Source organism: Kogia breviceps, chromosome 13 (assembly GCF_026419965.1).
Source record: "Kogia breviceps isolate mKogBre1 chromosome 13, mKogBre1 haplotype 1, whole genome shotgun sequence".
NCBI lineage: Eukaryota > Metazoa > Chordata > Mammalia > Artiodactyla > Physeteridae > Kogia > Kogia breviceps.
The window spans coordinates 52,359,363-52,431,451 of NC_081322.1; the positions used below are offsets into that span (position 1 = coordinate 52,359,363).

At 37.7% G+C, this 72,089-nt stretch overlaps 1 protein-coding gene across 1 annotated transcript; it reads left to right on the plus strand.

Annotated features, from left to right (window-relative positions):
- Positions 1-10,470: 10,470 nt before the first annotated feature.
- GJA1 (gap junction protein alpha 1) lies at positions 10,471-24,049 on the plus strand. Its single transcript, XM_059083018.2, has 2 exons — positions 10,471-10,868; positions 21,140-24,049. Exon 2 carries the CDS (start codon positions 21,156-21,158, stop codon positions 22,302-22,304), a length of 1,149 nt encoding a protein of 382 aa, XP_058939001.1. The 5' UTR covers positions 10,471-10,868; positions 21,140-21,155; the 3' UTR covers positions 22,305-24,049.
- The last annotated feature ends 48,040 nt before the right edge of the window (positions 24,050-72,089 follow it).

Below are 72,089 nucleotides of genomic sequence, written 5' to 3' on the forward strand. Positions count from 1 at the left end.
CTAGGATAGGTGCCAAACTTCCAGATGTCCCTGGAGATAAACATAGAGCTGTTCTAGTCCAGATCTAAAATAATTTTATCCTACACAAGTTCCAATAAGATAATTGCCTCCTAAAACAAAAGAAATGACACACATCAGGGGAAAATAATAGAACCCAGAATCTCAACAACTTAACGTTTATAATTCTTAGGGTATAATGAAAAATTGCCTGACATATGAGAAACCAGATAAATGGAACATATTGCCAATAGAAAAGAAAACCAATTAAGAGCAACTCTGAGATGACACAAGTGTCGGTACTAGAAATTAAAGGTTTTAAAGTGGTTATTTTAACTTACCTCAATGAAGTAAAAAAATATATATATTCATGATTGAATAAAAATGTAGGAAATCTCAGCAGAGAAATAAAAATGGTAAAAGAAAAACCAAATGGAAATTTTAGAACCAAAAAATATAATATGTTAAAAAAAAATCACCAATGGTTGGACTTAGAGGAATGGAGATGACAGTAGAATGAATTTGAAGATAGATCAAAAGAAATTAGCCAATATGAAGAGGAAAAAAATAGAGAGCCTCAGAGATCTGTCAGATGATAGCAAATGGTTCTATATGCATAATGGTTCAAAAAGGATATGAGAATGAAACTATAATAGACAAAAAATTAATTGAAGATATAATGGCCAAAATTTCCCAAATTTGATGAAAGACAGAAATTTTCAGTTACAGTAGTTGCACTATTGAAAATGAAAGATAAAGAGCAAATTGTGGAGAAGCAAGAGAAAAATGACATTTTACATATAAGAGAATAATAATCCAATTAATCAGCTCACTTCTCATAAATTATGAGGCCAGAAAAGAGTGGAACATTATGCATGAAAATACTTAAAGAAAAAACTGTCAACCCCAGATTCTATAACCAGTAAAAATATCCTTAAAAATAAAGGCAAAATAAAGAATAAAAATCTATAGAACCATCTTAATGACATCTCAATCAAAATCCCAACAGTTCAGTTTTCTTGTTTATCTTTTAAATAGTTTGTTTGTGAAAACTGAGAAGATGATTTTTAAAAATCATATGGAAATGCAGAGCCAAGTACAGCCAAGACAATCTTGAAGAAGAACAAAGCTAGAGTACTTATACTATCATATATCAGGGCCTATCATAAAAGTATAGTAATTAAGGGAACATGTTATTGGTGCAAAGATAAACAAACTGACCAATGGAACAAAATACAGAGTTCAGAAATAGACCCAGATATGTATGGTCACCTGATTCATAACCAAGATAATACTGGGAAAAGGATGATCTTTTTAATAAATGATGCTGAGTAGACTGAATTTCTATAGCAACAAAAATGTATTCTGACCCCTAATTTATACCATACACAAAATCAATTTCACAGGTATTGTAGATCTAAATGTGAAAGATAAAACAGTAAAACTTTAGAAGGAAACATAAGACAATATCTTTTTGTAAAAAAAAATTTATTTGGCTGTCCCAGGTCTTAGTTGCGGCACAGGGGATCTTCATTGCCTTGTGCAGGTGCAGGATCTTTAGTTGTGGCATGTGGGATCTAGTTCCCTGGCCAGGGATGGAACCCAGGCCCCCTGCACTGGGAGTGCAGGGTCACTGGACCCCCAGAGGAGTTCCAAGAGAATATCTTCTTGATTTTAGTTGGAGGAGGCAAACATTTCTTTAAAAGATTGTAAAAACTATTAACTGTAGAGAGAAAATTGGATAATTTAGACTATATTACATCTACAATTTTTTTTTAATCAAAAGAAACCATTGGGGCTTCCCTGGTGGCGCAGTGGTTGAGAGTCCACCTGCCCCGGTCTGGGAAGATCCCACATGCTGAGGAGTGGCTGGGCCCGTGAGCCATGGCCGCTGAGGCTGTGCATCCGGAGCCTGTGCTCCGCAACAGGAGAGGCCACAACAGTGAGAGGCCCGCAAAAAAAAAAAAAAAAAAAAAAAAAAAAAAAGAAACCATTAAGCAAGTAAAAAGGCAACCCAGAGAAAGAAAGGCTATTCACACTACACTTACCTGACAAAGGACTCATAGACTCATAGAACTCCTACAAAATGACAGACAACTCAAAAGACATGTACTAGAATGTTCAGAGGATTTTTATTTATAAAATCCTCAAATTGGGAATTACCCCAAAGCCCATTAACAGTAAAAAAGATAAATAAATTGTAATATAGTCATACAAGGGAATATTACACATCAATAATAATGAATGATCTATGACAGCCTGCAAGAATATGAATGAAAATGAAAGAAGCCAGACACACAAATAAGTTAACACACTAGCATTATTTTAATAATCATAATAAAGTTTTTAATAATCCAAAAAAAAGTCAGACACACAAAATAGTACATTCTGTAAGATTCAACTTTATTAAAGAGAAGGGGAAAAATAGGAAAGAATTAATAGTGATTATGCTTATGGAGGAAGTATTAATGAAAGGAAGGACCTTCAAGGAAAGCTACAGGGATGCTACTGATGTAATTTTCCATTTCTTGATATGACTGCTGGTTAAGCAGGTGTATCTGATTTGCAAAAGTCCTCCAAACTTTACATTCAGGATATGTTCCCTCTTCTTTAAGTACGTTGTACATCAAAAAGTTCGTATAAAACAAAAGAGAGGCAGATGGAATAATCCAAAGCAAAATTAACTAGCAAGTCAGTGGCAAAAGAGGAGTTCTAATTTCCAGCCTGGAATGCAGATCCTTTCACTCAGAGGCTGGGGACAGAGCGGGGTCTGGACAAAAAGGCCATTATCAGAAGGACCGTTTGGCCTGGGCCTCCTATTCAGGAAGGGCCCCAAATGTGAAGTTTTTATATCACTTCCAAACAAGATTATACATATAGTTAGGAGATAAACTGACATTTTGAAGAGTATGTTCATCAAAAATCTTTAAACATTACCAGCTCATCCTACCTTATGATAAACTATTAAGCAATTGTATACTGTTTTAGTAGATCCTGTAATTTATGATATGAATAGCAAAGTTATATATCTTTATGGGGGCTTATATTAAAGTTATTAACTAGTTCATTTAAATTTCAAAGTATATCAAGCATTTTATAATATGGCTTTGGCATGTCTTCATTTTTAAGGATATCGGAAGCCCCTCCAAATGAATCTGACTTATTAGAATTGCCTGTGTGTAAAACCACAAAAATATTAAAGAAATAATAGGGTTTCCATAAATGTTTCTTGAATCTGAATCCAAAATTGCAGTTTTCATTGCCTAATTAAGGTCTAAAATAAAGATTGATTCTATGTCCTATCTGGTTTAGTGGTCAATTCATTAAAAATTTCTGTTAAAGCTGGCTATATTTTAGAATTTAGTCTAAACACACAATATGCTATCATTTTATGGATGAGTGTAATCGAAAAGTCTGATTCACAAACCTGTAGTCTTTTCCCCCAATGGATAAACTGTTTCATAAAAAGCCAAGAAAGGTACTGAAACTCTTTATATAGAAATCCATAAAAGGAGAATCATATACTGAGTTATATCCATTGCCTCTATTAATGCTTTGGAATTTAAAACAAAAACAAACTTCTATTATCTATTATCTATAATAATCAAAGCTTGATTTCTTTCACTTTCCACATGTTAATATTTTGAACTTTAATATTTAAAATCCATTCATACTTTATTCAAGAATGAAAATAAAAGAACTACTAAAATTATTGAAGGGAAATCAGTTATTGGAATGAATCCGAACCAATAGATGTAAAATGTCACCTGAATCTTCCAAACACATCAAGTTTGCTGTTTTGACTGGAAATTTTATAAAACAGGATTGCCAGGAGAATACTGAACACCAACTGTTGCTGATGCTTGCAAGATCAGAAGTTAGGTGATAACCACCTATCAGTATTTCAACATGAGTGGCCCAAGGCCAGGAAAATGACAGGGGTGCAGGGTGGGCTGAAGAGGGTCAGTGTGAAACATAAAGGAAAGCCCACTGAATATGAATCAATCTGAACTGCACATGATGTAAGATTCAAGTTACTTATGAAGCAAATATTTAGAAAGCATTATGAAGCATTAAGAACACATATTAACTTCAAACAAAAAGCATTTAAAATAGCCACGCCAGGGTTTCCTTGGTGGCGCAGTGGTTGAGAGTCCGCCTGCCGATGCAGGGGACGCGGGTTCGTGCCCCGGTCCGGGAGGGTCCCACGTGCTGCGGAGAGGCTGGGCCCGTGAGCTATGGCCGCTGGGCCTGCGCGTCCGGAGCCTGTGCTCCGCAACGGGAGAGGCCACAACAGTGAGAGGCCCGCGTACCACAAAAAAAAAAAAAAAAAAAAAAAAATAGCCATGCCATTTTTAGGGGTAGATATATAACGTCTTGAGATGGGGCCATTCAAATGTAAAATTGTTAAAATATCCCTATATGTTCTTAAGATGCTCCGATTCTTCTGGTATCTCCTTTCAACTCATGGCTTTTGCTTCCATCTCTTAACACCAGGATGCCAGGAGCTAATTCCATTTTCCAGGGTACCAAGTTGCACTATATAAGCAATACACAGTTTCCCTGTTTTATGTCTGTAATTTACTTTTAAAAATTTCAGCAAAGATGCAGTACTATAAACGTGTTTGTTGGTTGGCTGCATACAGAGTTAGTTACTTGTAGAGTATGGGTACTTAATCAAGAATTCATGGCTTGGCATGGGTGGCAAACATACATCAAAAAGGCTACCTCAGAGAGGACTACAAGTTGCTTCTTGTATTCATGTCTTTGAAACACACCAGATATTTGCTAATTAGCATCCTGAATGTCAGATATGGATTTTTACTGATGAAATTAGTGATTCGTTAATTAGCATAATGGACGGTAGAAACAGGCCCTCCTTGGTGAAATAAGTGATATTCAATTTACGTAGATTGGCTATAATCTAGAGAGCTTTGCATGAACAGAATTTAAGAAACTATTTACTTGACCCCCAAATTGTCATGTATCCAGTCACTAGTTGGGAGGATATCCGGTGGCTGAGTCTTTCTATTACAATCAAGTGCTGTTTCTGGAATATTGTCACTTCTGCTTTAAAAGAACTTTTCGGGCTTCCCTGGTAGCGCAGTGGTTAAGAATCCGCCTGCCAATGCAGGGGACACGGGTTCAATCCCTGCTCTGGGAAAATCCCACATGCCCGGGGCAACTAAGCCCGTGCACCACAACTACTGAGCCTGCGCTCTAGAGCCCACGAGCCACAACTACTGAAGACCGGGCGCCTAGAGCCCGTGCTCTGCAACGAGAAGCCACCACAATGAGAAGCCGGCGCACTGCAACGAGTAGCCCCCACTCGCCGCAGCCAGAGAAAGCCCACACGCAGCAACGAAGACCCAACGCAGCCAAAAATAAATAAATAAATAAATGTATTTTTTTTAAAAAAAGAACTTTTCATACAAGGTGGTAGTCTCAGCACCTAAAAAGAACAGAGAGTTGGGACTTTGTAGAGAATACAAAGCAAGTTGTATGAAACGTTTAGAGTCTGCTTACTAATAGGTGTTTATTAAATAAGTATCTAAATGTGAAGCCAAACTTGGTCTAAGGCTGTTTTATTTTGAGCTGGTACTGGTGTCATGAGGGAGTAGCTTTAATACACCTCAGTCTTTTGTGATGTGCCCTAATAGGTGCCAAAAAGAACTAAAGGTCAGTTCTATCAAATTTAGGTGAGTTCACAGGCCCCTTGATTCATTTCTGCTCATTCCCATAAGAATTTATATCCTCAGTCTTTTCAAACTGTCTTTGTAAGTCACAATGGTAAACTAATTTTTGTTAATTTTTCTTTTACCCTTTCCAAGAATATACTTTCATCTCCATTTTCACCTTCGTAAAAACTCCAGTGTCTTAATCCAAAGGTGAAACTTAATGATGGAAAACCTAGCCTCTACAGGGAATGATTAGGTTGATGGTTTTGGTCTGAAAGAGCTTTGCATGTCCTTAAGCTGTACTTCACTGGGTGATACTCTGACTTTATATTGAGCTGACCTTGGCCTCTAGTGTTTTGTTGTAGGTGACAACATGAATCTCCAAGAATTTAAAAAGTCACCTAAAACTTCCAACAGATTGGACTTTGTTTTTATATCAGTAACCACTTTCCTGCATAACTAACAAACCCTCACTAGCATAGTTCCTGAGACATAAATATTTGCTAAATGAATTAATGTGAACATTCACAAATGATCCAAAAAATTAACCATGCTTAATAAAAAAGGTGAAAAAATTTCAAGTATTAAATAAATGGTTTACCCGTTACTTCTTCTGATGCTGATTTTCACTCTGTACAGAAGGTGGAGCCAAAGACATATTTATCTACTGGCTGGGAGTCTTTCCCATTAAACAAAACAAAACAAAAAATTATTCCCTTGACAAATACTTTGTGTGTAGCCTAATAGAAAAATTCACTTGGAAATAGGTGTAAGCTAGAGAATAAGTTCAGATTTTACCCAGGTTCAGACAACCTTTTATCCTCAAACCCCTCTCAAGGATGACAGAATGATACATACATGGCAAGCAAGTTTCAATTAAGTGGATACTCTGGAGTTCCGAAGTAAATTGTCAGACCCCAGAAATATATCTATTGGAAAAAGATTCTAGCACAAGTGGGTAATATGTTGGGAAATCTACACTATTCCAAAGGAAATATGGTTGACCAACAGTCACTTTAAGAACCCATTTTCTGGCTGGTTTTACCAATTTGGGTAGAGTATTTCTGAATTTGCATACTTTGGGGGTTGCAAATTAACTTTTTCTCCTTCCTTACAGTCCCATAAACATTAGATAAAATGGAAATTTGGTACCTGGTTAGAATTATTCTGATGTTAATGAAAGGAAATCCATAAAACAATGCCATCTTAATCCAATACAAAATCATCCTAGACCCTCCCAGTCTTTGGTAATCCTTTTATTCTTCTACAGCTGCCTTTGGATTCCCACAGAGGTATTGCAAACTTCAACTCTGATCAACATGTTCTAATCTTAGAGTCAGCTGCTAACCTCATCTACTTTATTTGAGAAGTTACTTTTAAACCCTAGCTTTCTAAAGCACATACTCTCTACTTTAAAACATTTTTTTTTCCTTTATGGTCTTCATTCACTCTTGTTTGAAAGGAGTGACTGACCTTTTTTCCAAAGTTAAGACTCCCCCAAGTACCAGGGTGATATTTTCCTTACAAATAAACCCACTTCCCTTTACCTGATTCCACCTTGCCTCTTTCTTCATTCTTTTTCTTTGCCTGTATTAAATGAGGAAATCCACTGAGGCTGTGTGAGTGCTGTCTTTTTGGCACACTGCCTACATACTATCTCAGTTATATTACCTGTACCTGTGGTTTCAAATAGCAATATTATGAGTAAAACCCCAAATCTTATAGCAATTTTAAACTGAACTCCACAGCCCATGTTTGAAACTGCCAGCCAGATATCTTCACCAAGATGCTTCAGTTCTTCATACCAAGTTTTCCAAGTTGAAATCATTAAATATCTTTCAGCAAATCAGTTCCTCCTCCGGACTTCCTTTTTGTGTGTGTGTTAGTAACATTTTCCCAATCAAAACTCCAAAATCAGTTTCCACACTCCTCTCTTGTCCTCCCCATTCAATCTATCATCAAGTTCTGGTAAATCTACCTTCTTGTCCTTTCTTACTCCTAGTACCCTAGTTCAGGTTCTTATAACTAACTCACTCCTCTACCATTACAATATTCTCCTTACTAATCTTCAATCTTTATCCATCAATTATTTTTTAACATCCATGCTACGCATTGAAGTGGGAGTAACCCATCAGAGTTTGTGTGAGATAAGCACTCAAAATCCTTAAAAATTAATCCATTCATCCCTTAAAATTTCAAAAATTGCTATTTTGAAACAAAAGGTAAAAATCAAAAACTGCAGTTGGTTTTCATATTAAGAAATACTTCGCACGATTCTGAAAAATAGTTTACTCATCACTGTACCAATAATGTGTGTTTCTCAATACACAGAGCAACATGGATAAAACGGAGTCCAAGGCCTGGCTCATGGTGGCACCTAAAGAAATTCTGCAGAGGACAGAACTCTAAGTGACTGTCCCTCATCTCTCAAAGAGCAGTGTTGCCTAGCACATCAGGCTGCATCCATTTCTCCTGCATAGACAGGGCCTGGCAGGCAAAGAATATACAGTTCTGAAAAGTCACTGTTTATATTAATGAAATGGCATTGGTATTTTTGAGAATATAAGAAAAACATTTTCAAAACCTATCCTACAATTTTTGCAAAAGATTCCAATGGAGATAAGCTTCTAAGGTCAGATAAATGGGATACTTTTAAAAATGTATATTATTGGTCAAAATACAACTTACCAGCACTGCTACAGTATGAAGTATAATAGGAGTTGCTGCTAGACATTTGGAGAAGCTTCGAGGGGTCCATGAAAGGTAACTATTGTCAATGTTCCAACAAGGAAGCCATTCAGCGGCCCAGCTCTTCTTGAGCACTCTCACTCATAGGATCAAATCTTGGTGGCATTATTCCAAAAGAAGAGAAGATCACATAGAATGTCTTCATCTTTTATGAAAGATTTTGTGGAAATCACTTTAGAAATAAAAGATATAGTACAGTCCATATGTTAGGAGAACTTATTCTTTAATTGCTGGCTAATGCTATCACTAATCTCTTTGGCTTAGAAAATGGTTCAAGCAAGTTCCATGAGTAACTTATTTTGGTATAAAGAAGTTCTTCCTTTCTCTTTCCAGCTGGTCACATAAGCAATAGACTAAAAAGAAAAGGTTCCAGAATACTTAGATAACAATTTCATTTGATACACCTAACAAAACAGAATTGGAAATAAACACAATTTTTCATTAAAAAAAAACCCTGTTATAGAATAGCCAATTGCAACTTTTCTGTCATGGAACTAATTCTGAATTAGCATTTTAGGAAATTTTTTTAAATAAAATGGAAGATTTCAGTAATAATTGTACTTGATCAATCCTTTTACAAAAGTAAACCAAATATTTACATAAATTAAATGAAGCACAGACTTCTTTTTGTTTTTTAAGGGGGAGGGAAAGCAGATTTTCTTAAAATAAAAAGAATAAATTATATTTTCGTGAATGTGTTCTGAATCAAAGGAAGTAATTTTTAGTTAGGACAAAACAATAAACTCATTTGAAGGAAAGGACAATGTAAATACAAGACCAAAACAATATTTATGGATTGCTGAGCTTGAAGAATTGAAAGTCAGATTATAATTTCTATTTCTTTTTTCCCCTTCTTTAACATAAAGAAAAATGTACCCTTAGAAATAGCATAGCCAGCAAATAAGAGAGCAAAACTCTGTCTTAACACTACAACATTTCAAAAGGTGTTTTATTAATCATTTCAATGAAATGAAATTTAGGGAGAGGTATCTATCAGAAAACATTTGCCATCCTCTTCTTTTCTGATATCTGTACTACTGAGAAGAGTAAAGAGTATTAAGGCTGGATTAGTTTGCTTTGTTTCCAGAGAATAATGGCCAAGAGATTCCCTGCCCAACCTCACAGGAGCATCACTGAAGCCGGTTTATGGGAATTGTGCTACCACAGCCCTCTAGTATGGCATCTGGAGAGTCCTCAAAGGATCTACCCACTCTAAGATTGAGGCCACATGACTCAGGCTATTATAAACCCTAATGCAGAGTGCTGAAGAGGCAGGAACATGGAAGTGGTGGAAAAGCACAAAAAAATTATATGCAGACCTCTGCTGTCATCAAGCAGAAAACTATCCAGTGGGTTTTAGAGAGGGAGATGGTCTCAAGGAAGGTTGATAGTTTTGGGACCCACTTAATGCCAACTTAACATATGAGTATTTCATAAAAATATCCTGACATTTCACTACAAAAGGGATTTCATTTTTAGTGAGTTGGCATGAATGGGGCTGAGATATTATAAATTTTCAGTTTCCTGGAGATCTGGCAGAGGTTAGATATTAAGATTTTCACAGTCAAAATGTATTATATATTATACAGTTATAACTATTGTTACATAAAACATTGTTTTTGCTAAACTGCAGTAAAGAATAAAATTCAAAGCAGTCAAGGGGATGGAAGTTGGATTTGGGATGGGCATACCACCATAAAATGTTCATTTTTGAAATTTCTCTCTCCCATCTCCATTTCCTTTACTCACTGTCCCTACTTAAACTAACAGGAAAGGAATTAGCTCATCAAATAACTCACCCACACGCACCCTTAACTCCACACACCTTGGCCAATAGGAAACAAGTATGCCTTGGCTATACTCTTTTCCACCACATTAATTTACTGTAATATTACAGTAACTAAAATTTTAGAAAAGGTAGTCATAGTCTAAAATACACTGCTTCTTATCATCCCTGGACTTTTGGTGAAAAAAGCACTAACTAAAACCCATAATTGTTGTTGTAAGGAGCAAACTACAAGTAGTGGAACTCACGTCGCTAATGCTATTTCATTTCGCTCGTCAGCAGATTTAAAGTACAGCTTTATCCGGGCTGGTTACTCCTCTTTCCCTCTTCTCCCCCACGCGTCCACATTCGCCGGCCTCCCCTCCACTCTCCTGCCCGCCTTTCCTCTTCCCCGCCCCTTCTTCTAGCCCCTCCTCCTTGTTGAGTCAGTGGCTTGAAACTTTTAAAAGCTCTGTGCTCCAAGTAAGAAAAAAGCTTTTATGAGGTATCAGCACTTTTCTTTCATTAGGGGGAAGGAGTGAGGAAAGTACCAAATAGCTGCAGACTTTTAAACTTTAAATAGACAGGTCTGAGGGCCTGGACTTGTTTTTGCATTTGACTTCATCCTCTGAGGAGTTCAATCACTTGGCGTGCCTACTTCACTTCTTTCAAGAGAAAGAGTAAGTTTTTTTTTACAAGATCTTTACCTATTCCTTTCTTTTTCTACAAGAAAAACTTTTCTAAAGTTTTAAAATTTGTTAAATGTAGCTTTCATATGATATTGTAAAGGGAGTGATGAACTTGAAAGTGTCTATAGTTTTAAACTTAAAATTGAACTTATGGTATTTACTTTTTGACTGTTAAACAGTTTTCTTTTAATAATGCAACAGGTAAATAAGATTCAGATCTTTGATTAGAATTAGAATATTAGGATAAAGTTACTGGATATTTGGTTCTCCATTTTAGAGGATGATTTTACTTTTGGGGGTAATCAGTAATAGTCTAGGTGCTTTGTAACTTTGAGGGGGCGGGGTTAGGGGGCCTAGGTTGGGGGTTTGACTGACAACAGCAGAAAAATCGAAGTGCAAATTTGCTTAGCGTGCTTGCTATAGAATTCTACTCTTTGTACTTTTTCATATGGAAATCTTGATTGATGTTCTATAGCCTTGCAAAGCAAACTTCCTAACAAAGTGCTTTGTTAAGACCTTGCTGCTTGACTTCCACGTGGTCCCTTCCTAGAATTTTACCCGGTAAACAAAAAGGTATAAAAATCAGAGCTGTAATATTGAGGTTCTTAAAGCAACAGTAGAGTTACTTTGTATTAGCAACCACTATGCAAAAATCTTGAGACCCTCAGGAGGGCCACCACTGAGTCGTCCACGCTGGCAGTTCAGGAGGTGAAATCCCTTGAATGGGTGATGGTTACTTAACAAAGCATTAACAGAGAGAGAACGGTCGTTTAGAATAGAGTATATGCCAGGGTGCATTTCCAAAACGGTCTCCTACGACAGTGGCTCTTAGAAAGAATAGGAAACGAAATTTCTTAAATCCGCGCCTTAGAGGGAGCTACCTCCCCCCAGCCCCACGCCCCCGCCGCCTTCCGCTTGTCCGAACCTGTAGCAGACTTCAGAGCTCTCGGGCAACATTTTTGAGTTTGAGCCGCAGGGTGCGGTGCTGCCAGTAGGCAAAGATAACACTGATTTGTTATTTTAAAGGGCTCAATTTCTTACATGCTCTTATGGGTAACACACATTCTGTTAGCCAGAAATGCAACCGGGCGTTTTCGTGTCCGGTAGGGATTTTGTCTGTTCTAATTCCATAAACTAATTAGTTTAAATTCTTGGTGTGACCCTGCAGTTTGAAGTATTTGCACCAGAGAATGCTGAAAAGCAAATAAAAATGAAAGCTTTGCGGAAAGAGGACGGGGGCCTGGGGCCGGGAGGGCTCGGGGCGCCTCCTGCCATCTTATCATCTGCCCGGCTCGCCCGAGGCTCCTGCACTGCCGAGCCTCCGCGCTTTGGAAACGTTTGCTGCGAAGTTTCCCTCAAGTCCTCACAGTCAAACCCAGCGCAGGTCCGAGTTCCGCCACTGGAAAGGAAGGGAGGGGGAGAGAGGCGGGAGGGAGATGGACTGTGGCCAAATGGTAAAAGAAGAGCAAGTGATGAATTGAATCAAATGTGTCAATCTAATTTCCCTTCCAAAACCCGCACCCTCAAGTGTCCTTTTTTTTTTTTTTTTTGAACTTGTTGAATCCTACTGTATAAAGCATAAGGAAATCTAAGTACCTTGGGAATTACCATGCCTAAGTGGCACTTGTAACTCTTCTGTAAATTCTCAAAACTTCCCGGTTGGGATGGGGTGGGGAGAGCGGAGGAAGCCCCATAATGAAATGAGTAAAGAGCTAATGACGTGTCCAGAGGCAGATCAGTACAGAATTCGGAAACTCAAATCTTGAGTTCCCAGCAGCGGCTCGCCCACCCTATCCTCTTGGCTGGTCATCCAGATGTTTACAGAGCATCTCTGATAAAGATTATCAAAAGTTCTCCTTGACCAACCTCATCCTCACCCTAGGGCGTGCCTGTGTTTCTCTCCTGGAGTACAAAGTGGGGGTGGGAGGAGGAGAGCTATAAACTGTTGGAAAAATAGACGTGGCTTTATTTGGAGGTGGGTTTAATTTCTTCTGCTTCCCAAACCAAGCTGGTAATGAAAAGATGCTTAATCTCACCCTCTGATAATCGGGCACACTTGAACTCAGTCTAAAATGCCTCAGGCAGTTTGAAGAGTAGATTATGAAAAATTTTTTTAAAGCCTAACTTATACAAGGATTGCCAAGAATAAAATCCTGCAGTAATGTAGAGACCTCATTAAATTAACTCTGTCTCAAAGAATGAAAAAAGCCAGGTAGAAAACCCTTCAGGAGAAAGGGTAATTCTTCTATGTAGGCCAGATTGCCAGAAGGTTATTCTGTCCTAGCAGTGTGTATGTCTGGTGCTTTGTAGTTTCCAAAGTCAGTATAGTTATCACCTGTCTGTCCTTTGCCTGGAAAACGCAGTGGTAATGCTTTGGTCCTACTCTCTTCACTGTTTCAATATGTTCCACATTTTTCTACTACCTTTTATAGTTTATCACTGCTGCCCCATCCACTCAATTCCTGGCCCTTTACAGTGTAATTCTTACATCGCTGACCCTGGGAAACATGGTTTCAAGCAAGCGTTCTGAAAGGGTGTGTTTTCAGATATTGAGAGTTGTTTTGTTACTTACATTTTTCCAATTCCTGCGAAGAGAAGGATGGAAACCTCGCATTACAGTGCATTCCTTCATTTCTCTGATGATATCCAGAGGCATAGCTTGGTATGAGCCTCAGAGCCTCTATGTATGATACTGAGGGAAGGGAATGATAGGAAAGTCACCAGTGATTAATACCTTCTACTCCACCTTTCCTGTTCTGATCTGACTTCCCTTCAAGATTCTCAATTGTTTGAATAGATTGTTGGAGCATATTCACACACGTTAGTTAGTTCAGCTCTGGGAAGACAAGTTATTAATTATTAATTATCTAGTGTTTACCATTAATGTCAATATTCAGTATAGATAAGTCAAAGTTAAAAAATATCCCCAGAGTTTCTCCTCAGCGGGAGTCCCCCCACAACCTCCTTCGGGTAACTACCTAAATTCTCCACTTTGTCTCCACGTTGCCTGTCTAGATTCACCATTTGTCTATATATGTACATACTGTCTTTTGCCAAAATTAAAACACAAACCAGGGTGAGCCATATTTTTTTTTTCTTTAAGAATTTCTTAACTTTCAATAACCTTCACATCCAAGTTTTCCTAGCTTTCTAAATCGTTTCTTAAAAATATGTGTTTGGGGTCTTCCCTAGCAGTCCAGTGGTTAAGACTTCACTTCCACTGCAGGGGGCGCGGGTTTGATCCCTGGTCAGGGAACTAAGATCCCACATGCCACGCAGGGCGGCCAAAAGAAAATGTGTTTTATGGAAAGTTTAAAATGTACAGTAATATAGAAAATATATAGTGTTTTTTAGCAATTTCTGTAAGGCAGATACATTCTATAGTATGTGACTTTTTCCATGATTTAGAAGAGATGCCTCCAAATAGAAACACAGAGACCCTCTTCATGGTCTTTTATCCCTATTAATTGATAAAGGGTAAATTCCTCCTTCTCATAAATCTCTTTGAGGTTGCTAAAATAGCAATATTGTACTCATTACAGGAGCATCTAGAAAACTAATTTTGATTACCATTAGGAAAATGTTAATCACTTCTTAGTTGCTATTTTGCTAAAGAAAGGATGCCAAAGTTAGAAAATAAGTGGGCTATATCTATATCTAAAAATCATTTAAAGAGTAATAGCTAAACTTTATTGAGCTTTTATTAAGAGCTTCATGTGCATGAGTTATTCATTCAATGCTCATTAAGGAAAATAGACTGTTCTTAATCAATACACTTGTGAGGGCTCTAAGAGTGTGTTTATATGATGACAAAATAACTAGGCTGTTCAATAAAAATAGTAAATTTGGAGGTGACATTTGGGGGAAGCACCAAAACTGATAGAAATAGCGTTATTTTAAAGCCCATCCAATCACAGTCTAAGAACATGGCTTTTAGCCTGCAGCTTCTGACTTAGGCTCTTTCCTCTAGCACCCCTCAAGTGACCATTAGAAACTTCCGTTAGTAGGGGTGTTGAGTGGTAGCTATTGGACTAGGGAGGGGATTGTCTCTTTGGATGGAGTCCCTCACTCCTCAACTCCATCTCATCTCGTTGTTCTGTGGAGGCTGATGTGTGCTGACTGGGTGATGAAAAAGGGTGAGGGCCAAGGAAAGAAGCCTTGTTAGTGTGTTCTGCATCCCACCTCCCTCAAAAAAGCAATGCCACACATCAGATACCTGTAGAAATGTAGCAGTATTTCAGCCTTTACAAAGGAATAAGGCTAATCAGGGAGCCATGAGACAGAATTTTAAATAGAACAGAGGTTTACACGGAATAGGTTTGATACATCACAGAGTTAGGCTCACTACCCAGGTGTAAGGAAACAAAGGTTGTATATTACCTGATGAACTGGGAATATACATTTTCTATGGTACCTGATCCAAATCACTTAACTGCCTAACATACACTCAAACTATATAGAGATGTTATATTAACCAGGGTTGACATCATCTGTTACTCTTCCCTTCAGAGCCCCAATCTTACCCCGAGATTCATTGTTCTTGAAATACACACAAGTTTTCACAGGTTATTTCTTCTATTGCAAGACACTGTGGGGTCTCTTTCGGCGACAGTTGAATTGTGTAGTCCAGTCAGAATTAGAATACTGCAGAATTGGACAGCACAAGTTTTCTCTTTTGGTGTTGTTGTTTTAAAATCCTAACCTGTGAAACAGCATAATAGTGAAACTGCATAAATATCTATGATACCTGGTGCAGTTGTGCAAGAATCCCAAATCACTATGACCTTGTGTAATAAATTCAAGACCTTGTTTAACAAATTCTTTGCTAAAGAGCCTGTTTTCTTAATTCAGTCATATTGCCTGTTCAGGAATCATTTAAAGTATGTTGTTTCAGACAGTTCTCTGTTACAGCAATTATCACTTGAAAATTTAATAGTCTGTGTAATATGAGATGCTGACAATACCACTTTTTTTTTTTTTTACTGTGGAAGTCTCTTTTTAATTAATTTGAAACTTCAGAAGTTTGAGATATGTAACTATAATTAAGAGAGTCCAAGGAGATAGTAAACAAACAAACAAAACTGGTGAAACCTGGTACCTTTCTTTGTACAAGCCGCTTTTAATTCATTCAATAGATATTCAATATCTCTTAACTCTTTTAAGCACAGGAGATACAGCAGTGGACAAAAGAAACTCCCTCATGGAGCTCACATTCTAGCTGAGGAAAGCAGATAGTGATAAGTCCTTGTCATGGAGGCAGACAAACAATAAACAAGTAAATACATAATATGCCAAGTAGAGCTAAGGGCCATTAAAAAACAAAAACAGAACAAGGGGAGTAGCAAGTGACAGGCCTAGAGTGCTGGCTGATGAGGTGATACCAGAACAAGCCATGGGGATGGAACTGAGCTGATCAAGGCAGATCGGCTTGTTAGTTTTTCAAGACTGACTGAGGAGAGTAGATTGGCAAGCAGGGTAACTAGGCTCTTGACATATAACCTGAAGAAAGGTGACAAGTAACCTGATGATGACTGAGATCAGGCTAAGAGCAGCGGTGGTGGTGAGACTCACGGTCTGTTTTGGGGGGAAGATAAAGCCTATAGAATATGTGGACAGATTGAATGTGGATTATGTTAATTATGTGTGGGTATGAATATTACCAAAAGCACATCTGGCTATTGTAACTATAGAGGAATGGTCACAACTGAGCCCACTCAAAGACATTTACTGCAAGGGAGAGGGGTTCTTAGAAAAATTAAAGAAAAACATTAGGAGAGTTTACAGTTTAGTTTTGGGGCTTATAGCTTTTATTTTTTTTTGGCCGCACCCTAGGGCATACCAGCTCCTAGTTACCCAACCAGGGATTGAACCTGTGCCCCCTGCAGTGGAAGCTCGGAGTCTTAACCACTGGACTGCCAGGGAAGTCTCATGGGGGGTGCTTATAATGTTTTGGTTTAGGGTATTAGAAACACATACGATACTTCCGCCCGCCCTCCCCCGCAAATCCATTAAGTGGATTTGTATCAGGAAGCAATCCTATTTACCTTTATTTTATTTTAATTCCCCACTCTCCACTCATTACAGTGTCTCTTCTTGGGAAAAGCTTAAAAATTGGAAGTAAAATATATTCTAATTCTCCTGATAGTTATTAGAACATTAATGACACAGCAACGTGACTGTAGCTTTGGCTACAGTGATTTGTTTATATGGCTCTGGAAAAGGGGACGGTCAAAAGTAATCCAAGGGTTTCCCTGGTGGCGCAGTGGTTGAGAGTCCGCCTGCCGATGCAGGGGACACGGGTTCGTGCCCCGGTCCGGGAGGATCCCACATGCCGCCGAGCGGCTGGGCCCGTGAGCCATGGCCGCTGGGCCTACGTGTCCGGAGCACAGCCGGAGCCTGTGCTCCGCAATGGGAGAGGCCACAACAGTGAGAGGCCCGCTTAATGCAAAAAAAAAAAAAAAAAAAAAAAGTTACTTAAAATAGGAGGTTTTTTTTTCATTTTGAATAAAGCATTTGAGTCCTTGTGCTCTTGGGGAGCAGCCGATGGAGGTGGAGGGAGAGGGGGCTGTACAGTGAAGGGTAAGCTCAGTTCCCAGTTGCCCAGAGACCCCTGCTCCTCTTACTAACCCTGCTGCCTCATCCCCTTGGCCTTTTTAGACACTCAATCCCTTTCTGCTCTCCTGACATTTCCCAACTCCTAAATATTTTGAACGAGAGACGAGACAGAGCACCAAAAAATGTCAAGAAACATTTGCCTCTTGGCCTGAAAACTTACTTCAGAATCACCTGGTGCACTTGTTTAGAAAAAGAAAAAAAAAAAAAACAAAAGAATGATTCACAGCCACCCCCATCCTCACCCCATGATATTCATTCAAACTGGTGACTGTCAGGAATGTATGTTCTTAACACATGCTGCTAAGTGATTCTGATGCCCTTGGGGAACTGCTGCAAAGGGCCCAGAGGGTCCTTGGGCGGGTCACACCTGGCGTGACTGGTTTTTGGCTTCTAGTCTAGAGGGCCATGAAGAGCAATGGAAAATGTGATCTAACATGGTACATAGAGGACACAAGAAGGACGGTCCAGCTACTGTCAAGCATTTGCTCCTAATGAGAACTTTGTATAACTCCTTAACCTAGACCTTAATCTACATATAAATTTCCACCCTGGGAACCTAGAGGTGAAGGCATGGATATACAGGATATATGCTCAACTGCCATGATGTTATCATATATCAAATAAGGAATATACCTGTCTCATACTAGTGAATGTGAATGGGGTATATAGTCTGTAAATCAATGCGAGGGATTCTGTAAACATAATCATGACCTCTCTTTATAAAAGGGCATTAATTTTTCAACTATGACTTGGAAAAATGAAAATAATAATGAGGATGAGGGGACAACCAGTTGATAGAACTTTTAATTCACAACAAAGTGAATGACTACCAAAAAGATAACGTTTTTTGTTACCTCTCTTTGAGAATCACGGCATTATAAGCCATCCCATTAAACATTATCTGATGGTCTCTATGATAGTGCTAATAACACGTATCTACATGTCACAGGATACTAGGTGTCCAATTGGATAATTCATCTTACTCAGATGAAAGAATATAACTCAGTTGATGCAAATGACAACTGGGTGGCTGCTTAAAGAAAAGACAACTTGGCTATTACCTAGAGAGCTGCCCAGTGACCCAGTTCACATACTGTGGCACTATAGGGAATTTTTGTGGAATCTCAGAATTATATGAAAGTCAAGTTTTATTTTTCCATAGAGTGTAAAGAAACTTACTAATTAATTGCCACAAGCATCTACATATTTTACTTTGAATAATAATGAAACATTGACTAAAATGACAACCTCTCAGTGTACCTGAAGCACGTTTAGTTTTTCTTAAGCTCGATCATTGCGTGAATGTGATGAGATGTGTGCAGTTTATCATTTTATACTTGATTGTTTTTGTCATTCATCCCCACCCCCACCCCCACCCCCCAAAATTGGAGTATTGAGCAAAAGCAGATGACACTGGCAAAATACTGTAATTCTCTACACAGAATAGGGACCAATTTACACATCATCACATTGAAACTGTCTATTGATAGAGCTTCAAAAATTCTGTTCTATTTGTTTGACCCTCACGGACTGTGCTTCTTTATTCCCAGTGTAGTGTCTTCTGCTAAATTGTAGTTTCTTTTATGTTCTCTCATATCACACTGTCCTTCAAAGCTAAATTACTCCCTCTCTTCAAGCTTTTCCCTGGCTATTTAACTCTCTTTGTCAGTCCTACAAGCCTTTGTTCTTGTTCGACTGCTCTTTCCATACATCAGTTTCACTGCGCTTCACAATCTAAAATGGCCCTTCCTAGAGGGGAAGCTCCCTTTTTTTTATGACCACTGGCAGGGGTGTGTTATTTCCTGTAACTTGCCCACCCACCTCCAACCTTTACCACTCACCTCCAGCCTTTACCCATCACCCAACCCCCTTTCATTGGCACCAGTCTCTGGGCTGTCATCAAAAGTACCCACTGACTGCTAATTTAGATAGCTAATACAGTTTCAGTTTATGGGTCAGCCATCTCTTCTTTGTTCCATCCAGGAAATCCCAGTCCGGGTTTCCAATTCATTTTTTTTCTGGCCTCTATAGCCAGGAGGTACAGGCATTAGACAGAAATGTAATATTGCTTGGTGGGGAAGAAGATTCCCATGGACCTCATTTACTTCCCACAAGGGGAACATGGCTTACAGTTTAATACCAGGTGAAAAATTCTTTATATCCAGACAACAAACATATTTCTAGGAAGCCTATATAATCCTACTTTTAGTTATACTATTTAAAATTCAATAAGCTCCTGAAAATGCTTTGCTTTGATTGTTTTTAATTATTAAATAATCTTTGACTACTTCATCCTATTCTGAACCCTCCAATTACTCTCCGCTGAAAATTAGACTATATTCTCTCTGGCTGCCATATGCAATGTTATTCATTTCTTACCAGAGTTCAGCCCCCGCTAAGATTGTATATGTTAAAGCACGGAAACATTTCTAATGTTAACCCAGCTTTGCTATAATTTTAAGACCAGTGTCATGCATTGGGAAGCCTTGGTCTTGGGATTGAAAGTCTTTTTCTGGCTCTACGGATAGCTGAATATTTCCTATATACTTAAGACCTCAATTTTCATCAGTTCAAAGGACTATTGGCATTAGAAGAATAAATTGAACTAAATAACTTTTGGGATTCCTGTCATATCTATAGGCGAGGCTATTTCTCATCCCCAATAATGGGGAAGTCCTAGGCTTAAGATATCTAGGTACTGATAGGAAGTTAAATAGAGTGCGTGGACTGAGGGCCCAAAGCCCAGTAAAGGAACTTACTTGTACAGCAATCCAAAGATTAAAACCAATCATTTTTACTAGAGATATCACTAAAGTTGTCTTTTTATTTCTCAGGCTATAATTAGTATTGAGGTCAATTGAACTCTTACTTGAAATGTGATGTGCATTTAGTCTTGTTTTTTGAAAGTAGGTTCCTGCATCTGGTGACACAGTGTGTCAAAGTGGTGTGTTTCAGTACAACATATTTTCCTCTGGGCAGAAGACAGACTTCTGAACCACATAAGTCACTGCTTAAGAAGAAACAGAGAAGTATAAATGACTACACTGTAGAGTATGCACAAATGACACTTGAATTACCAAGGAGAAACATTTCAGGATACAATTAGGAATAAAGTACTATATGTAATAGGAATGAGGCTTGAAAACAGGTTGCATACATGTGCATGGGTATGGGTGTTCTCACCTCAATTCTTAGGTACCCATGCTTTTTGAATACCACATATCAGCATTTTGCTTGGGTGTGCATGCAGACACAGGCCTATCAGGTAAGAACAGTCCTCTAATTGGACCGTCCAGAGGGATAAAATAAGCAGAGACACTTAGCGCAGACAACTCTTCAAGTCACATGGTAAGACAGTGGTTGAGCAAGTAATACATCTTCACAAGGTTAAGCTCGCAGTTTACTCTGCACATAGGCTCTGCTGTTTCTAAGATTTAGCGTATCTCAGGAAAATTTGAGAGCTCTTTTCAGGGGAAAATGGAAGAGTTTGCACTTGTGGTTTTTTTTGTTTGTTTATTTGTTTGTTTTTGAAGAGTGCTAGAAAGATAGGAGACCTTTTAGAGTACTTTGACTGCTGGCTGAAAGAAACGGTATATTAAACTAACAATCTGTGGTCTATGATCATTTAGTTGTGTTTTTCTTTGCAGGTGGTGGCCAGGCAACATGGGTGACTGGAGTGCCTTAGGCAAACTCCTTGACAAGGTTCAAGCATATTCTACTGCTGGAGGGAAGGTGTGGCTGTCAGTCCTTTTCATTTTCCGAATCCTGCTACTGGGGACAGCAGTTGAGTCAGCCTGGGGTGATGAGCAGTCTGCCTTTCGTTGTAACACTCAGCAACCTGGTTGTGAAAATGTCTGCTATGACAAATCTTTCCCAATCTCTCATGTGCGTTTCTGGGTCCTGCAGATCATATTTGTGTCTGTTCCCACACTCTTGTACCTGGCTCATGTGTTCTACGTGATGCGAAAGGAAGAGAAACTGAACAAGAAAGAGGAGGAACTCAAAGTTGCCCAAACTGATGGTATCAATGTGGACATGCACTTGAAGCAGATTGAAATAAAGAAGTTCAAGTATGGCATTGAAGAGCATGGCAAGGTGAAAATGCGAGGGGGCTTGCTGCGAACCTACATCATCACTATCCTCTTCAAGTCTGTCTTTGAGGTAGCCTTCTTGCTGATCCAGTGGTACATCTATGGGTTCAGTTTGAGTGCTGTTTACACTTGTAAAAGAGATCCCTGCCCGCATCAGGTGGACTGCTTCCTTTCTCGTCCCACAGAGAAAACCATCTTCATCATCTTCATGCTGGTCGTGTCCTTGGTGTCTCTTGCCTTGAACATCATCGAACTCTTCTATGTCTTCTTCAAGGGTGTTAAGGATCGCGTGAAGGGAAAGAGCGATCCTTACCACACTACCACCAGCCCACTGAGCCCCTCCAAAGACTGTGGATCTCCAAAATATGCTTATTTCAATGGCTGCTCCTCCCCAACCGCTCCCCTCTCACCCATGTCTCCTCCTGGGTACAAGCTGGTTACCGGAGACAGGAACAATTCTTCCTGCCGCAATTACAACAAACAAGCAAGTGAGCAAAACTGGGCTAATTACAGTGCAGAACAAAATCGAATGGGGCAGGCAGGAAGCACCATCTCTAACTCCCACGCACAACCTTTTGATTTCGCTGATGACCACCAGAATTCTAAAAAGCTCGATGCTGGCCATGAACTACAGCCTCTAGCCATTGTGGACCAGCGGCCTTCCAGCAGAGCCAGCAGTCGTGCCAGCAGCCGACCTCGGCCTGATGACCTAGAGATCTAGGTCCAGTCTTGAGAGCATAAAGATTCCACTCAATTGTGGAGGAGAAAAAGGTGCTATAGAAAGTGCACCTTAGGTGTTCATTTTTTTCCAGTGGAGGTGGTACTCAATGGCCTTATCACGAGGCTTAGAAAACACAAAGACATTAGAATACCTGGTTCACTGGGGGTGTTAGGGATAGGCAGGTGGAGAGGGAAGGGATGAGGAAGGTACATGTTGGTATTTAATGTAGTTGATTCAAAGAACTTAAATTTTAAATAAAGGTTGCATTAGGTGATCCATAGTTAAGGGCTTTTTCTTCCCCACACACCCCTAAGAATACTTCTGTGTATGTGAAAGAGTGGGTGGGTGATATTTTTGGTTAAATACTTTTTTGTTTTACCAAGAAACTGAAATAACTTTGGCCAGGAGAAAATACTTCCTGAACATCCTACTTCTCTTTATCAAGAAGAAGACAGAGGATTGTCCTTATGTCCCTGCTAAAACATTCCATTGTTAAAATTTGCACTTTGAAGGTAAGCTTTCTAGGCCTGACCCTCCAGGTGTCAATGGACTTGTGCTACTATATTTTTTATTCTTGGTATCAGTTAAAAGTTCAGACACGGCCCACAGAAGAAGACTTGCCATGCATTTGCAAATCTCAGCCAGTTATACGTACATTCTTTTTTATGTCCACGTTATTATTACCATCACTTTGCATCATTCCTCAACTACTATTCACATTCATTTAATGATTTCTGTAGACATTTTAAAAGAACAGTTGGTGTATCACTTAACATTTTTTGAGTTAAAGTCAGGGAAGCAAGCCATGATCAGTGTTTAACAATCACTTGTATGTGAATGTGTGTGGAAGAGTGTGTTTTATTTGTCATGTATTGGTACAAGCAGATGCAGTATAAACTCACAAACACAGATTTGAAAATAATGCACACATGGTGTTCAAATTTGAACCTTTCTCATGGATTTTGTGGTGTGGGCCAATATGGTGTTTACATTATATAATTCCTGCTGTGCAAGTAAAGCACATTTTTTTTCCCCTAAAATGTTTTTTCCTCATGTGTCCTATTATGGATACTGGTTTTGTTAATTATGATTCTTTTTTTTTTCCTTTTTTCTTTTTTTAGAATATAGCAGTAATGCTATTGCTGAAATGAATGATTTTCTTTTTCTGAAATATAATCATTGATGCTTGAATTATAGAATTTTAGTACTGTAAACAGGCTTTAGTACTTAATGTGAGAGACTTAGAAAAAATGCTTAGAGTGGACTATTAAATGTGCCTAAAGGAATTTTGCAGTAACTGGTATTCTTGGTTTTGTCCTACTTATGCACATTAATTCAGAACTTTTATTCTATCATGAGTTTGACAGTCTTTTGGAGTAACCAGCAACTTTGATGTTTGCACTAAGATTTTATTTGGAATGCAAGAGAGGTTGAAAGAAGTTTCAATAGTACACATGTAACTAATTTATTTGAAATCTATCCTAAAGAAATCTACCAGTTTCTTCAAATGTCTTTTTAAAATTCATCACGGATGATTAGTGAAAATGCAGAGTATCATACTTTTCTTCTTGCATGTCAGCTACATAAGCAGTTTTGTACAATGAGAAATACTAATTTGTTTGACATTCCGTGTTAAACTACTGTCATGTTCAGCTTCATTGCATGTAATGTAGACCTAGTCCATCTGATCATGTGTTCTGGAGAGTGTTCTTTATTCAATAAAGTTTTAATTTAGTATAAAGATAGCCTTTATATCCCGTGTGATTTTTTTAAAACTTTTATTGCATCAATTCACAATTATCAAAGACATTTCCATTGGTTATGAGGATATGGGCAAATAAGATTCACAAGATTCCAGAGTCTTTAAAAGGACAATATTTATTATTAGCTAGATTCAGTGCAACATTGATTAACATATTTGGATATTTATTCAACAGAGAAGATAAAGTATTAGAGTGTTGAATTTGGAATATAAAATTAATGAGATGCATGATAGAGTCTAAAGTGAGTAATTTAGTAGATCCATACATGACAGAAGTAAGCATAAAAAGATGAGGATGCTAAAATTTTAAAGCTATAGGGCCTCCCAGATAGAATAAGAGCAGGGTTGGTTTGACTATGGTTATGCTGTGTGACAAAAGAATGAAATACATCTATGATTCTATTATCCCAAGACATTGTGAAAACACAGAAAATACGATTTTTTAAATTCTTAACACCCAAGGAAAATTGAACCATTCATGGGGACAAGAACAATTCTGGGCAACTGATCATATTGCTGCAATTTAAAATATAAAATGTATTATCACTTTAAAGTCACATTTCAACAAAGTTTTTTTTTTTTTTTTTTTTTTTTTTTTTTTTTTTTTTTTTCCCACACCATGTGGCATTTGGGATCTTAGTTTCCAGACCAGGGATCAAACCCATGCCCCCTGCAGTGGAAGCACGGAGTCTTAACCACTGACCGCCAGGGAAGTCCCGAAAGCTTTTTAACTTACTAAAATTGTTTACATGAACACATCACAAATCAAACTAGTAAATGCCTGGAACATAAAAATACTACTTGTTTAGAAATAACCTAGTTCAGTTCAGTGGATTTTTTTTTTAATTAATGAACAAATGGTACGGGATGTGTCTAAAGTCAAAGGATTGTCTATTAACCAGTTTCTGAGTCAATATAATTGGTAGTATCAACATTTCTTCAAGTATTACCATTTGGCTGAGAATCTGAAGGGAGAGGCAAGTTTTCTCTGTGCATGTATGTGTTTGCATTTACTATGGGGAATAGAGAAATGTGGTCTATTTGAATGTGTATGTGTATTTACAAATAGTTCATAAGGTACAGATGGACATATAATTAGACTACTGAATGTAGGTTTCTGATGTATGTGTGTGGATGTGGGAGGGCAAGTTACATCTTTAAAAAATAGTCCATCTTAAACATTTCCCAAACTTTAAAGCTTGTCACTATTTTTAAAAAAAAATCTAAGTATATTATAAATATACAGTTTTAAGCTACAGTTTTAGTATACGAAATTGAAAATCAAACCTCAGGTCTCCCCATTCTCCAACAGAGGCATCAGAGAAGTCTAATTCCAGAGGAAATCACTGTTAAAAATTTGAGACACCAGCCATATATCAGACACTTTGTTAATGGTGATTATTAGAATGACCCCATAGTCCCCTGCTCCATGAAGCTTACAATGTGAAGCCTTCCAGAAGTTTTAAAAATGATGTTCCACTCTGTTTTGCTTACCTTAATTGGTTGCCTATTTTCCACAACTAAAAATTGAATTGAGCTGTGTTTTAAAATTATGAGAGAACTATGCAGTTTTATTCCACAAATATTTATTAGATACTCATTTTTGGCATAAAATTTCAGGTTTAAAAAATGGGAAGGGCTTCCCTGGTGGCACAGTGGTTGAGAGTCTGCCTGCCGATGCAGGGGACACGGGTTCGTGCCCCGGTCCGGGAAGATCCTACATGCCGCCGAGCGGCTGGGCCCGTGAGCCATGGCCGCTGAGCCTGCGCGTCCGGAGCGTGTGCTCTGCAACGGGAGAGGCCACAACACTGAGAGGCCCTCGTAGCGAAAAAAAAAAAAAAAAAGGGAAAATTTTGAATCTTCTAGAAGTAGTAGAACTTTCTGTTGTGGAAATGTTCTATTCTGTGCACTATGGTGGCCACTAGGTACGTGTGGCTATTGAAGCACATGAAATATGGCTAGTGAGTCTGAAGAAAAGGATTTTTTTTAAAATTAAATTTACTTATTTTTTATACAGCAGGTTCTGATTAGTCATCCATTTCATACATATCAGTGTATACATGCCAATCCCAGTCTCCCAGTTCATCATACCACCCCCCCCTCCCCCGCTTTCCCCCCTTGGTGTCCATACATTTGTTCTCTACATCTGTGTCTCTATTTCTGCCTTGCAAACAGGTTCATCTGTACCATTTTTCTAGATTCCACATATATGCGTTAATATATAATATTTGTTTTTCTCTTTCTGACTTCACTCTGTATGACAGTCTCTAGGTCCATCCACATCTCTACAAGTGACACAGTTTTGTTCCTTTTTATGGCTGAGTAATATTCCATTGCTTACATGTACCACATCTTCTTTATCCATTCCTCTGTCGATGGGCATTTAGGTTTCTTCCATGTCCTGGCTGTTGTAAATAGTGCTGTAGTGAACATTGGGGGTACATGTGTCTTTTTGAATTATGGTTTTCCCTGGGTATATGCCCAGTAGTGGGATTGCTGGGTCATATGGTAATTCTATTTTTAGTTTTTTGTTTGTTTTTTGCAGTACACGGGACTTTCACTATTGTGGCCTCTCCCGTTGCAGAACACAGGTTCTGGACGCGCAGGCTCAGTGGCCATGGCTCACGGGCCCAGCCGCTCCGCGGCATGTGGGATCCTCCCGGACCCAGGCATGAACCCGCGTCCCCTGCCTCAGCAGGCGGACTCTCAACCACTGCGCCACCAGGGAAGCCCTATTTTTAGTTTTTTAAGGAACCTTCGTACTGTTCTCCATAGGAGCTGAATCAATTTACATTCCCACCAACAGTGCAAGAGGGTTCCCTTTTCTCCACACCCTCTCCAGCATTTGTTGTTTGTAGATTTTCTGATGATGCCCATTCTAACTGGTGTGACGTGATACCTCACTGTAGGTTTTTTTTTTTTTTTTTTGTGGTACGCAGGCCTCTCACTGTTGTGGCCTCTCCCGTTGCAGAGCACAGGCTCCGGACGCACAGGCTCAGCGGCCATGGCTCACGGACCCAGCTGCTCCGTGGCATGCGGGATCTTCCCGGACCGGTGCACGAACCCGTGTCCCCTGCATCGGCAGGCGGATTCTCAATCGCTGCGCCACCAGGGAAGCCCCTCACTGTAGTTTTGATTTGCATTTCTCTAATAATCAGTGACATTGAGCAGCTTTTCATGTGCCTCTTGGCCATCTATATGTCTTTGGAGAAATGTCTATTTAGGCCTTCTGCCCGTTTTTTGATCGGTTTGTTTTTTTAATATTGAGTTGCGTGAGCTGTTTATATATTTTGGAGATTAATCCTTTGATTCATTTGCAAATATTTTCTCCTATTCTGAGGGTTGTTTGGAGAAGGATTATTTTAATTTTAATTTAAATAGCTGTATGTGGCTAATGGCTATTGAATTGGGAGGTGAAGTTCTAGAATCTGCTGGGGAAAAAATAATCAATATTGGGTGGAAATGGGGAAGAGGATGGTCATGTTAGAAACAGGGAGGAGAAACTTCAGGGTCATTTTTATAATCTTATAATAGTGTTTCTTACTATGTAAACAATAGGAAACTTATTTAAGCAAAGCCTCTGCTTTTACATGAAATTACCTAGTCTTGTTAGATAATCATATATTTTATATTACCATCGTTTTACTTCAGAATTTCATGCACAAACTTATGCTACCTATTATTAAAAGCGGTAGGATTGTCTAAAGTCCTTAAATATTGGGAAGAAGTCTAGTGAACTTTTGGTTCAGTGCATTATCATCCTAGACCCTGTGGGTCCTAATGAAGCTTCTAGGCCATGGGCTGTTCTTTCACCTTATTTTGAGAAACTTGCTGAACCACTACCTGCCCAGGGTGCTAGGTCCTTGCCCACACACATGCCTCTCCTAAAAATTCCAAACTTCAAATTCCAACATGCCAAAACATCTGTGCTTTGTACTTGGAGGGAGAGCAAAATAATGAAGTTGGGGGCTTATTAAAGTCTTAAAGTGGGTTATTTTTATAAACAGCTCACCAAAAGTATAGAAACATGTTTATAATCTTTACTGGCTCCAAGATTCTGTTTTTACCTTTTCTGGTTGGGCAAATATAGCTAAGCCCTTGGCATGTCAGTATTTGCAGCTGGCAATTTTCAGAACTCAAGAGCAGACGTGGAACTTTGCTTCAAGGAAAGTAGGGTAACAAGAATACCACATAAAGAAGAAAGCAAATTTGGAGGAAAATTTTTGCATTTGTTTCCTGGTCTTCAAAGTGTTGAAATTTTAAGTCAGATTATTTCTTCTGGTCTCCGGATGTTTCTCTCAAATGACCCAATGCTTATTTGGGCTGTGACGTGTAGAGTAATTTCAATGCCCACACACTTTCCTGTTGAATATAAAATCTGTCTCAAGAGACACCCACTTTAGAAAGCCAACCCTGGTCTCAGGTCTTATTTAATGTAATGAGCCATCTGTCCGTACAAGACATGGAGTGAAATGGAGCCTGGGGGGGGTGGTATTTGTGCTGGAATCTCTTAGTCAGTTACTTTTTACAAAACTGTTCATCAGAATTAGTATAGACAGTAAGAGAGCTTTTAGTTGCTATGGTAGAAGAAAGCATGAGGGTTATTTTATTTTAAAAGTAAATGGAGAGAAATGTAAGACTGCCTTCTGCTTTGAGAAGCTTGGGTCAGTTATATATTTCATATATTCAGGTATATTTATTAATTCTGAACACAGTTAACTAATTTAGAAACCCTTCCCTGAAAAAATTTAAACTAACCTTAAGCCTGTGAGAAAACAACTTCAATTGAGGTTAACTCAAAGAACTCTGGAGGGTAAAGGGTAAAAGTTTGAGATTCTTTAAAACACTACTTGAAGCGTCAACTCCACCCAGAGTCCTAGAGTATAAATTGGCCATTGCTTTTGAAGACTTTGATGTGATGGCGGCTCACATTCAAGTTTTTCTCAACTCAGAGCAACTGGAATTAAATTGACCTTTATAATTCGCTAACATACTAATTTCTAATCATTCAAGCTACTACCTATATAAAGACATTTTCAAAGGTAGACACAACCAGAGAGCTAGTTAAAGAAAATGTTTATTCTGAGACAATTTTTCATATTTTAGCCAAGCTTGTCAATAACTGCCTTTCCTTGGGCAGGTTAATTCAAAAATATTTGGGGGAACCATGAGTTTCAAATTTCAGTCAGACTGAGTAATTTGGAAGTTAAATGTAACTATATCCAGCATCCTGTCATTTATAATTCAAGGTAAATATAAAACTATAATAGATATTTTCCTATTATATTATTTCTGTACACTTGAAATATCATATAATTTATAATTTTATAATTCATAATTTGTAAAATAAAAATGACAGCAAATGCAATAAATTATAATGTTATTGAAGTTATTTCTTTCAGTTTAGAACTTTCAATCATATTTCTTCTCCATTTTCACATTCTTTATTTCTTCAGTCTAATCTCTCACTAGAATTTTCTGACTTGTGATAGCTTAAAATATAATATATACATTCTATTCCTCTCAGGTTTTGTTCATAGCTGGAGTTTCAATTATGGAATTTGTTTCCCACCATGAATCTACAGTAGAAGTTAAAACAATTTCAGTGATATAAAGCTTCCACCAAATTTCTTTCTTTCTTTTTCTTACACACATTTAGAACAATTTTGTTGTTGGGTTTTGTTTGTTGATTTTTTGTATCAAATACTTCCTTTTGCCATATATACCTTATACTTTGTTCCTTTAAATATTTACCTTTTAACAAACTAGTGCAAGTTAAACATTTAGATAGTAACTCTGGAACAATCTAGCAAAAGTTTAACATTTGTAATTAAAGAGTATCATCAGAAACCATCAAAAAATGTGTTTACTTTTCATTTTTACTCTCATCCTCACTTGTCTGGAGGACTTGCAACACTTTATGATTAAAGAGTGTAAGAGCTGTAGGTGATGGTTATCCAAAATTCCAAATGTGGCAAATGTGGGAACCAGGCTACCATTTGGCATTTGACCAGTCTTTTTAGTCAGCATTATAGCCAAACTCTGCCTCTAAACTGATGATTCTACGTGATAAATAGCTATTATGTGTGAGAGAAAAAGAGCTAAAAAAGCTATAATGTGTTATAAGTAACATCAAATTAGAGAAAGATTTTTGTGTGGGAATATGTTCATATGAAAGTATTCTAATCTTGTAAGATAAAGAAGAGTAGTTCTAAGAAAAAAAAAGGGTAGTTAGTTGACTAAGGAATTTACTGCTTTTTTGTTTGTTTACAGCAGCATTTTAGCTTTGGAAATAAATTATTAAAACAAAATTTCACTCTTTAAATTTGTTATGAATCAGTCTACAATAGTGCTAACCCCATAGTTTGTGATGACAAAAATAATCTGATTGGTTCAGGTATTTAGACAGACTTTTGTTTTTCTTTCAAAATATATTTTGAACAATCCTCTCAATTTGTGGTTAGATGCAAGATGACCTTTAAAAAGCAGGCACTGTTTTTAAAAGCCACATTACATTAAAGCTGCAAATGTTTTCAAGAATTAGAAACATGAATGTCTTAAGATTTTCCAAAATTCCCAGGACTTCTGGGGAATTTCCAATATTTGTGAGACATAAACTCTGTTGTCTCTTAGAAAGTATTCACAAAACTTGGATAATCAATAAAAATGTGCTCTGTGGTGAAATGATATGTCAAGCAAAAATGATGTAAGTGGAACTAGATGAGAAATTTATAAGAAAAGGGTGTCTGAAAAAATTCTTACCACATTAAATAAGATTTGGTCTTGTGTTCATCCTTGCACGCTACACATTTTTAAAAGATGCTGCTTTAAACAAGACTTCTGCCCTTTCTTGTTATTTTTAGTATCTCCTCAAACCATAAATACAACCATGTGTCAGGGCAAAGCTGTATTGATGGTTTGGATGTGGAGTACTCACTTTTATTCTTACCATTCAGTTCCATTTATAGCAAGTAATGTGTATTTTTCATCAATGATCAGATTTTGCATATTTTCAATTGTTTGTTGGCCAGAGGTTTGAGGAGTAGAATACTCTTCCTCTCACCTTCTTCACTGCCTATAATTTCAAACATGAATTTTTTGAGAGTTTATCTAGAAATACTTTTTTTAAAAAATTTACATTTATAGTTCTAGGAACATTTAAAGTTGGCAGAAGCACAGGTAAACTGAAACTGACTATTTGGGGAAGTGTTTGTCATTTATTTACCATGTGACCTTGAACAAGATATATAACCTCTGAGCCTCAGTCCCCCAACTCTAAAGAAAATAGAAATTCATTCCTGCAACGTTATTGTGATGATTAAATGAGATGTGAGTGACCGTGTATAGGACAGTCCTTGATAAATGGGTGGCATTAACTAATGGCTACAATTTCTTTCAAAGGAAATGAACAAAGGGAAAAGTACTATGGCTAGGAAAAAATAATCCAGTGTGGTCAAATTCTGAGTGTCAAAATATTACCTCTCTGTTTTCTACTTCTGTAAAAAACTGTAATAAGTAAAACACTGATAGGACAATTTGTGTAATCAGAAGCCATTGAAAAACAAACCTTAGTGTCTGACACCACGTTTGGTGATATACATGAGGTCTAGAAAATTAAGACCATTACAAATATGAAAAGAACACAAGGTGAGAATACTTTAAATAAATTCAGTTCTTACAGTAGATAGGGACACATGGTCACTTTCAAAACTCTGAGAATTTGATGAATAAATATTAACCTTATAAAGAATAAGGGTCAGGGGCTTCCCTGGTGGCGCAGTGGTTGATAGTCTGCCTGCCGATGCAGGGGACACGGGTTCGTCCCCCGGTCCGGGAAGATCCCACGTGCCGCGGAGCGGCTGTGCCCGTGCGCCATGGCCGTTGAGCCTGTGCTCCACAGCGGGAGAGGCCACAACAGTGAGAGGCCCGCGTACCACAAAAAAAAAAAAAAAAAAAATTAAAAAAAAAAAAAAAAAAAAAGAATAAGGGTCAGAAAGTGTCCCCACCATAAGACAGCTAAAAGGAGTAGTATTAACATAAAGGAAAAGAATGGAGAGGAGAGACAGCATGAATTTCCAGTTTAGAAATCTTTAATGACTCCTTTTGTCTTTGTGGAAATAATGACTGCAATCCTTCAGTCTGCCTCTAAGCAGACTGGATCTGCTGGATCTTACTTTTTTGCAGTCTCATCGCTCTTCATAGCCCTCTGTCACAGCTGTTCTCAACTTTTCCTAGTACCTCCAAATCTCTCAGTTTCTTCCTACCTGTGGTCCTTGCACAAACGGTTCCTTCTGCCTGAGTCACACTCCTTCTTCTCTTTGTTGACCTAAAGCTAATAGACCGCCAGTTATTTCTCCAGCAAACATAGGTTTATTGGGGATCAGCAGAGAATTGCGATTCAGGGTCTGCAACCACAGGGAGCCACAGGCAAGGCCCACACAGCAAGGGAAGGAGGATGCTTTTATAGAGGGGCAAGGAAGCTGGGAGGGCTGTAGAAAACAAAGAGTCCGTGGCTTTTCCTTGGTTGAGTTGTCATCAGGAAAGAAGAGGAGCCTTTCCTCTTCCTGTGGGGCTCTGCTATTGGAGCTGGGTGTGAGAGTCTTCTGACATTATATTTAATTGAGGTTTCTGTTTATTAATTTCTTACATCTTTCACTTAGCTAACTACTACTCACCCTTCAATTCTCAGCTGAAATGTTGCTTCCTCCTGGGACCTTTCTCTGATTTCCTGGGGCTGCCCATTTTATACTCCCATGGCACCTTGCTCTCTTCTTTACAATGTGGGCTGAATGGTTTAGTGTTTGACTTCCCTGATACAGATCTTCCTTGGCTTAAGATGGGGTTACGTCTTGATAAACTCATTGTAAGTAAAAGTGTATTTAATATACTTAACCTACTGAAAATCATAGCTTAACCTAGCCTAACTTAAACATGCTCAGAACAACCTAGCCTAACTTAAACATGCTCAGAACACTTAACGTTAGCCTAGAGTTGGGCAAAGTCATCTTTACACAAAATCAATTAAAGATAAAGTGTTGAATACTTCACATAATTTATTGATTACTGTAATGAAAGTGAAAAACAGAATGTCTGTATGGGTACAGAATGGTTGAAATGTATTGGTTGTTTACCCTCGTGATTGCATGGCTGACTGCAGCTGCCCGGCATCATGAGGGAGCATCGTCCTGCTATCACTCACTTGGAAAAGATCAAAATTCAAATTCTGAAGCATGGTTTCTACTGAACGCATACCATGAAGTAAAACAATCATAACTCCAACCATAGTGAGTCAGGGACTCACTATGAAAACAGGAGCCTTTGTTTTTCTTTTTCTCTGCAGTATTGTTAGTGCCTAGTGTTTTGTCTGGCAAAGTAATAATATATCGACGGCTAATTAATGAATGCAATTGTAGCAGATACAATTCTCTGGCTCTAAGTCAGGTATACCTCCATTAAGGAAATAGACATATAGGTTGAAACTAGCCATCCACATCAAATTCTTCCCCCATTTTCTACGCTCATCAAACTACCTCCTCTGTATATTCATATACACTTTTCTGCACAACAAACCTGAGAGATAATTATTATCTTCTTTTTACAGATGTGTAAACTGAGGTTAAGAAACTTGACCGAAGTCAGTAGCAGTAAGTGGCCCAGTTAAGTTCTGCAATCATATCTGCATCCTTGCCTACTCTGCTCTCCCAAATGCCCTTGGTGAGGGGACGAGGTGAGGCTCTGGGCCAATATCTACATCTATTTCTAATAATAAATGTATGCAGTGGTTTCCTAGTTTTTACATCTGCCTCATATTTGGAAAAAACATCAGGTCTCAATTTCAGAAATAGATCAGCTCTTGGTATGCTGATATTTGAGCTATAAAAATTTAGAACCATACCGTGGCCTACAGTGATTTCACTAAGACATTGCTGTTGTGTGACACCCCTCTGTGGATAGTCAAGACCAACTTTAGAGAATGGCTCTATATCCATCTGGTGGCGTCAGTTGCAAATTCTCCTTCCTTTTTTCCTTCCTTCTTTTCCTCCTTCTTTCCTTCCTTCCTTGCTCTGTTGCTGCTCCTGTTACTGTTGATTCTTCCTCCTCCTCTTCCTCTTCCTCCTCTTCTTTTCCCTCTCCTTCTTCTTTAGTTATAAAAGCAACATCTTTTCATCACAAAAATGCAAAGGCAGAAGTATGTAAAAAAGTGAAGTCCCCTTCCAACCCACCCCCTAAAGAGAATCAAATTATACACAGGTATACATATAGCTTGTGAATTATTTTATTTATTCTTTACAATAAACTTCCATGTCAAAGTATGTGGACCTACCTCATTTTTAATGGTTATATAATATTCCACAAGGATGAATAGTCAGTACTGTATTTAATTATTCCTCTATTGTTGGGCGTTTCAGTTTTTTCCCAATTCGCCATTATTACAAATAATACTGCAATACTTGTATGCATATTTTAGCCATGTTTTTAAAATTGAAAGAAGAAACTTTAGTAGGCAGAATGCTCTTTTTTCCCTAAATAACATATCTCAAATATTTCACTACGTTCCATGATCAGCATGCGGTTATTAACATTACTGACATTGTGTTAGACTCATGACAGAAAATGTCTTGATCATGATGGCAATTTTTGGTTCAGTATAATATGAGGCATTACCTTCCAGAATCTCCAAGAATTTTGCTAAGGGAAGATCAGTAGCTCTGCCAGAGATCTTTATTTCATCTTCACCCAGCAATTCCTTTTCACTTTCTGCCTAGCTAGCTGCTTGATACAAAGATCTATAACTAAGGGAAAAGATAAATTTCAATATGGCATACTATAACACTATGAAGATCAAGGAACAGCTCAGACTGCCAAACTTCTATGTCATTCTTTCCTAATAAACACACAGTGTAAAGTTATTTACACTGCAAGCAGAGCACACACCTTTTCCAAATTATATTTAACAAAATAATAAAAGTAGTGAGTATTTATTAGAGAAAATTTGAGAGAAATTTAAAAGTTAACAAAAAACAGGAAAGAACAAAATCATTTAATCTCAACATCCAAAGGAAAGAATGACTAAATAGATTTTATTTTGAATCTATGAAAAAGTTAGCCTTTAATTTGAAAATATTAGTGACCATTTTTATATTAAAATCTACATCCTTTAATTTTTTTAGACTTAACCTTAAAACATAAACATTTTTGCATTAATAGAATCTTTTACAATGTCATTAAGCATTTGAATCATTATTTATCTAATCATCTTGTACTGTTGAACATGTAACTTATTTTCAACTTTTTACTGTGATAAGCAACATTTAATGAACAATTTATTTTTTTAATAAGATTTGTTTCTTTAGGATAAACTCTAAGAATTAGAGTCAAAGATTTGAATATTTTAGAGACATTTTTGAACTGAGTGAGAACTATATTTGGTACATTTTTATTGCTGTTTTGGTAGGTAAAAATTCTCATTTACTTTACAATTACATTAATTAATAGTGACAAGAATAATATAGATATTTATGTAGATATGCCTATGGTACTTTTCTCATATGAAATGACTATTTATGACCTTAGCCTTTTGCTATTCTGTGATCTTAGTATATTTTTTTTTTTTTTTTTTTTTTGCTGTATGCGGGCCTCTCACTGCTGTGGCCTCTCCCGTTGCGGAGCACAGGCTCCGGACGCGCAGGCTCAGCGGCCATGGCTCACGGGCTTAGTTGCTCCGCGGCATGTGGGATCTTCCCGGACCAGGGCACGAATCCGTGTCTCCTGCATCGGCAGGCGGATTCTCAACCACTGCGCCACCAGGGAAGCCCGATCTTAGTATTTTTAAGAGCTTTTTTTAATAATAAAATGTTTGACCACTTGTCTTTTTTTGCTATGGCTGTTTTCCTAGCTTATATGATTTTAACCCTTAAAACATTTGTATGTTTTGGGGATGAAATTTTTTAGACTTTGTATAGTAAAAATTTTGATTTTTACTTTCAAGATTAGAAAACCCTATCTCTTACCTAGGTATGTTTTACCTTGATATTTAACCACAATTTTATTTTAGCTGTTCATTTTATGCTTTTTATTTTACGTTTGACTTTTTACTACTCTTGTATTTTTGGAGTAGAACCTATGTTAAGGAATCTATTGATTTTTTTTTCTAAGTAGTTGACCGATTGCCTCTACACCATTTTCTTTTTAAAAAGCATCCTTTATTAAGATGAAAACTATGGTTAGTCCCACGATAAAATATTCTGCATATAAGGACAACAAATCGAAAGATGAATAACATATTTACCAAATTCTCAGGCACCAAGAGCAAGGGAAGGGGTGAAGTCAGAGTGTATACAGGGAGATCCCTACCTGGGCAGGTGAAGAGGGGTTTGTGCAGGAAGGTGAGTACTCCTATAGAAAGATCAGCTATGGGATGGGAAGAGTCAACTCGGACACTGTGGAGCTTGGAGAGAGCTCTGCTGTCTATCAGCTGAGGGAGATGAACCAGATGCTGCCGTTCTCACACCATGTTCCACAGACATTTCAGGGACTCTCCCGGGAAAGGGTCAAGAGCTAGGAGTTTGTAGCTCTCTTCTCTCTCTTCCTTCAGCAAAACACTCTGCTTTGTTTCAATGTGAGATTTATTTGAAGAAATGATTCCAGTGTTTTTTTAGAAAAACTTTTTTACAAAAATTTTCAAAACTACTAGAAAGTAGCAAAAATCGTATAATGAATCCCCATACTTTCCCAATGATTATTTTGTCTTTCTTATTTCATTTCTCCTTCACTCTTTTTTTCTTTTTTAAATCTTGAATATTTTAAAACAAATCCCAGGCATCTGGTCATTTCACCTGTAAATAATCGAGTATGCTTTTCTACCTGAGAAAGACACCTCCTTTTTTCAAAATATAATTACCATGCCTTTATCACATGTAACAAAATTTAAAATAATTTCTTAATATTGACTAGTACTCAGTCCGTAGCTCACGGTTGTCTTTTTACAATTGATTTCTTTGCATTTGAGATAAAACAAAGTCCATATGTTGCATTTTGTTGTGTCTCTTCAGTTTCTGTCTCTTCCCAACTTTCTATGACATTGAACATTTTGGCCAACACAGTTTTTTAAACTGCCCATCTGTTTCTAATTGATTTGATGCTTCCCATATTATATTATAATTTACATATAATAGAGTCAGTTCTGGTCCATCAAATCTGTTTTATTGAACTGTGTCTAGTGTTGTGTTATAATGGCATAAAAGTTATTTTAATTTCAGAATAGGTTTTATTATCTAGGACCTTTTAGAGCTCAGTCTACTATTTCACAATCTATTTTTATTAAATGTTCTTACCTACTTATTCTTCTATATGTTACCTTAGATCCTTAAACTTTCTGAAAACAAAAAAGGTGTTTTTAAATCCAGAGTTTGGGGCAGAGGCTCTTAACAGACATAAAACTTGACATAAATGAATAATTTCTGGAGTTATCTATTATTTTCAACTTTTATCCACATAAATATTTTCTGGTACCAAATCTAGAAACCACATCTACTCAATACCTTTATTTAGTTCAAAGGGTAATGTTGAGGAAAGAAATTATTTCCTAGTAAACCAACTGAACTTAATGCAAAAGAAAAGAAATGCCATGAAGGAGAATTGGGCTTGCTGTGGTTTAAACAACAGATGAAGACACTTTTCTCTGCTGGATTGAATCCAGGGGGAAAATGAGATGGGAAGCTAGAGATAATAATGTTTATGAAATCAAGGTAAGAGTTTAAAAAAATTTTATTGATTTAATAATCTTGATCAAGAAGGAGCAGAATAGGAATGAAAGGCAAGGAGTTAAGCATAAGCATTTTCACTCATGCTTAAAAAATTATTTTCTTTGAGATCCAGCCCCCCATTGCAGAGAGAACTTTAGATGACCAATTATTTTCATTTTATCCTCTGTCTTGGCATGCTAAGTCCACAATTTATTGCTACGTTTACATACTGTGAGGATGAAATCTCAAGCTTTTGCAACTTGTTTAACTTGTTTGTAGGATGAAATCTGATTGATTTTGACATCTATGGTTGCTTAGGGATGACTGGCTGATTTCTCAAATTAAGGTAGGACACTGTATTAAGGTGAAAGGCAATTAAAGATAAATTAGCTAGATTTTCTGAGGATATCAAAATGTGGGACACCGAAGCATGGGCCTCAAAAACACAACTGACCCTTTTCTTCCTGGCAAACGTCCTGCATGTTAGGCCAGCAGAATGACCAAGACTAACATGGGACATCAGATAATTTCTGCAGTTGCTTTTGCAGCAAAGAATGAGAATTCACTGGATTGGGTCATATTAGGAAAGCTAGCACCTGTCATTTTAGTCAGATGCCGACAAAGGCTTGTGTTTTCTCATATTTTAATTTGACAGGTATTGGCATCTCTCACAAATCACAAATGTGGTTGTACAATTTTCTTCTTGGCATGATGGATTGAATACCATCTCCCCATTCTACTTACTGGCCCAGAACCAACAAAATACCTGGAATATGGTACCTCTTGACATTTTGTGGGGGAAAGAAGTTAGGTTTTATCTCTTTTCTTCTCCTTATTTTACCTTTCACATTCTCTTTTTAACAATGTCATTGAGTTTTACTCAGACACGATTCCATCTTGTACTTTAACTATTAATCCTCAGTTTAAGAAAAGTCCCTGGATGTCTGGTGGATTGAGGTGCAGGCCCAGACAGAGGTCATATTGTAAAAGGAAGCAAGGAGCCTTCTGGAAAAGAAATTATCCTAAGAGTGCCAACACAGCCCTGAAAATGTCAGGCTCTCTTCCAACTCCCTGTTGCTGCATATGTGATTCACATTGTCTGCAGCATATTTCTTCACCTAACTAACCCTTTCCCATCTTTCACAACCTATCTTGGTCATCATATCTTTTCTCATTAGCCCTTCCAGTCTAGGTTAAGTACTTTTACCCTGTGCTTCTATAGTCATATAATCCTCTCTGTCATAGCATTTATTATACTATGTTGTAATTGTCTATTTTTGTCCCCTACCTTTTCTCCTAGAATGTCAACTTATTGATGACAGGAACTGGATTTATATTCACTGTTGCTCACCAGTCCTCCCCATCACATGTTGCATGCATAATAACTTCTCAGAATAAATAGAGTTCTATTTAAGGATATTATCTCAGGAAGAGAAAAAAGGGACAGTGATTCTGAGTGAAGGAATGTGTCTGTCACTGAGGCAATCTTTTGGCCCAGTTTCCATGGATTCATTACTTTGTCCTGAGAGAAGTGTTAGGGAATAAAAACTGAGAGGAGTGTTTTATTAAAACTCCTGTAAGATGCAAGGAGCTCATGGCAGCAGTGCTTTAAGATATACATAACTGAATATAATACATTCTTTTCACTCTCCTGATCGCCAGTAGGAGCAGGGACAGCATCTAAGTATCAGAATCCTTAGCATCTGGTGACCAAAGTGATCCAAATAGAAAAGATGGCAAATCTTCCACCACCATAGTACCAGATAGTTTTGTTTCTGAGCACATGGGAGACAAATTGGTAACTTTCTATTCATCGCCCTTGTTCTTTGTTTCTTTTCTGCTTCCCATTTTTCTATCTTCTCTAGTATTAACTGAGCCTTTTTTTTTTTTTTGTGGTACGCGGGCCTCTCACTCCTGTGGCCTCTCCCGTTGTGGAGCACAGGCTCCAGATGCACAGGCTCAGCAGCCATGGCTCACAGGCCCAGCCGCTCCGCAGCATGTGGGATCCTCCTGGACCAGGGCACATACCCACGTCCCCTGCATTGGCAGGTGGACTCTCAACCACTGCGTCACCAAGGAAGCCCTAACTGAGCCTTTTATGATTCCTTTTGCTCCCTTCTCTTAATATAACAATTATACTTCTTAAAAAAATTTTAGTGGTTACCCTAGAGCTTGCAATATACATTTACAACAAATCTTAAAACATCTTCAAGTAACACTATAATGCTTCATGGACAGTGCAGGTACCTTATAACAGAGTATTCTCAAGTCACCTCTCCCACTCTTATAACATTGATGTCATTCATCTTACTTATTTAAAAACTATAATTGCCAAATACATTGTTGCTGTTATTACTTTAAAATAGTTGTCTATTAGCTAGATTAAGAATAAGAAAAATAAAATATTTTTATTTTACTTTCATTTATTCCTTCTCTGACCCTTCTCTTTACGTAGTGCCTGGTATTAGGTCCGTGCTGAATGATAATAACCCAAGATTATAACATAGTTTTGAAGGTAGAGAGGGAGAAGAAAGGTAAATGGTGGTTTAAGCACACTAATTGCTTCACTTTTCACAGCTGGGAATAAATACATAAAGAAACAGGGCTCTATGATTTAAAGTTATAATGGAGAATTCCCTTGTAGTCCAGTGGTTAGGACTCTGCGCTCTCACTGCTGAGGGCCAGGTTGAATCCCTGGTCAGGGAACTAAGATCCCACAAGCCAGGTGATGTGGTCAAAAAATTTTAAAAATATTTTTAAAAAGTTATAATGGAACCACTGGAAGAACTAAAAACAGAATATATGTATGATCATGACATCCACAGAATGGACTTACGGTGTTGGAGTCTTTCTATACTCTAGGTTTTGTTGGAATACTTTTCTATGTATATATACGACTAATAATTATACTTACTATTATTTAATAAAATGGATAGCTGCTAGAAAATTATATTCAGAAAATATTTATGCATGTGGGAGAAGATTTAGCTACAAATATGTTTCGTGTCAGGGTTGGTTATTATACTGAAATATCAATAACCTGAATATGCTTACAGAATTGGTTAAATAACTCTACAATGAAATTCCACTCAGCCATTAAAATGGTATAACTATAATGATATGACAAAATGTTTACAATATACCAAGGGAAAAAAGCAGGTTAAAATATCAATTTGTCTAGTATGGTTCCTTTAAAAAATATACATGGTTTTAAAAACATGAAATGTTCGTAACCTATTGGTGGGATTATTGTGTGTGTGTGGTTTCTTTTAAGGAGTAACTGTACCAAGTACAGTATTTATTTATTTACTTAATATTTATGTATTTATTTATTTATTTGGCTGCTCCTGGTCTTAGTCGCTGCATTTGGGAACTTTGTTGCCACATGCAGGATCTTCACTTGCGTCATGCCAAGTTGCGACATGCATGTGGGATCTAGTCCCCTGACCAGGGATCGAACCCGGGCCCCCCTGCATTGGGAGAGCAGAGTCTTAGCCACTGGACCACCATGGAAGTCCCAGGGATTGTTGTGTTTTTAAATATTAAGTCTTTTTTTCTCAAACATTATTTTACAATGACAATATATTAATCCTGTAATAAGAAATATTGTTAATTTTACATTGTAACATTTATTTTGAAATAATTAAAACTTCAGAAAAGTTGCAAAAATAGTACAATGAATTTCAATAGACCTCTCATCCCAATTCACCAATTGTTTAACACTTGCCATGTTTACCATTTTCTCTGTGTGTATATATACACACACGAACACATTTATATGGTGTGTTTGTGTATTTTTTTCTGAACCATGTAATAGTAGATTATCATCATGCCCCCTTACCACTGAATTATCAGTTGTGCACTGCCTAAAAACAAGAATATTTCTTACATAGCAATAGTATCACATTATGTCAGGGAATATATGCTATCAGCATAACTCATCACTGATAATGTTAACCTTGAATCACTTGGTTAGTATTGTGTCAACCAGGTCTCTACACTGTAAGTTACTATATTTCCCTTTCCATACTCTGTTGCTTGGAGGTGAGTCATTAAATCCAGCCCACACTCAAGGAGAGAGATTAACCTCCATCTCCTAGAGAAGAATATCTACATATTATTTGTAATTCTTCTATGAGGGGGAATTCTTCTACTCCCTCTTTTATTTATTCATTCAATTATTTATCTGTATCAGTATGAACTCCTGCATGTTTATTTTATACTTTGGATTATGATCCAATAGTATGGTATTTATTGTGCTGCCCAAATTGTTCTAGCTTTGGTTAATGGGAGATTTTTCAGATAGGCTCCAATGTACTTTTCTATCCTAACATCTTCTATCCTCTTGTCTTTTGAGCATTTATTTACTTTCTTATGTTAAAGGTGCTCCATGTTCATATTGTATTTCCTCTGCCCCAGTCCTAGAAAAGCCATTTCTCTTTCTATTGAGTATGATATTAGAAACCAAGAACGGGGTGCAGGTGTCTAGGGTACTATTGGTGTAGCCTTGCTTCTAGTGAGCAGTGATGGGGAATATATAAATGTATATTAATCAGTGTATTCACATAGTCTATAATCATCTGTTTATTATCTATTTATCTGTAAAACTAAACATGGGTTCATATTGATGTCTGAACTCTAACCTGGTATCACGTGGTTCATTCTAGGCTTTTCCAGTTGATAGTAATTTCTTTCTCTGACAGTGAGAAGAAATCTGGCTCTCATAATCTAACATTAATCTACCTATTTGTTCATCCCTAGTATAGACCTACTTTCAGAATTGTTAAACTATACTCTAGTGAGAAACAAATTTGCGAACTAGGGTACAATGTTTAAGCACAGTTCTTTTGTCTTTAGCCTTACAGTTTCTGGGCAAAATATTGTTTTCCAAAGTTATTTAGGTAGCTCCTTTTACTGTACTTAATTCAGAGAGGTTATGTCCTACATTTGTATTACAGTTAAATTCATTTGTCACAGTCTGAATTTGATCATCAAATTGTCCCAAATTTGGCCCGTGGTTCCCCTTCAAGCTGACTTCTGTGTTCTTATATATCTTTGTAATCTTCTGAGCACTTCTTTACTTTCTCGCACCAAAAGATGTTCAAGGCTCATATTTAACTTTGCCTATACCAGCCCCAGAATCAGTCATTACTTCAAGTAGTCCTGGGGATATCATTGCTTTAGAATCTTTTAGTGGATAGATTTGTACATGGGCCATGTGTATATATGTGTGTGTATCTAATAGTCATTTTGAATTTAAAATGATAAAGGGAGAACCACAGAAATTAGCTGTTAATGTGCTTGGAAATGTAACACCATCTCCTTCACAAACATCTTCTTTATCGTTTTCTAGTTAAACATGTTTTCCCTCCAGAGCTACTATTCAGCATAAACTATTATATTTTTCTTTCCAATCCTTTTGATTATTTTTTGTTGACATTTCTGAGACGGTGTTGTTATCTACCTTTTTTTTCTTCCTTAAAAATAAGTTCTTACAACTTGTATGGAAAAGTACATTCAATTATTTTAAAATCTACTTAAAAACAAATTTTGGAACATGTATAATTTAGGGAATTTTATACTTTATAATCATAAAATGTGCTACTTTATAAATGCTGAAAATTTTAACTTGAGGGAAGAATATTACCCCGAATATATATTCAAATTTTATAACTGGGGTTTTTTAGACAATTTTGGTACTGTACGTCAAGTTCAAATGACCTCATCAATGATCTTCTTCCGAAATAGATACATTATTTGCAAATGATAAATGAAAGATTTGGGAGAGGGGGGAAAAATATTCTCACTCTCAGTTGTTATCTCACAGCCATTTGAACTAGGCAGTTGTTTACGCTAATCTTGAAAACGCAGTAAAATTCTGGAACTGTTGTCTAGGGGTAAACTTTTCCACTATCAATTTGAAAACTCAAGACGTTTTAATATCAATACTCTATCATCTCACTATAGAGTAAATATTTAAATCTTGCTTCTGTTTAATAACTTACATAATTAGGTTCTTGTGGAAATATCATTAAATTTCAACCATACCTTGTAACATGAAATTAATCACTGAAAAACTTACAGTACTTTTTTCTGTCATAAAAATTTAGGTTGGACACTAAACATAATATGAAAACTTGAACAAGTATCCAGTGCCTCTTTAATTTCTCAGGTAATCCGAATAAGGTAAAATTTGGGATATTAATATTGGTTTGTGATGATTAAAGATTTAATAATAGAACAACATTGCAACTGGATATACGTAGACAATTTTATGAGACAAATGAGTTAATTTAAGAGATAAATTTTGTGTTTTTACAATATTTTTACTGTAATTATAATATATTTTATTTATATTATAAATATAAATAGAGGGGAAGATCTCTTAGGTCATTTAGAGCAGAGGTCCCCAACATTTTTTGGCACCAGGGACCAGTTTTGTGGAGGACAATTTTTCCACGGAGCTGAAGGTGTGGGGGATGCTTCAGGCGGTAATGCGAGCGATGGGGAGCCGCAGATGGAGCTTTGCCTACTTTCCTGCCACTCACGTCCTGCTGTGTGGTCCGGTTCCTAACAGGTACTAGTGCGCAGCCTGGAGGTTGGGAACACTTGATTTAGAAATTTGCAGTTGCTCTTTAAACGTGTCTTTTCCTTGATAGATAATCTTATCTAAGAACCATAACTAATTTTCTGTAAGAAACATGCATCATCTCTGACTTGTCAATCAACCAATAAGCAAAAAGTACCCTATAGGAATTAAGACAGTATATGTAAGCTCTCCTTCTAAGATATATTAGGTATATCTTTTTTCTATCAAATTGTTCCATTAAGCTTAAAGAGGAATGGATCAATGGTATCCTAAGAATGTTCTCAGGTTTATCTGTTTTTGTTTCAAGCAAAGTTTGCAATTTTCACGTAACTTTTTATTTTTACTTTAGGTAAAAGAAAAGACAATGAGAAAAAAGTTTGTAGATGTCTTAGTTCCTTTTATGAAGTATTGCAACAGAAACCAGCAATCACATGTACAACCATCAACTCTGAATATAATATGAATTATATGTAAGAAGTAGAATTTACCTAGATTAGTCTGCCTGTTTTTTTAAAAATTATACAATCATATTATAGAACACTGTGGCTTCTACAATTTGAGTCAATTTAGGAACGCAAACTCCTGCTTCCATAATATAAGGAAATAAGAATAATTTTTCTATGTAAGTAATCTAGTATAAACAAAGTTCACAGTCTGATTTACTTTTATCAAAAGGTAAAATGATTCACTGTTATATTCGATCCTAAGTAGTTCTGAAACACAAAATAAATTTAGCATGTACTTATACTATTTGGGTTTCCCCAAGCAAGATATTGATACAAAATGTGTTAAAATGGCTGAAGTTTATGGCTAAAGAAAAGGGAATTGAATAATTAAATATAAAAATTTACCAACTTTATTATTTCTAATTTTACAACAGATTCAGGTGTTTAAACCTGATTGGTTTCTTGATCCTACCCACTATGAACATTACTCAGTCTTATGTTTTAACACCCCCAAGTGTCACCTTTTCTTTGGTGTTTCATTTTGCAGTTTGTATGATCATTGCATCCAACTGCAATTGTTCTTCCGAAGGTTTCATTCCACTATCATAATGAATTATATTATCTTTAGTAAGTTGAATAGATACTTGTTTTGGGGACTGGGCAGATTTTTTCAGTTTTCACTTACAGTCATCAGCTTTGCCTATGATGAACCATCCTTAGCCTTTTGGAAGCTTTCAAACATAAAAATGTTATAAGCTGAGCAAGGTTTCTCATACATTGTTATCTCTCTCCCTCTCTCTTCTCTCTTTTATTAATTCTTTCTTTTTTCTTAATTTTTTATTATTTATTTATTTATTTATTTATTTTTGGCTTTGTTGGTCTTTGTTGCTGTGCACGGGCTTTCTCTAGATGCAACGACAGGTGGCTACCCTTCATTGTGGTGTGTGGGCTTCTCATTGTGGTGGCTTCTCTTGTTGCAGAACACAGGCTCTAGGCATGCGAGCTTCAGTAGTTGTGGCACATGGGCTTAGTTGCTCTGCGGCATGTGGGATCCTCCCAGACCAGAGCTGAAACCCATGTGCCCTTCATTGGCAGGCAGATTCTTAACCACTGAGCAACCAGGGAAGCCCCTAACACTTTCTTTTTAAAGTTTTTTCATGATTTCTTTTTCCAAAGCTATAAAATGACTTGGAGTTAGCTGTTCTTGAATTCTGCTGCTTTTTGCATCTTCATATACCTGAGTTCCAAACTTTAAATATGAGTAGCTGTTCCTTAGAAAATTGAAGGCATGAAGTCAAAGTCAAAGCCTTTTTTGTTTTTGTTTTTTTTTCTGTCACTTATTCTCTTTAACATTTTTTTTCTTCTGTTTTATTAAGATATAATTAACAGGACTTCTCTGGTGGTCCAGTGGTTAAGACTCAGTGCTCCCAATTCAGGGGGCCTGGATTCACTCCCTGGTCAGGGAACTAGATCCCACATGCTGCAACTAAGAGTTAACATGCTGCAACTAAGAGTTCACATGCTGCAGCTAAGCATTCTGCATGCCGCAGCTAAGACCTGATGCAGCCAAATAAATAAATATTATAAAACTTGACACAGCACTGTATAAGTTTAAGGTGTTCAGCATAATGGTTTGTCTTACATACATCATGAAATGATTACCACAGTAAGTTCAGTGAACATCCGTCATCTCACCTCACAAAATTAAAGAAACAGAAAAACAGTTTTTTTCTTTGTGATGAGAACTCTTAGGATTTACTTTCTTAACATCTTTCATATATAATATACAGCAGTGTTGATTATCAAAGTCTTCTTTGGATAACTACACAAGGTGGATGAAAATCATCGGGGTACATAGACCAAACTGACGTGTAGTCCATTTCCACAGCCAGTGCAGAGCTCTGCTCCTGACTTTTCCTGGACGCTCAGCGAGCCCCCCATACCCAGAGAAGCACCATCGTATGTGGGGATGGTGCAGAGAGCCAGGCAGACACAATGAAACAATCCCAACCATGACACCTGGAGTCCATGTGCCCCTCTTGAGTTTATCATGCTTGCTGCTCTGGTTTGGTTTTGTTTTGTCTTTTTTGTTTTTTTAAAAAAAATCCCTCTTAGAAAACATCACATGATTTTGTTTTAGATTTGGGTAATGTTGTGCAAATATTTGTAATGTTAATATTTTAAGATACCGTCTGCAGTATCTTCAGTATGTTTTCTTTCGCCTTCCATTCAGCATTCAGACATGCCCAAGTCTCTCCCACAAAGAACACAAAACAAAGAAAACAAAAAATAACCTTTCTCACCTCCGCCTCTGTCTCTTTTTTCCTCTCCTTCACAGCCAAACTTCTTAAAAGAATCTCCTCTATACTCTGTTTAAACATGTCCCATTTACTCTTCCACCCACTGAAATCCACTGCGTGTTCAAGAAAAACCATTCTCGTGTGATCATTGATGACATAAATTGTCATAACGAAGGAACAGTTTTCTATCCTTGCTTGGTCCTTGTGAAGCATATGTCATTATCAACAGTTCCCTCTTTGGGGCTCAGAACTGTCTTCTGGAAAATACGTGGATGTCTCAAAGGAATGCAAAACACAACACACTCTGGATAGGATTAATGACATTCCCCCAAACTGTTACTTAGCTGGAGTTCTGTAGGTCATGAATCACACCACTATCTACTCCATGGATGGATATAATTTTAGTCAGTAATATTTACATTTTTACTACTTCACAGTATATATATACATTGATTTGGGGGACCCAAGGATATTTTTTGGAGTAGAGTGCAAAACATAGCATAATTTCATTAACTAAATAAGAAAATATGTATATATTTTTTCCCAGTCAAATTAAGAACTTGTTTTGCAACCAAAAATAAAATTTGTAAGTAGAACCTAGAATGTGTGCTGCTCAAGCACTTGGAAATTAGGGAAGAAGATGGCTTCTCGGAGTTAAACTAGTAAAATCTATAATTCTTCAATAAGATTAGTTATCTATGGGAGTAACCAAAAGTTGCTTTAAATTTTTCACTAAAGACTTTGGAAACACCCAATATACTAACAAAGCATTCTGGGTGTAATCTCACTGGAATGTTTAGTAAACTCAAATATAATCAATTGTAAAATGTATGGAAAGCTCAAACTGAAAAGATATTTAGCTAAAAAACAGAAAATAAAATTGCAGCGAGTCAGACATTGACATGTATCTAGTGAAAGTCTTGAGGCAGGTATCCCATCCATTTGGTGCAGATGTAGGCCTCAGACTCTTGGAACTTAGTGCCACTAGATATTTCAGTTACATAACCAATTCCCCCTTCATGTTTGACTATCTAATCATAAACTGACTTTCCTAAACTGACTTTCCATGGAGACCAGTCTACATGAAAAGAATATAGAATATATTCCACACATATTTACAGGTTCCAAAATATAAATAATACACAAATACATTAGCCCTGAAGCTATGCCTCAGTCTCTTTTGAGTTAGCTAATCCAGTCATCTTTGACTTCTCAATTTTAAACTCATCCATGATTTCTAGGCTCAGACTCTAGAATATGAAGGTCTAATTAAATAATACAACCCCCTTGCAGGGAGACAACCTTTACAGTAGTCCCTCCTCTGCAGTTTCACTTTCCTTGGTTTCAGTTTGGGACCCTAGGTCAGTCTTGGTCCCAAAATATTAAATAGAAAATTCCAGAAGTAAACAATTCATGGGTTTTAAATTGTTCTGAGTAGCACAATGAAATCCTTCGCCCTCCTGCTCTGTCCTTCCCGGGATTCCCAGGCATCACATCATCTGCTCCTGATGTTCAACCATTGACATCATCAAGGCTTAATGATCCGGGAATCACCTGAAGCTAATGATCCTCCTGACATATTGTCAGAAGATCAATATGTCCAGTGCTACATCATGATGCCCACATCATTCACCTCACCTCATTTCATCAGGTAGGCATTTTATCACCTCACATCATCACAAGAAGAAGGGTTAAGTACAGTATAATAGGATGTTTTGAGAGAGAGAAAGGCCATATTCGCATAACTTTTATTACAGTATGGTGTTATAGTTATCTACTTTATTATAACTTGTTAATCTCTTACTGTGCCTAATTTTTAAAATAAATTAATTTATTTTATCTATTTATTTTTGGCAGCATTGGGTGTTTGTTGCTGTGCGTGGGCTTTCTCTAGTTGCAGTGAGTGGGGGCTATTCTTCTTTGTGGTGCACAGACTTCTTATTGCAGTGGTTTCTTTTATTGTGGAACACGGGCTGTAGTTGCACGGGCTTCAGTAATTGTGGCATGTGGGCTCAGTAGTTGTGGCTCGTGGGCTCACTAGTTGTGGCTTGTGGGCTCTACAGTGCAGGCTCAGTAGTTGTGGCACACGGGATTAGTTGCTCCGCGACATGTGGGATCCTCCTGGACCAGGGCTCGAACCCATGTACCCTGCATTGGCAGGCGGATTCTTAACCAGTGTGCCACCAGGGAAGCCCTGTGCCTAATTTATAAATTAAACTTTATCATAGATATGTATGTATAGGAAAAAAAAAGTAGTATATATAGGATTTGGTTCTATCCTCTGTTTCAGGCATCCACTGAGGGGTCTTGGAACGTGTCCCCCATGGATAAGGGGAGAAGACTACTGTACTAGTGAAATCCTTATACATTTGTGTAATTGATCAAATCTTTAACCAGTGTTTTGCTGTTGAAACTCTAGAAACAAATATATACTATTAAATGTTACTTAATTGACTTCCTTCTTTGCCATTTCTACAAGAACAGTACCTTTAATGTGTAACTTCTATTAGTTTTAAACTTTACAATTTTCTTATTATGTCACAGACTGGTAACTATATCACACACTTAGCATTTGTTACTCATATAGGAACTATGCCTATTCTTCTTGCCCCACCATTGTTAATTACCAAGATGATCTCATTTCATTCCACTGTTCAACATGAATTACTGGGTGAAGCCTAGTATGCTATTTCAGAACACATCCTGTGGTCTGATTCTAATCTCTCGACTTCTCTGGACATTTCATATCGTATTTCTCATCATTTATTTTCCAAAGTTAGGAAACTGAGATTTTAATTTTTCTTTTTAAACATATTAATGTTTAATAAGTATCATGATCAAAAACATAATATAATTGTTTTCTCTTTTATATTTCCAACTCTCAATATACCTGTCAGCTTGGGTTCCTTTTTTTTTTTCTTAACTATTTTCCCTCTCCTAGTAAACTATAGTTTTACTTTCTTTCTTTCTTTTTTTGCCTTTTCTTCTGAGCTATCTCCAATATTCAACATAAAGAATTTCATTCTGGTTGCTGAAGATGCAATTTACTGTTCTTTGATACATAAAGACAGGTTAGCTCTCTATAAATTAAGGGATTTAATTGAGGATAAGCGCTCTCCTTGTATCTTTGAATTTTCAGTGCTTTGTACACTACTTAAAACAAAGTGGGACCCAATGGTAAATATTTTCACTCATGAATAAAACCCTTCATTTTCTCACGTCAATGTAATAAAGAAAAATTGACAAAGCTATATATTTTACTTCTAGCCATATCTGAAATATGTAATTATGTGGCTTGAAAAGTGTTAAAAATAGACAGTTACATATGAATGAGCCCCACAGCTAAATGTATGTATATTTAAAAATTTTTTTCTACTCTTACATTTAACAAAAAATAGTATGGGTTATAGTCCTGTGATGATAAAGTCTATAAAACCCCATTGAAAGATGGAAAATTTTGCCATTTTATATTTCTCGTTGTGTTTGTGCATTCACCTTTGTATTCTTTTAATGCCTCATCTCATTTTCTCCATCAAACTTAAAAAAGGTCAGAATCATCACTTGCCATTGAGGTGGTCCTAAACACAATATTATTTCCATATAAGGTAGAACATAGTGTGCTATGAAAGAGATTTTCATGGAAAAAGAATTTTTTCTCATCTGCCTCTTCCTTCTGCCACTATCTTCCCACAAACCAAAATTGTAATAGTTACTGGTAGTATTTTTTAATTTTTTGCTCTGTGCCAAGTACCGTTCTGAGAATGTGTATATATTTAATTTCAAAACAACCACAATTTTTATTCTCATTTTTTATCCCAGAAAAAAAGAGGTCAGAAAGCTTCTTTGCTAAGCATCATACAAAGGCTTTTTATTTATTTATTTATTTATTTAAGTACTGCCCTTTTGTATGCTAGAGCCTCCATACCTCCATAGCATATAAGGTGTATAGAACTTCTAGCATTCTTGTTAAATTATCCTCTTACTTAGGTTGCACTAACCTGTTCCAACACTTTTCTTTTTCTAACTTTTATTAATTAGTATTTTTGCTATCTTTGTAAGGCATTTCTGGGCCTACTACCAGATATAAAAATACAACATAAAGTATTGTTAACATTTACTTACTTGCTGATACACTAACCATGAAATGGCAGTGCCTTGACATGGCATCTTTATTCTACTGAGATGATAAATTTTTTATTTGCTTATTATGTTTCATTGGTGAGCAGTCAAACATTTATTAAATAGAGATGAAGTAGATTAAATTTAAGTTTAGAATGCTCTTTTCTTTCTGAATAATTTTATATTACTTCCAGTAGATACCTGCATTAATGCCTTTTTAAAAACTAGTTTCAAGGGCTTCCCTGGTGGCGCAGTGGTTGGGAGTCCGCCTGCCAAGGCAGGGGACGCGGGTTCGTGCCCCGGTCCGGGAGGATCCCACGTGCCGCGGAGCGGCTGAGCCCGTGAGCCCGTGAGCCATGGCCGCTGAGCCTGCGCGTGCGGAGCCAGTAAAAAAAAAAAAATTAGTTTCAAAATAGTATCATAACTAAAATTGTAGCATAACTAAAATTGTAGCTTTGTAGAGATATGGGTAATATTTAAAGTTGCTCATATAATCTATTTTAAGAACCTGGATATTTTGTTTTCTGCTACTTTTTTTTTTTTTTTTTTTTTTTTGCGGTACGCGGGCATTTCACTGTTGTGGCCTCTCCCGTTGCGGAGCGCAGGCTCCGGACGCGCAGGCTCAGCTGCCAAGGCTCACGGGCCCAGCCGCCTCGCGGCGTGTGGGATTCTCCCGGACCAGGGCACGAACCGTATCCCCTGCATCGGCAGGCAGACTCTCAATCACTGCGCCACCAGGGAAGCCCCTCTGCTACATTTTTTAATTAATTAATTTATTTTTTTTGCGATACGCGGGCCTCTCACTGCTGTGGCCTCTCCCGCTGCGGAGCACAGGCTCCGGACGCGCAGGCTCAGCGGCCATGGCTCACGGGCCAGCGCTCCGCGGCATATGGGATCTTCCCGGACCGGGGCACGAACCCGTGTCCCCTGCATCGGCAGGCGGACTCCCAACCACTGCGCCACCAGGGAAGCCCTGCTACATTTTTTAAACCAAATAATAGGCAGAATAAGTAGAATCACTGCCAAATCTGAATTTTTTAATCACATCTTCCTATTGTGCTCTTTCATTTCACTTTAATCCTTTGGTTCATTTTAATTCTATGTAATTACTAAATATAACAATGGATTATTATAATTTTTTAAAGATAACAATTCAATAAACTTTAGAAGAATTTTCCTGGCCCCATGGCTAACCAGTTCTCTCTCCAGGATACCATTTGTCTGGCTCTTCTTCAGTTTTTACAGCAGAATAATTTAAATTTGGAAGTTAATTTTGGGAATAAGGGTAGGAATGATGTTTACCTTTTTGCAAAGCAATGACCTATGATTACAGGAACCTAGAAAAAGCTGTTGGGGGAGATAAATGCATCTATTGAGAAAGTGTTTGCATTCCTTTAAGGTTGAGGCAATCTGGTTAGTTTGCATAAAGGGAGGTTTTTATGATGAGGTAGGTACTTAATTCTTTCAGAGAGATTGGGTGTATTCAGGTGTGGTCTTGTCTCTACAACCTGGAAGACAGTTTCACCTCCCTGTTTTTTAAAGTCCAGTGTGTCCGAAAGATCTACATCAACCAAAGCTCTGCTAGGAATAGCTCTTCAAGGACATTATTGAAATTTGAGATTTGTTTATACTGTCCCATCCCTCCGTGAATTAAATGATAATAAGCAGTTTTTTCTTTCTTCAACTTAGATCTTTAAAGGCTATATCTGTTACTCCAAGTCAATATAAGGAGTATGTTTGGACGAGTATCTGTGCAAACTTTTTTTGCAGTAGATAGCAGTAGGAAAAAGTGAAGGCTTTATGCTTGTAAAAACATTTATGGTCTCCTAGCAATCTGCAGTGATGCTATGCAAGTCTGACAATAGATGAATGTTTTCTAATGTCATAAAACTTTACAGTAATATGGGAAACTTACTTAACTGTTTGCCTCAGGAGTTGACGTTCTGATTCTAGAGTTTCAGAAAGCCTTGACTATAAACTAACTTCATAGAGTCATTAATTATGAACAGTAATATATACTTAAAGCAATAGTCATTTTGTCCAACCTCTGTATTTTTTTCAGATGGGAAAATTGATATGTTGAAAGATTAAGTAAACTTTTAAAGTCATATTATTTTAGGTATTGAACAGGGATTAAAATACTCACTATTCTCATTTAAAATCACTGCTTTTCCACTATAGCTTTGCATGTCACCTAAAATGCTTAGGGCTGAGGCTGAACTGACTGGTGGGCTGGAAAAGAAAGCAAGAACTGTAGAGTATCTGAAAAATAACTTGTATATTTGAGGCACATATGATAGGATACAACAATGCATAATCAGTACAAATGTGCACAATTCTATGAAAATTACCTGCTTCTCAGCTGGAATTTGGGCATAGTCTGGGTGCAGCTGGTAGGTGTATGCAACTACACAGTTTGTAAACATAGAGAGTGGATTGGACCAGTGTCAAAAACTCATGCCTGTAGGATTCAGGAATCAGGAGTGGGCCAGGTGGCGACTGCATTGAGCTAGAGAGCAAAGGATCACCTATAGAACGGGCAATGCATACTCAGCTCCAGCTGATCTAATGCAAAAATGTGAGCCCATGTTGCCAAATCTTCCTATTAAAAAAGAAAAGATAACTGCATTTTTAAAAACAATGTATTTACTAAATAAAACTAGCCTACATTTAGAGTTGCCAGGTCTAGCAAGTAAAAATACAGGACTTCCCATTAAATTTGAATTTGTTTATCTGTTAACCTGTATTTTATCTGGTACACCTAACTGACTTCACCTGCCTCTTTGCAAACTCTTGTTTAAGGAAACAGTAGGTATGTTGACACTTGTGATGTGTATCCACCACTGAGGGTCAATGGTGTTCACTTAGTTATCACATATTATTTTCAAGATTTTTGGTTCAGAGATGGTTAAAGCCTTTCACACAACAGTAAATTGTTCAAATATTCTATTTTTTTTTTTTTTTTTTTTTTTTTTTGCGGTACGCATGCCTCTCACTGTTGTGGCCTCTTCCGTTGCGGAGCACAGGCTCCGGACGCGCAGGCTCAGCGGCCATGGCTCACGGGCCCAGCCGCTCCGCGGCATGTGGGATCTTCCCAGACCGGGGCACGAACCCGTATCCCCTGCATCGGCAGGCGGACTCTCAACCACTGCGCCACCAGGGAAGCCCCAAATATTCTATTTTTAAGGTAGCAAATTTCACATTAAATATGTCAGTACAAAATATCTGAGTTTTAAAAAATTACCTAAAGAATATAGCAAAAGTGAATAAAAAGACACTTTTATTGTTAGCTTCTAGGGAAGATTAATGCTTTCAGTATAAGAAATAATTATGTGAAGATTTTCTGGGAAGAAAAAATTCCTATATATTATTACAAGCAAACACGATAATAATAGAGGCAGAATGCTCAGTCTCCTTGAAGCTTTGCCCCTGTCTGGCTCATAAAACCAGATAGGCTGAGAACAAGCTACAACGCATCCACCAAAGTTATAATTAACATTAACTTGAAAAAGAGTCGTGGATCCACTTCATGTCGAATTCCGTTTGATCTTAATTGAAAGGAGGCGCAGAGTTACAGGAAACAGACCCTCGCATTGAAAAGGCCATGGTAATATGTTTAGAATTTCCCAAGAAACAGAAAAAGGTCTTGAGAGCACAGACGCTTGGAAGCGGAGAAGTTAAGCCTTTAACACCTCACAGCAACAAAACTCATCTGTCAGGTTTTGAAGGCCTTGGCTCTGGGATTTATTTTCTTCTCATCTAAGATAGGCCCAGAAACTTAATTTTGCTTTTGAAGCGAGTAATTCTCCCCAACACTTCGTCAGTTTGTTTTTGATTACCTTCTAACGCTTAGCTACCTCTCACAGGGTACCCATCTAGGACCTTTTCTGAATAGAATAGCTTTTCCGGAGAAAGTCCTAAAATAGAAACAGACTGAATAAAGCAATTTTTAAAAAAGTAATTAATTAATTAAATTACGGCTGCTTTGGGGTCTTCATTGCTGCACGCTGGCTCTCTCTAGTTGAGGCAAGAGGGGGCTACTCTTCTTTGTGGTGCACAGGCCTCTCATTGCGGTGGCTTCTCTTGTTGTTGAGCACGGGCTCTAGGCCCGCGGGTTTCAGTAGTTGTGGCTCGTGGGATCTCGAGCGCAGGCTCAGTAGCTAAATTGTGTGCTGTGCGAGGTGTGTCAGGACTAGTAAGCAGTTGGGTTTTTTTTGTTTTTGTTGTTGTTGTTTGTGGTACGCGGGCCTCTCACCGCTGTGGCCTCTCCCGTTGCAGAGCACAGGCTCCAGACGCGCAGGCTCAGAGGCCATGGCTCACGGGCCCAGCCGCTCCGCGGCATGTGGGATCCTCCCGAACCAGGGCATGAACCCGTGTCCCCTGCATCGGCAGGCAGACCCTCAACCACTGTGCCACCAGGGAAGCCCTAGTAAGCAGTTTTGAATCGTGCATAGACAATATTATTGAAAAGAGAGGGGAAGAGGCATGCAATCTGGAGACAGGCGGCGAAGGTCATTTCATTTGGTTGCAAGTACTTTTCGACTTTCTTCTGAGAGCTGGAGAGCAAGGGATGATTAGATTGTGTTCTAGAAAAAGACTTGGCCACAGAGCATAGATTGGCAGGAGAGAAGGGAGGCAGAGGGGCTGTGGTTATAAAGCAAGTTAGAAATTTAAGGTGTGAACTGGGTCTGGGAAGTGGGGATTAAAAAGTTAGGAGCAGTGAGCTGGTGACAGAGAAGTTTCAGCATGAGAATGAACCTGGAAATGAGAAAGAGGAAGGGATCCTTCTAAACCAGCTGCAGACTAGGGCTGGTCTATAGGCTAAATCTGCCTCAGTCAGAGGTTTATAAATTAGGAGCATTCTTTTGGAGAAGGGAGTGTGGTGTGTGGTTCAACAAAGTGTTTTTCTTTTATTCTTCTGATTCTAGGTAACTTTTTTTTTTTTTTTTTTTTTTTTTTTTTTTTTTTTTTTTTTGCGGTACGCGGGCCTCTCCCGTTGCGGAGCACAGGCTCCGGATGCACAGGCTCAGCGGCCATGGCTCACGGGCCCAGCCGCTCCGCGGCATGTGGGATCTTCCCGGACCGGGGCACGAACCCGTGTCCCCTGCATCGGCAGGCGGACTCTCAACCACTGTGCCACCAGGGAAGCCCTAGGTAACTTTCATTTAGAAAAAAAATTGTACAAGGACACAGTTGTTTAAGGATACCCATACATATGCCATATTGCTGTCAATTGATAATTAACAATTATCAATTGTTAATTTTTCTACATTTATTTTTCACTTTTTTTCTTTCTCCCCCCCTTTTTTTCCCTGAGTCAACTGAAAGCAAGTTTCAAGCATCAGGTCACTTCACTCCTAAATACTCAAGCATATATGTCCTAAGCAAAGGGATATTCTTCTAGAAAAATCTCCATATCATTATCAAACTCCAGAAGTTTAATATGATACAATAACATTAGCTTCTCTACCATCCATATTCACATTCCCCAGTTGCACCAACAATGTTGTATGTGTGTTTGTGTGTGTGTGTGTGTTTTAAATACAAAATCCGTTTAATAATCACATATTGCATTTAGTTGTCATGTCTCTTTAGTCTTCTTTTCTGTAAAACAGGGTCCCACCTTTGTTTGTCTTTTGTGACATTTTGTGGTATTTATGATGAGTTCAGTTCAGTTGTTTTGGAGAATGTCCCTTAATTTTGATTTGCCTGATTGTTTCCTCATGATTAGTTTCAGGTTAAAACTTTTGGGGACTGTAGTGTACAGACTTATCAGGGGCACATAAGTCAGTTTCTCTTATTGTTATTGGTTCCGTGAAGTCTGAGCACTTGCTCAAAGTGGTCTGTACTCGACTTCTCCGTTGTGAAGATGTCTTCTCCCTTCTGTAATTAGTAAGTTCTCTGTGGGGCGATGCTTTTTTAAAAAAAATATGTATTTATATATTTATTTATTTGGCTGCTTTGGGTCTTAGTTGTGGCATGTGGGATCTTTAGTTGCTGCATGCGAACCCTTAGTTGCAGCATGTGGGATCTATTTCCCTGACCAGGGATCGAACCCAGGCCCCATGCACTGGGATTGTGGAGTTTTAGCCACTGGACCACCAGGGAAGTCCTGGGTGATGCTTTAACATGCTGTGTCTACACTGCTCCTTAACAACCTTTCACCTAATGCTTTTCGCATATACTGGTTATCCTTAACTGGCTGCATAATGTTAGACAAATTAGGAAATTGCTCACAAAAATCTGGATTCCCAGGTTCTTGTTAAAAATTGCAAGATGTGGCAGAACTGGGCTCATATTCCTGAGCTGCAGTAATTGCTAGGAATGGATCAGTGATTGTCTCCTAAAAATGTGACCAAAAAAACTGTGGTTTTGTTTGCCCTAGTTTCTACCTTTCCCAGTTGTTTACCCCTTACCTATTTCACTTACTTAGGGATTCTATTTCTCCTCTATAACCATTTGAGATTTCTGTCCTTGTACTATGGTTTCTAATTTAGGGATCTGCATGTTTGGTGATGATGAGGGGTATGGAAGCCTGGAGAAGGAGCCCAGGGAAAAATATTGACAGCTTTGGTTTTAGATGTTTCTTGAGATGGTAATCATTTCAGAAAGGCAGAAGAGACATCTGAACTGGAGGTAAGATTTTGAATTCTAAGGTGCTAGTTGAATGCATGGATGCAATCACTCCTTCAACATATTGTATATTGCTATAATAATGTTAACCATATGATATGATCATTTACTACAATCCATGTTCCTTACTAGTCAGTCATCCATCTTTTACGCTCTGCACTTGGTACATATTAAACACTCAATAAACTTTACTGAATGAATGAATAAATGAATGATTCATATGAATGAAGCCACTTATTGTCAAGAGACATTTAAAGAGGGACCGATTCATAAGCCAGATAACATGAACCTCACAGGATTGAGAAGTGAGGGGAAGGTTGGTTGACATGATCTGTAGATTCTGTGGGAAATGTGGTATGGCAGAATGAGCTGCCTCTGCTCCAGGTAGCCCATGGTGAGAGAGATGTCATCAGGGGAGAAACATTTCAGTGAAGGCGGAAAGGTGGCTAGAAGGGATCTATGAATGAGACACCAGTGAATGGACATGAGCAGTGAGGTGAGGGGGCAAGAAATGATATCGTGATGTCAGCTTGCTTTGGTAACAGGGAAAAACAGAACATTTGGATTTAGCAAACTCTTATAGGACCTGAGATCGATAGACCCTTTCAGTTCATTTCAGCTGTCACTGAGTACCTGCTTCAAGAGGGACAAGGCTGTGAGTAGTACTGGGGCTATGGAGATAAATAAGATGTAGAGTTGCCCTTAGGGAATTCAGATTCTAAAAGAGATCGAGAGGTAAATAACGATGAACAATTTAGTGCCAAAATGTGCAATAAGAAATATATGTACAAAATGTAGCCCAGGAATTAACTTCATACCACCTCGGGAGGGGGCTGGCTGTAGAGAGGATAAGAGCATCCTTTGGAGTCAGATAGCAGTAGGCTCACATCTTAAATATCACCTCTTACTGGATGCATGTGTGACCTCCCTGAGCCTTTCTTGATCTATAAAGTGTGAATGATGCTTGGGCACTGTTATAATCTTTAAACGAAATAATATTCGTATGGCATTTAGTCTGTTGGTGTTTGGATGTCAGTAAGGACATGATATCTTTATCAGAGATGCCCTCTTGTTCACATTCTAGAGCAGAGCTATGGGGCATGGTATACTGTGGCTTGATATTTTTAAGAGCTTGTTTTACTTTTCAAGCCCTGCATAACTTATCGTGTCTTAGCATACACAAAAAATTTCTTTTTGTCTTTTAAATGGCCACTCGTACATTGTACTTTTTGAGGGTTTTTTAAACTCAAGTATTTTAATGAGAAAATTTATAATTTATGTAAGAGAATTTACCTTTTTGGATATAAAAAGCATTTTCTACCTACAAGAAATAGAGTCTCTTGAGCTTTTGCTTGTTCTGGTATAGGACATTAACCAGCAGTGTTTATTTAAAATACCTGGCAAATTTCCTTGACCTTCTCATTTTGAATAGACACAGGAGACATAACACAAATGGTTTGTTTTGATATCCTGGCCGTCAACATCTTTAAAATACAGGCTCTGTATAGAAAAAGTCTCCAGTTCCTTTTTATGACTGCCACATGAGTGTTCTGTTTTAGAACTATTACTCTCTGTAATGTGCTATAGCATGATCATTTTTGCAGATTTTCCCTAAAGACTGGTCTGTGTAACTAAAGGTCATGTTGATTTCCACGTAGCATCCTTATAAATATAACACTTGTTTGTAAATTGTTGAGCATAACAGAGGCCAGGCAAAGTTGCAATACTGACAATGGGAGATTCATGAAAGCTCCTGAAGTTAAGGTCTGTTTTCGTTTTTACAAACAACGTATCCTCAAATTGCGGATATGAGATACTGGATGAGCTCAAAATGACCAAGTCACTCCCTGGTTGGACATTCTGTACTTCACAAAATGTAATCCCTCTTTTAGAACTTTAGAAATAATGCAACATTTTAGAAGGATGAGTTTACTCCCTCCAGTGCCTGAAGTTAGTTAACCAGGATTAAACAACAGATGGGACAGGACCCCCTAGACAGTTGACGATGACTGATGAGTGACTTGTATGTGAGAGAGTTTGGAAAGTATAAAGTCAATATAAGTACCAGAGAAGAGAAACTAAACTTTAGAATTTGTTTCTATTATTCTCTATGTGTCTTATTAATCAGTTTAGAAATTTTTCTGAGTAAACAGTCTAATATCACTGATACATTGAGGATCTCTTACATGCCTAGCAACACGTTATGTAATTTGAGAATTTAATAACTTTAATAAGAACAAACATGGCAGTGGATCCACAAAGCTGCCTGAAATCCTTTCAAAACATGTGGTGGGTAGAAACAAATAAAGACTATAGTATAACAAATCAGGACCCCTGTCCATTATGACCTATAATATCTTCAAAAAGGATTTGGTCATCAAGGGTCTCTAGGATGAGAGACCTAAACTAAACTAAACCAAACTAAAACATTAAACTAAAACCAAACATAGACTAACCCATTTCTTCAAAGCGGGTTTTAAGACCATTATCAAAATATTAGAAAATTATTTTTTATTATGATAAACTGATTCTTATTCAAATGGAGGTTAAACAAGAGAAAATAATTTTAAGCTGTAGCAAAGAAGGAATTTAAGCTGGAATTTAAGTGCATTTTTGGATTTGTTGGTTCAGCAAATATTTATGCGCGGCAATCTGAAATATATTCGGGGAAAAGGTGTTGAACAAAATAGGAAAGGACACTACTCTCATGGAGTTTACATTCTAGAGGGAGGAGGATAAAGAGATAAACAGATTGATAAACAAGAGTGTTTCAATATTGAGCACACTCTGGGCATCTGAAGTCACACTGCAAATCTTCTTCTTTGGTTCATTGTTATTTTTTCCCTGGACAGTTTTCCATTTTAATTTGTTGGCTAGGTAAACTTGCTTCTAAAACTGTAGGTAGGAGAACAAAGATATAATGTAAAAATTAAAATGTCATTCATCTGGCTTTAAGAGCAAAAGGAAATGGATACTTGGCTGAAGATTAAGTAAGGAAACAGTAGAGAAATCTTCAACAGTTACAGATTTAGCCAGCAGTTATGCCTGGACCAGGACTGTAAACAATTTGTACTTTTAAGTTCTCCAAATTCTGTCATATTCATTAATCATATTTTACAATTAAAGCATTGCCAAATTCATGCCCTTGAAAGTTTTTCTAAACCTTCCCCCCCCTTTCCACTCCTACCTCATAGTTATTTAAATTTTATTTCTACTTTTGAAGTTTCTATATTATATTTCTTTTCCCCTATTAGTCTAATCTGGACCATCATTCAAGCTAATAAAATCACATTTCACCAGATCATTTAATCTATTTCTTAACCAAGGAAGGATTCTCAGCAAACATTTTCATGCACATTTTTTATTACATTCTTAGAGATATATGTTAGGCTAGAATTCTGGCAAGTTTTAATAGACCTCAAAGGATCAGAAATTAAATAGATTGTACTTTGTACACTGTTTCCAATGAGTGATTTATTTTACTAACATAACAAATGAGCTCATTTGGGATACATAGAAAAGTTGTTTGAAAATTAGTTCAGTAAGCCTTAGGAACACAAGGGTAAATATAGACTGCTTTGCTTTGTTAATTATTAACTGTAAGGCCCATCTTTCTTGTCTCTATTTCTTTTATAGCCTTTAATTTTTGTTTTCGTATTTTTTAATCTGTCTAGTGCCACAAGAATGTAAACTTCCTGAGGTCAGGACATTTCTCTTTCCTATTCAATGCTGTCTCTCCATAGCCTAGAAAACAAAGTGTGCCATAGTAAGCCCTCAACAAATATTTGCTTATAATTTGATTAACTTTATCAATCAGTTTTCTAACAAGGCACACTAATTGATTTCTTTTGGAACTAAAGTAAAAGTAAGGATGGTAATGTTACACTCAGTAACTTTCAGCAAGTTTAAATTTATAGGAGCATTGATTCAACCACAGAAATGAACTACCATGAACATGCCATGGATTAGTGAGGAAAACAACCTCAATCCTTCTCCTTAATCTTCCTCTTTGGCCTCTTTCTTTCAGCTACCCTTTGCCAATTCTCCCCAGCTCCACACTGTCTTACCGTTTTTTTTCAGTAGCCCTGCAAATTCACTGCCAGTCAGAAAAGTTGAAAATGTCCTTCGACACTCAACAGTGGCAGAATGATCTCCTTAGAACTCTGCAAACCCCCTATATCTTCATCTAACTCATAGAATAACAACCTTGTTTCAGGCCCCAAAGTTCATTGGCATCCCCTAAATTTATTATGATTTGAGGCAAAAGAATACTCAAATACAAAGAAAATACAATTCCTGATAGTTTTGAGAGAAAGTAGACAATTGTAAGCAGTATTTCTAGCAGATAAAGAAAATGTACTGAAGCATTATTATTTGGTAGAAGAAAGAAAATTAGGGCGAGTCATTTTAAAGAATATTTTCAGTATTATAGATTCTCTGATTAGAAAAATTAATCAGATAGATTTCTATGAATTTATCAACTTAGTTTTTATCATGTATGATAGAAATAATGCCATAACAGAGAAAATACCATTTCCTGAGATTTCTTCAACTAATAAAAGGTAAATCATAATGGTAAACACTGTACATCTTGATAAAGTTATTCTAAAATGTGGACACTGTAAAAATAGTCATACAATGAACAAACAGAAAAAGAAATAAAAATGCTTCTTCTGCAAAGAAAAGATGCTCAAACTCAGTCACAATAAGATAAATGTAGATAAAATTATACTGAGATATATTTTTTTTAGCTATCAGATTTAGAGACAACAAATTAGAGGACATAGTTGGCCAGGTTGGTTGATGAATAAATTGCTTAGATCTATTAAAGTTACAAATACTTCTTTTTTATTTTTTTTAAGAATTTTTGTTTTTTTGATGTGGACCATTTTTAAAGTCTTTATTGAATTTGTTAGAATATTGCTTCTATTTTATGTTTTGTTTTTTTGGCCACGAGGCACGTGGGATCTTAGCTCCCCCACCAGGGATCGAACCTGGAGCCCCTGCATTGGAAGGCGAAGTTCTAACTACTGGACCACGAGGAAAGTCCTTACAAATGCACATATTTCTTGTTCTAACAATTAAACTTCTAGGAGTTCATCCTACAGATATACTTGTACATCTGCAAAATGATAAAAATACAAGGTTAGCAATTGTAGCATTTCATATGATTCAACATAGTAGCAAAAGATCGGAAAAAATCTAAATATTCAAAACAGAGAACTGATTAAATTGTATTTTCCTGCAATGTAATGCTATGCAGCCATAAAAAATAATGAAGAAGATCTCTATGAACTTATATTAAAATATCTCTCATCTAATATATTAAGGGGAAAAAAGTAAGGGACAGAATAGTTTATATAAGATGCCACCATTTCAAAGAGAAGGAAGAAAATGATATATGAGTGAATTTGCGTCAAAGACCTAGGAAAGGACAGGCAAGAATGGGACAGCACTGGTTGTTGTTGGGAGAAGGGGGTGGATGGGTGGAGAACTAGGTTGATAGGGTGTAAGTGAGGGAGGAAAACCTTACTTTTATCTTCTTTGCCTATTGAATTTTGAATCATAGGAATATATTAGCTTTAAAAAATAAATATATAGATTATGAAAACATAAAGTCAATTTTAATAGCTATAAAGTAAATTGTTAGTGTATACTTACAATTTATTGTACACAAACTGATATTTAAAACACAGACCTTAAAACATAATTTTTTTGTTGTTTATTTTGTTTTTGCAGTACGCTGGCCTCTCGCCGTTGTGGCCTCTCCCGTTGCGGGGCACAGGCTCCGGACGTGAAGGCTCAGCGGCCATGGCTCACGGGCCCAGCCGTTCCACGGCATGTGGGATCTTCCCGGACCGGGGCACGAACCCGTGTCCCCTGCATCGGCAGGCGGACTCTCAACCACTGCGCCACCAGGGAAGCCCTAAAACATAATTTTATAGTAGGTGACAGAACCACTAATATATTAACCTTGACTTTGATATTTCCTCAGATTCTCAAAAAGTGCCTCTCATCCTGTGTGCTTGACCTTAGAGCTGTTCACTTGTCTCTCCTTTAGGACTTGATGCAAAACAATGGAATTTGTCTAACTATAAATGTAAGAAACACTCCATATTCCAAATAAGTTCTAGAATTTGGCTCTTACCAAGATTATTCCCAGCTCGGGTAGAAAATTTCTGATTCACAATCAGTAGCCTCTCTTGCCATGAGTTAACAATGGCTCTTAAGTATATTCAGTTCCACCTAGGCAACTGTCAACTAAGGACATCCAAATCTCAGCTGTGTCTGGATGTGTGCAGAAGTCAGGTACTTTGCCTCTTCTTAATCATGACCCAACACTCAGATAGGAGACCAACTTTCTATGCCTGCACAAATGCTATACCCCCAGATTAGGGTTGCATACTTGAGAGAGAAGCAAAGGAGTTAATATCATGGGAATGAGTCTGGTAGTGGGGGAATGAGTAGGCCGTAGGGAAAATTGATGGTTGGTACTTGGTTTTCCTCAAAGCCTGGAAGATCAGGCTGAATGAAAAATATGTTCTTCCACTTATGCTGCATTTCTTCCGCGCCAACTCTCTGTTGGAATCCACTGTCCCATAACAAGCTGAAGAGTCATAGTTTATCTAACAGAGACAAAATCTGACAACAGGATATCACTCTAACCCGATGTTGGATCTGTTGACATTTGAGACAGGAACTTTTATTTAAATAGAATTGTCACCATATTTTAGTTTAACTGATAGCGTTATGGTTTGGGTGGAAATGCTGTTTGTGTGGTTAAAACTTCAGGCTGTTTGCCAGGAAGTTTGTCTTTTAAACTTTGATGATGAACTTGTTTGGAAGAAATAAGACAGACTCTGAGAGACCTAAGGGTGAAGGTTAAAAACACCAAGTGAAGAGGGGAGACAACAGTTCAAAAATAACAAAATCTGCTTTCTACAGGCAATGTGCTTTGTGAAAAAAAAAAAAAAAAGGTTCTTGGTAACCTGAATGACTCAGATGTTGCCTGAGCTTTCTATTTTATTATTATGGACCTATTTATATACGATATCCTTAACTTTTGCTTAGAAGTATGTAAGTGATATTTCATTTTCCATCTACTGAATTAAAAATGTTCTTTATTTGCATTCTTCAGATTTTATGAAGGCTGTGCGGATGAACCATTTTACATATCTATGTTTTCTCTGGTGAAAATTCTACCTCTAGAAACTGAGACTCTTTGACTGCTACACACAATTCTCTTGGGAATGATCCACAGAATGCAGTGTTGAAGGAGGAGGAAGTGGTGTCCAAACTGCTTCTGGACGTGCGGATACAGTGGTTTAGGTCATGTCTTAGCAGAGAGCCTGTGGAGTTCGTATGACCAATTGCCAGTATCTGCTTTACTTACCCTTCCTAGTATCTCTGAAGAATATGAGGCATTTACTGATTCTGTTTCCAGGAGTGAAATTGGGATTTTCAGCCGGAAACTACAAAAGTTCACAAAGATCATTAGGGAGTTGCCACTGGCTCCCAGAAACTTTGTCAATGAATCCTGTTTGGAAGTAAATCCTGTACTAGAATGAAGACATTGTTATGTTTTTGTACATAGAGAGAGACAGAATTATGAGCTGAAAGGAAATTTTGAAATCTAGATAAAATATTTTATACGAAGAAAACAAAGCTCAAAGCAATTGGGTCGTTATAGAAATTTAAAGATTTAGCTTAAATCCTTTGTTCTGTCAAGTGCAATGAATGAAATTTAGATCTGTTTTTCAAGACAGCACATTTCTGATAATCCCCATAGATAGCCTCTAGGTTCCCATTCCTTTTAAAATGTCTTTGATCCTCAGTGGATTTACTGTTTTCAACAAAGCATAGATCCAGAAACTTGCCTTTATCTTAAGGCTTTTCTAACCTTCAACATCAAGAGCCCTCCCATCTAATCCTGCTTCCCTATCATGCTCCCTAAGCTACATTGCAGACACACCTGGGCTGCAGATACGTACTTCAAAAGCTGGTTTGGAAAAGGAGCCAAGTGTGTCACCCTAATGGACAGGCGTTTCTTTCTTGGGTCACATCTGGTTTCTGAATCACAGTGAGTGAAAGATAGGCATGTAAGGCGGTGTTCGGTCAGTGGAGAGCAAAGCATAGTGAGTAGTAGCTGGAGCTGTGGTGGGCACAGAAGTCAGAAGCTGTGGAATATCTCTGAAGAAATGGGCGTCAGGAGTTAACTGTCTCACGTATGACTCCTTTTTTTGTTGTTTTTGCGGTACGCGGGCCTCTCACTGCTGTTGCCTCTCCCGTTGCGGAGCACAGGCTGCGGACGCGCAGGCTCAGCGGCTATGGCTCACGGGCCCAGCCGCTCCGCGGCACGTGGGATCTTCCCGGACCGGGGCACGAACCCGTGTCCCCTGCATCGGCAGGCGGACTCTCAACCACTGCGCCACCAGGGAAGGGAAGCCCTCGTATGACTCCTTTTGACCTCAAGAATCTACAGCTGCCTGGAGATTCCAGTTATATCCTGCCCTTTAAACCGTCAGTAATGAGAAACACTTAGAAAGCTCCCTTTATTCAGTACATCGTTATCAAGGACCATAGGCACAGATAGCATTGCCTCAGTTGGGCCATCACGTTCCTTCAGGTGACCTGGAACCCTGCTCTGCGTAGTTACAACAGCTCCTCTTGATTTGTCCACATGATTTCTTCTCTATTACCAATCACTTTCTTCTCAAATGCAGAAGTGCTTGTTGTCATGTTAACAATTTGATGCTCAGGTCAGCAAATCCGAAGATTTAAATGTATGGAGGTAAAATGAAAAATGTTATGGCAGTTTGTAGATTTGAAAGAATACTTTGAGTTCTCCTTCTCCTGGAGTTCATGTACTCCAGCTGCCTGCACCCCCTTTATACACGCACGTATGTGCACATACGTTCACACATGGAACGGTAGTGAGAGGGATGGCTTTTTCCTCTACTACAGAGCTTGAAAAACATGAAAATGTTCTTGCCCTCCCCAGACTCACATAGGATAATCAAGCTAACCTCTTTTTTTTTTTTTTTTTTTTAAGGCCTCAGTGATATTTTGAGAGCTGTCGTTCCCAAGCTTCTTCTGAGCAAAGCGTAGACATTGTCACATTTGGCCAATTGATCCTAAAGCCCTAGCTTGAACCACACATTGGAAGTTGAATGAAGGGCAGCTATCTGTGTGATGGCCAGCAGCCTGTGAGATGATCTGAGGTGAGATTTCTTCTAGAAGCTGTGCTCACACCAGATAGTGAAAAAAGAATTATAGGTTTTCTTTTCTGCTGAGTCTTTTCTAATCGATTCATTCTCTCCTGGTGAATTTGAATTAAGACACAAATCCTGAGAGAGAGCAGCATGGTACTGAAACACAAAGAATGTCATCAGTTTAGAATAGGTTGCTAGCAAGAGGCTGGAACCACATATGCAGCTAAGTAGCTTTAGAAAGAGACACAGAAAGTTGAGTCATGAGAGCAGCATTCTCTACATGGGATACTGTGTCTTCAGTGCTGCTCCAGGGCCCCAGGAGTCAAAGGTTCTGAGATTTCCTGTGCTTCCTTTCTTGTTTATTCCTGTGACAAATGATCATAGCCTCTGTCAAGTTGAGAGTATCTCTTTTCCCTTAACAACCTGAAAAGACCCAACACGCTATTAAAAATCGAACTCCTTAAAATGCTGAATGCAGATATGCTCAGACTTTCCCCTGAACTATGGCAGGACAAGGTATTTTTTAACTTCACGTGACAAGGGCTAATGATAGTGCTTTTTCTTGACTCATCTTTTGAATATTACCAAAACTGCAACCCCAGATTACAACCTTATTTTACCACAAGATCCAGTATTGTGAATAGGAATTGCAGAGGCAAGGACAGAAAAAGCCACAGATATGGTTCTGGCTTGAGATGTCCTAGATTTCCCTTAAGTATATTAACCATTACAAGACAAGGTTCAGCAGAATTGAAGAGATAAACCACAAAATTACTGGATTTCAGCTCTCATCATGGCAAGATTGAAGCAATAGGAAAAAATAGAAGTATATGTCCCTTCCCATTTTCATAGTAGATTTTGTGTTTCACTTTTTCCTAACAACAAAATAGATCTTCTGAACACTATTAATCTTTACAGTATTTGCTCTGTACTTTTCTTATCATACAACTAATAGCATTTTGTTAATTAATTGTATGATGCTTTTATTCTCCCCAGTACCTAGCAGAAAATGTGTAGGGCCCAGGACCAATTTAAAACATGGAATCCTTTGTTCAAAAATTTTTAAGAATTTCAAGGCACCAACAGCAGAGCATTAAAACAAGTGCAGGACCCTTCTGACGATGGAGCTCTATGCAACTCTATAAGTTGTACAGATCTGAAACTGCTTCTGCTAGGACATAATAGGATTTCAATAAGTCTATGCTGACTGAATGACTTAGTGAATAAGTGCTCTGAATGAATATATCTTTTATTCTGAAGACTAGAAATGAAATACTTATAGGTGAGATTGGGTCTAGAGTACGAATTGCTTCTCCAATAAATCAATCTCAATGTTTCCTACTATTAGTCCTACTTTTTACGCAATGGTTCAGAATATAAAATCTGGTCAGCATTAAGAAAATAGATTAATTTTGTTTGTTTGTTTTTGTGCGGGCCCCCGGTAGTGGAAGCACCAAGTCCTACCCACTGGACAGCCAGGGAATTCCCCAAAAATAGATTAATTTTTGTGCTTTCTTTATTTTGTTCTTCTTCATTCACAAGCTCAATAATTTTGGCAACTCTCTCTTTTTCAGCCACCATCTTCCAGTTGCTTTGAATAACGTCAAGCTTGAACCCCAAAAGATCCTAATTAATATACAAAGAAATACGTTAATATTTTAAAAATATTATTATACACACACTGCCTTAGTAATACTAAAATAACAGGTAGAAGCAAGTGTAGTTACTTGTAAAACTAGTGTGCCTTATATCTGGGAAGTCTCAAACCACTGATAAAGACCAGACTACTTCAGAAAGAATAATAGCTTGAAGGTGAAATTTACTCAGCACATCACAAATCAATGACAAATATGTTTCTCTGCTCCATGCTTGACAAAGTATTTTTCTTTAATTGAAGGAAAAGACTTGATTTTTTCCAGAAATGATCTGATTCTGGAGCTGTCAGAGGAAACTTCTTCTGAAATAAATGCATCTATCTGTAATGATATGCTAAATCAGTTTATGCAGAATAATGAGTTTTTGTAAAAGTGAGGTTCATTTTTGTTTCTTTAAAGTTAAAAAAAGTAATCTAATAATAAATTATGATGGCTCACCTATGGTAAGTCTTATAGGAATTATTATTATTACTACTATTTGCCAGAATCAAGTTTCTCATTGCATGTTGGCCCCATGAGACTTTGGCTCTGTTTCAAACTGTATATCCGTGCTACCCTTTTTCATTTTTAAACTGACTGATTCCCATTTTTTTTCCTCTGAATTTTTTTCAACACATGGAGGTGGAAACTTCATGAATTATTCCTTCCTTCAATAATATAGTAGAAAGAGAATAGTCTTTGAAAAGGGACAAACTTGTATTTGAATCTTAGTTTTGTGGATTTCTTCCTGTGTTGTCTTGAAAAAATTAATCTCTCTGAATCTCAGTTTTACCTTCTGTAAAATGGAGATGATTCATCCCTTGCAATATTTGTTATAAAGATTCATGATGATACAGGTAAGTTGAATGATGCTTGACAGGCATTTAAAATATGGTAGATACGATGCTGCTGCTTGTTTATAGCTTATTTTCCTTTAATAAAGTTTTTTCCTCATAATCAAAGGAATACATGCTTATTATAGAAGGCTGGTAATATTCATAGATGTCTAAAGAAGCAGAAAAACAAATTATTCACCATACTGAGATGATAACAATGATAGATTCATATCCTGTCATTTTTTGGTATGAATCTTTTTCTTTATCTAGTTAAGATTATACTTAGTATGCCTTATTTTTTGCTTAACATAATCATAAGGATGTTCCCATATTATTCAATTCTTTCATAAATGCCTTCAATTGTTGCTGAGTAGTCTATTGATAAATGACCCATCCCTTTTTTTTTGACTGAACTCTCAAACCACTTTCATTTCAGTGATAAAAGGGCTGGAAACACCAAAATAATTATTAAGTGTTGTGGTAGTATGCAAGAACAATAGCTTTTAACCTTACAATCTCAGGTACAGCCTCTCCCACTGCACAGCAGCTATTCTTCCGCGATTTGACCTCGAAGCAGCTGCTTGGAACCAGTGAACAATAAAATTGGCCCTGCCCACCACGTACACCTCCACAGTAGGAAAAAAACCAACCATTTAATTAAGAAAATAAATGTTTCTGAAATGACACATGGTTATTACCATGCAGACAGAAATAAAAATAGGTGAAGGAGACTTAACAAAGAAAAACTCCCAAAGATTCAGCCTTTTGATCTCTGGAGGCCAAGACTTTCAGAATCGGAAAAACAAATAATAAAGAGAGAAGGGAAGGAGGCAGGAGTCACTCTGTGGTGCAGAGTTAGGATGGGAGGCGGAGAGCAGCTTCTCACTTGTTCAAATCTAGATTGGAGGTACTGGGTCACAGAAGCATAGGTAAGACATTGGATTGAACCAGAAGTATAAAATCACTAACCCTTTAATACCTTGCAAATTGGAAGTTAAGTATGCTGAAAAGTGATACAATCATATATGTTGTTAGATACCACAAGTAAACTCTTTACAGTTTAAGGTAAATGTAAAATATCTCACAAAAATGATAACTTTGGATGCTGGGAATACCTGCCCAAGCTAATGGCCCTTTAAGATGAATTTGTATTGGTAGCAAAATAATGACATCATAAGAGGAAGTAATTATATGATGTAAAACAGTGTTTTGTTTTTGTTTTTGCGGTACACGGGCCTCTCACTGTTGTGGCCTCTCCGTTGTGGAGTGCAGGCTCCGGACGCGCAGGCTCAGCGGCCATGGCTCACGGGCCCAGCCGCTCCGCGGCATGTGGGATCTTCCCGGACCGGGGCACGAACCGGTGTTCCCTGCATCGGCAGGCGGACTCTCAACCACTGCGCCACCAGGGAAGCCCTAAAACAGTGTTTTTAAATGAATTATAAAACTTGAGACCAAATGGTTTACAGACAACATTAAAGATTCTCATCTTCTCTCTCCTTTGTGAACTAGACTTTTTACAGGTGTGCAATAAAAACAGGGAGGAATCATAGCATCAATTGCTTAAAGAGAAAACTGACCTTACACATAAGACGGAAAGGACAAATAATAGCAGTTGACTTCATATCTAAAAGTGATTCTTTGTAAGTACATCTTAGTAGTGTGTTCTAATTTAATTGTAGAAATCTTGAAGAGGCGTGACTTTCAGGAAGGGTAACATACCTCAGCAGCTATAATTTTCAGAAGACATCTGGAAAGCTCTGAGTCATGTTAATTAATCAGCATCTCAGTGTTGATGCAATGATGCCAGCATTGATGGGCACATTGGTGACCTACTCTATAGATCTTTATAGAGGGTGGCTTAATGAATTAGTCATCCACTGACTTTGTGCCTTTCTGTGGCCTTCCTCATCGCGGCCACAGTCTTCTGGACCCAGGACTTGGTGGCACCTTGTCTCTACCTTCTTTACCCCATGACTCTGAGAGCTCTAGCACTTAAGACTCACCTTCCTGATTTATCTTGTATTCCTTCTTCCTCTTATTTTTACTTCTATCAAAATCAGCCAGATTTAGGGACTTCCCTGGTGGTCCAGTGGTTAAGAATCCACCTTCCAATGCAGGAGACGCAGGTTCAATCCCTGGTCAGGGAACTAAGATCTCACATGTTGCAGGACAGCTAAGCCAGTGAGCCACAACTACTGAGCCCATGCACTGCAACTACTGAGCCTGCATGCCACAACTAGAGAAGCCCGCACACTGCAATGAAGCCCCAGAGCAGCCAAAAAAAAAAAAAAAAATCAACCATATTTATAACAATGAAGTGGTTTAAAGAGATAAAAAATATTAGCATTTGATCCCTCTAGAGACAATGATTAATATTTTTCATCAAAACTGGGAAAGGTTAATTGTACATAATGAAAAAAAAAAACTGTGTGAAAGCAGCAAGCCCAATGGCTAGCACAGGTTGATGAACTGCACATTGTTATTTGCTTTCCCTAGAGTTAAAATCAAA

Bases quoted from the DNA above. Each gene is read 5' to 3' on its own strand.
- GJA1 (XM_059083018.2), top strand. From the start codon at position 21,156: ATGGGTGACTGGAGTGCCTTAGGCAAACTCCTTGACAAGGTTCAAGCA.